Source organism: Arctopsyche grandis, chromosome 1 (assembly GCF_051622035.1).
Source record: "Arctopsyche grandis isolate Sample6627 chromosome 1, ASM5162203v2, whole genome shotgun sequence".
NCBI lineage: Eukaryota > Metazoa > Arthropoda > Insecta > Trichoptera > Hydropsychidae > Arctopsyche > Arctopsyche grandis.
Window position 1 is genome coordinate 11,423,464 of NC_135355.1, and position 62,686 is coordinate 11,486,149.

A 62,686-nucleotide genomic window follows, 5' to 3' on the forward strand; every position below is an offset into this window, starting at 1 on the left:
CTCAAAATACGCTTCAGTTTCGGCGATTACCTCTTCATCGGCACAAAACTTCTGTCCAGCGAGCATCCTCTTGAGGTCTGAGAACAGGAAAAAGTCGCTGGGGGCCAGATCTGGAGAATACGGTGGATGCAGAAGCAATTCGAAGCCCAAATTCATGCAATTTTGCCATCGTTTTCATTGATTTGTGACACGGTGCATTGTCTTGATGAAACAGCACTGTTTTCTTCTTCAAATGGGGCCGTTTTTCCTCGATTTCGTCCTTCAAACGCTCCAATAACGCTTCGTAATAGTCGCTGTTTATGGTTTTTCCCTTTTTAAGATAGTCGATGAATATTATATTATACCTTGCGCATCCCAAAATACTGATGCCATAACCTTGCCAGCCGACTTTTGCGTCTTTCCACGCTTTGTAGTCACTTCATCACGTGCAGTCCACTCGGCTGACTGTCGATTGGACTCCGGTGTGAAATGATGAAGCCATGTTTCATCCATTGTCACATATCGACGCAAAAAATCGGGTTTATTACGATTGAACAGCTCCAAACACTGCTCAGAATCATCAATTCGTTATTGTTTTTGATCGATTGTGAGCTCGCGTGGCACCCACTTTGAACAGAGCTTTCGCATACCCAAATATTCATTCACGATATGTCCAACACGTTCCTTTGATATCTTTAGGGTCTCAGCTATCTCAATCAACTTCACTTTACGGTTATCCAAAATTATTTTGTGGACTTTTTTGATGTTTTCGTCGGTAACAGCCTCTTTGGGGCGTCCACTGCGTGCATCGTCCTCGGTTCTCATTTCGCCTCGTTTAAACTTAGCAAATCACTTCTCAACGGTTGATTTTCCTGGTGCAAAGTCCGAATAATGTTTATGAAGCCAAGCCTTCGCTTCAATAGTATTTTTTTCGCCAAAAAGCAATGCTTTATTAACACACGAAATTCCCTTTTATCCATTTTTTCAAACTAATAAAAGTTGCTTCACTCAAAATGCTATAACTATAAACTAATAGTACGACAGCTGTCAAATTTATACACGTGTCTTTTGAAGGTTAGGGCTAACTAAAAATCATATGGATATAATACTAGTAGTGCCATCTATGTGTCAACCTATGAACTTTTCAGCCCACCTAATATATACATATATTAATAAAATAAATATAATAAAAGAGAGTTAAATATAAATTGGAAATTTGACGTATGTACATTGGCGAGAACAAATGGTAATTCCAGTTGGATTTTATTGTCTATCAAAATTATACCAACTTTGTATTGATACCAACCAAAAAGTATATTGGCCATGGCCAAAAAGTATATTGGCAAAAGTATATTGTCCAATAAAACTTATCATTGTATAACTAACCATTTATTATAAATACTGATCATTTAATATAAATACTGATATTTTTATTATTTACACTAACCACTTGTACGTATACTGACCGATGGATTACTAGGGCATTTTCCCCCCTATATTTGGCTAAGTCAGGAACATGCATGTAATTTGAAATATTTAAATAATATTAATTTATTAATAAATTTGTAGCAAATTTAAGCATCTCGATTAGAAGTTTCTCACAAAAGGCCAACTTTTGCCCCTCTCCCCCTCCTGAAGAAAGTCAAAATTACATCCCTACCCCCTTCCCCTTCCCTTCAGTCACTATGCAGATGAAGTGTAAAATAAAACTTCTTTTTTTGATAAATTGCAATTTCTTAATAAATTTTGCGTATTATTTTCTAATTCTCTGTCCGCGAAATACTCAAACAATTTTTATCAATAATAGGTCACGCGCGCACAAGTGGGGGGGGGGGGGAGGAAGTTTAGTAGATTCGGACCGCCCCCAAAATTTTGAAAATAAATGTGAAAAAACTATAAATGAATTATAAAAAGCTATTCTGTTATTGTTTTTAATCACCAAAAATTGAACCCCTGTATTAAAAATTATCTCATGCGGCGCACTTTCTCTCAGCTGGACGCCCCAAAAAAATCACGTATTCCTTTGAACGCCATTACCATCGTGTAAAGGAGCCATAATAATTTGCAGCTGATGGCCCACACAATGAACTCGAACACGCCGAATACACCAACACACGAACATTTTAATGCATCATTTTGACATTTGCATTACGTGTCCAGGATTTTTTTTTTTTTTTGGACTAGGCGATTTTCGCGATCGATAACGAAGATATTTAACGAAGCGCAACGCATTATTCAACGTTATAAAATATGTAGAGTAACGACTGTAACTTGTGTCCATCACCGTCGCTATAATCGCAACGATTGTTATAATGCTGTACTAAATTGTATTTAAAAAAGAACCGGTCTTTTCCTGTTCGGTTCGGCTCTGTACGGTTCAAGGCTGCGTTTGATTCCTCAATATTCACAATTATTCAATTCACACGCCGAAAATACTGAATTGATGCAAATCAAATTTCTGCGAAAAATAAACGACTAATTTTTATTATTTATTTCTGCATAGGAAACTCGATTACCACCGACTGATAATTTGATTTCGTATTGGAATATATAAGAACGGTAATCGGGCTTTTAAGTAGGTCTCGTAACTTTATTAAGAAATGTATTTTTACTTTATCTTTTTATGTTTATATATGCATCTCAGTGGACCTATACATAAATAAGTACGTACATATTTTATTTTATTTTATTTAACATATTTGCCACAGTGACATCACAGAGAGCTCCAACGCGTCACTGTGACCAGTCAATTAATTACAACAATACAATAATAATACACTACTACATCATAATAATAACAATAACAAAATAATAACAACAACATATCATCACATCTACAATTGTTACAAACAACTATTGGCATTCCTCATCAACCATAATTATATGTAATATACATATAATCTAAATGAGTTTGGGAAAAATTATGTAGCTGAATACAACATTTTTACAATCAGTTCATTATATTAGTTAAATTAATTAATTAGTTAATCAGCTTATTATATTACTCGTATAAATAAAAAATCACATAATATTAAGAAAGTTTACATATTTTATTTCCTGAATCAAATACATCAAAAATTATGCATTACAATTAATATCAATATTAAAATATAATAAAAACCGTCATGCTTCAGCGAATAGCTGTTTGCATTTTGAATATAAACTTTAATTAAAAATAGAGAATCAGTGAAAATCTTTATTTCAGAAGTATGTATACAAAACAAATGGTCACCTACTGGTCATGCTATCAAACCTAAATAAAGTACCAAATTCTAACTGGAATACACTTCAAAAACGCAGTGTATTTTGTATGAAGACGATTGACCTTTTTGATTTCTGGGAAGGTTTTGGACTGATGGGCGTTCAAGGAAAAACTATATTTTATTTATTACAACAATTCTCCTTTCATATATGTATGTATGTATATACATATGTATGTATGTATGTATATACATAATACCTACATATATGTATATGTAAGGTGTTGTCTACGCTTTGCAGACTAGTGTAAATTATTCTTTATTTTTCAATTACTATTTGAGGATTGGGGATTCCAAATTCAAAATGTGGTTCACAATCAGGTAATTAATTAAAGCTTTTCATGCTATTATTATATCTGTAACACGTTTGCATTAGAAAAACCAAATGAAATAATTCTACATTTAAAAAATCCTTATAATAGCCATGTGTGGAGTTATACATATGTACATTGTCAGATAACGAAATTTCGTCAAAAGATTAAGAGTGTTTTTATTCCTTGGTCCGGATAACAAGAGTCGTGCGATTCTTTCGACACATTCGAGTAGCGCTTTTTGCGATTGAAGGGGCGAAAAGCAACTCGTAAAGCCCGCCTACGATCGACTAAATTATATTGTGATAAACGTAAATAAAGGCACGGAGGAGGCCTCTTGTTGGGAGTGGTCAGTGAGCTTTGCGAGAGGGGGTGTTGGCTTGGGATGGTGGTTTGTGGAGGATTCCGAACCCCTCTACGAGCCTCGTAGACGATACAATGCGTTGGGACACTCGCGTGCTTATCCCGCGAAGGATATCCGTTGGGATAATAACCCTTCGTAAGGATATGTGACCTACAAATTCATTTATCTTCTACATATGTACATTGTATGTATGTACTATATATATACATACATATTTATCCACTTTATTTAGAGCACAATATTTATATGTACATACGTACATTATGCATACATATGTACATATTTAGGGTACTCGTCTATTATGAGTCATAACTAGACTCCGGACCCAAAGCGCGCCGTTTATTGTTCAATTGTTGTAAATGCTTTGTTAAAGGTTCGCCAAACCGCCCCGATTCCTGGAAAAAGCACGCTCTCTATCCGTAGGCTACTCATGACTAGAGGTAGGATAGTCACAGTGCTATCCATTGTTCCATTGTTGTAAATCCTTTGTAAAAAAGGTTCGGCAAACCTTTAACAATGCATTTACAACCTTTGAACAATACGCGGCACCTTCTGGGTCCGGTGACTACTCATGACATTAGGCAAAACTGTGTATTTACATACATCTGTGCGTCCAATTTGAGATTTTATAAATGCCAAGAATTAACCATCTTCTCACATTTATTACACCATGTCTGTGTTATAAGCTTTTTATTTATTTATTTTTTAATCAATCTATAAAAATTGAAAAAAGTATTTCAATTTTAATCCACCACATTTTTAATACCTGTTCCGTACCTACTCACTTTAGCTTTTATGTGAAAATGGAGATATATAGTGCAATAGAAATTTACTCCAAATAAATGACGAAAATCGAGCAAAATATTGCAAAAACACATTATGTGACGAGGTACTACAGGAATGAAAAACCATCTGAAAAAACCATTTGATCTCGTCTAGTCATAGAAAATACATATATAATACAAATTAATGTGATCGAAGGTGATTAATGGATGAAGACCTCAAAAAAGGAATTTTAATATAATATATTAAAAATTAAAACATGGTTATATTAATAAGAGACGTGTGTGGCGTAGTTCCATAGAAATAATAACAAATAAACCTGAATTTTATACGTACGTACATATTTTTCGAATGGATGTGCCTATTTTAAGTAAAACTATTTTAAAGTAAAAGCGTTTTCTTATAAAAATACCCGGGGTTAATGAAACACTAATTTATTGTTGTTTGATTTTCCGTAATGTTCAAAAATTATATTTTCAAAAAATACCATGTACATACATACGTACAACATCTTAAGATACATTGCCAGCTAATTAAATAATGTAATAACATTATTGAAGAACCTAAAAAAGTTTATTAACCTTAGGTCAATGCCTCTACTTACTGCATTTTATATATGTATTAATTTTACCAAATGGTAACATCGTAAATCAATATTAATTTAATCAATTTTTCATCAAAAATAAATCAACAATGTGGAATTTATCAATTTTCAGCGTAAAAATATTAGTACAGCTGCGTAATGGTATCCTTCCCCCCAATCCTTTTAAGTGTATTAAATTTCTAAAAGCGCACACATCAATAAGTTAACAGAAAAATTAATTACTAAAATAGTTTCTACTTAAGTTTTTATATTAGGGATGATTATTATTATTTTATATTAGGGACGATTATTTATCAGCTGATGAATTATGAAATTTAGAAGAAATCAGTGATCACCAAGCATTTCCTCATACATACTTATATTCACCATAATTAAAATAATAATAAAAAATATAATGAAATATTTCCGCAATAATTTTATATCTGCACGAAGGCTACGCGAAGAGGCTGAGGCGCCTACGTTAAAAGCTCCCGAAGGATCATCGCTTAAAAATTCAATCTTTCTCGACAAAATTCAATTTAGTCTCGAGCGAAATAATAATACGTCGAAAGAAAAATCGCGACGATGGAAAAGCGGATAAAAGAGAAGAAACGAAAAAAAAAAAGAAGAAAAACTTTTCCGGACCGTCCGTCAAGGCCAATATTGAAAGAGTCGTCATTTCGAAAATTGACGAAATCAATACACGGTATATATAATATGATACCCGGTACTAAGTGCGTTCTTAGCGTAGCCTCGGGCCGCCCACTTCTCCACCTACCGGTCCACCCCTTAACTCAGCCTCTCTCGAAGAGCCTACGAGTCGGAATTGCACCCACCACCCACCTCACACCAACACGAAACCCAATGGCGGTCCAATTTTAAAACCCAATCACCGAGTAATAAAATTTCCCGAACGGTTTCCTTCAGCGAGTCCTGACTGTGCACGTGTGTGTTAGTACATATATATGTACATACATATGTTTATGTGTGTGTGTCCCAGTATCGGTTTTTTTCCGGTAGTACGAATCTCTACTTTCTACACCCCAACACCCACTAGCCCACCTACATCCCACCTCTTTGCTTCCTATCTACCGTGCGCGTCGTCTTTTGCAAATTGTACACGTCGGTGAAGTGTTCCGCTGGAAAAAAAGACTTCTCTCGATTGAACGTCTCGAGTGTATGACGGCATTATTCAAATCCCACACTAAGCCGGAAAATACTCAAAATCCTTGATTATCCAGTAAAAGTTATGTATGTAAATATATTAAGATGATACTAATTACACAAAAAAAAATGTTACGCTTTTTTTAATCATATGTATATAAAATATAAAAATACATATTTTGAAATATAAAAATACCGAGGCGCAACGTGATACTCTTTTTGAAGTCTGAATACAATATCATACATACATTTCCACGAAAGTTCGGATTTTATAAACAAAACTAGCTGAACCCGGCATGCGTTGCAACACCACAATATTGCATGCAATTCCCGTTCCCGTTCCCGTTCTCGTTCCCGTTCCCGTTCCCACTTGTCAGGAAAACGCAGACAGCGAACACGTTGATCGCGACGCGAAAACATTTGAAATTATAGCGTTGCATTGACACCCATTCCCGTTTTTCCCGTTTCCGTTCCCGTTTTTTCCCGTTTTTTTTTTCACAGTAATCTTCCCGGACATGCACACAACAAATCCTGAAAGTTTCATCGTAATCGGTTCCGTGGTTTAGCAGCCTATTCGACACACACACACACACACAGACATTCATTTTTATATACATATATAGAAGATTACATTTATCACATAACATAGCCAGCAGTATGGCTCAATGGTAGCGTGTATGTTTAGCACCAAGTGATCCGTGGGCTCGATCCGCTATACTGCTGGTTAGATTTGAGGGCATTTGTGGCTCCAATTCGATCGTTTCTTATCAGAGTTTGCCAATTTTATCTGATCATTGTTGAAACATCCACTAACAAATTGACAGGGTTTTGGGAAAAATGGCTCTTTGGAAAAATCGAATAATAGAGAAAAATATAATAGATATGTTTCCTTCAGCACATTATTTTCCTTCCATAAATATAGGAAATTATTATGACTAGATACGAAATTCATTTGCTACGATTGATACATTCAGTTGCGGATTTTCGTATCCAGAAGAAGAAGAATTGGTTTCCTTGTGGACGGATAAAACTCTAAAAATGTCAATCTCTAAAAATCCTGTAGCGGCGGTTATCCTGGTAGCGATTCACTTTTGCGATATAATCACTAGTCACCGGAGCCTGAGGGGGCCGTGTATTGTTCAAAGGTTGTAAATGCATTGTTAAAGGTTTGCCGAACAATGGATAGCACTGTGACTATCCTACCTCTAATAAACAAACAAAAATAAATCACCAAACCGTTTTAAACATCATATTTGAGTAACCTCGGTTTTTTCAATAATAACTAATATAAAAATAAAAATAAAAATAATGAGAAAGACTAGGAATTTAGACGAAGAATTGAGAGTAGCTACATATTATATCAAATATTCAACCTAATATTTCTGAAATCTGCAGAATCCGATAAGCTCAGGTATCACATTAATTGATTTTTGTTAAGGGTAATTTTAGTTATAGCTTTTCCGTATACGGTATATGTATGTATATATCTTTTCTTTAATTATTTTTTTATTAGAAGATACAAACATTTTAAAATGTGTAATACAAAAATGTTTATTTTTATTGAGATCACAGTTTTAATTTGACGAAAAAAAATCACGAAATATTTATGAAATCAATTTACATACCAATGAGCCGTTATATTTGAAAGTGGCAAAAGTCCACTTCTCTTCAATTCGAGAAATATTTTGCTAAAATTTTATATATTTTTTTGCGTTTAACAATATTTAAAAAAAATACTGGTTGCCTGTAATACATTTATTCTGCTTTTCCGAGATTCTGGAAATATCGAATTAAAAGAAGTGATGATATTGTCATCACTTCTTTTAATTATAATATATAAATATTTATAATTGTAAATTATAATATTTTATACTCAGTAATGTAACTTAGAGTAGAAAAATTAGGTTGAATATAAAATGTTTTATAAGTTCAAATAAATCAATTTTATTTTTAAATTTTATAATCAAAAAAAAATTAGAGCACATGCCTAGTCTGCTGCTTCTTTGAGCAGGCCCTGCCGCTGTTCATAAGTCGGTCGGTATGAAGGAAAAATTCTAAAAATATAAAGTTTCTATTACGAATTTGCACGGTTCCAAATTGGCAAATAAGAAAACTCCATCAAAATAATTTAATTTAGTACTACAATTTAAAAAATTTAAATGCTATATTAATACACAGTGTCGCATATAGCTCAGTGGTTGCGTTTATGTTTAGCACCAAGAGATTAATGGAATCGATCACGGGTTCATCTTTAATAAATGTACTTTCATCCATATTCGTAGATGTCTCAATGGATTAATTCATTAATAAATTAATTAATTGTTAATTTCGTGTTTTTCAGCTTATTGAAATACAGTGATTTATGTAATAAAAATGTTGCATTGTTTGTCATTAATTTTCCAGGAAGGTGCGTTGGAGTTTTCCTGTCAAGGCTATGTATCTATGTAAAAAAAATGTAGTACACTAGTGGTTTTACCCGAAGAAATTCAATATTCATGTATGTATACATATGTACATCAGTGGCGTGCGGTGAAATTTTCCTTGTTTTCGTCGCTCAGCCTTACTTACGTGTGTGCGAGCAGGATACAAGAGGATGCGGTATGACGTCACAGCATCCTCTTGTATCCTACTCACGGTTGAGTGACAGAAACAGATAAATTTCTACCGCACGCCACTGATGTACATACATATGTATGTATGTACCAGTAGCGTCGCTTGAAAATTTACCCGTTTTTGTCTCACAGTTTTACTTACGTGTGCGCGAGCAGGATACAAGAGGACTAGATGACGTCATACCGAGTCCCTTTGTATCCAGGAGATTTTCGCCGCACGCTACTGATATGTACATATATATAATATATACAGTAATGTGCAGAGAAATCGCATCACTTTCAATTGTTCGATGTTTTCGATTTTTTTTTAATTACATGAAGCTATACACAAGTTTTTTTGGTTTTATTATTTAATTTCAACTATTTTACATGTTTTACGATTAAAAAAGATTATTTATATTTTTAAATTAAGGCGAGATATGAATTAAAAAAAACATGTACAATAGGGCATTTTTCTTATATGTATTTCAAATGTCTCTAGCTAAAATAATATTACAGTATATATTTTTCTATGAATTAAAATACATAGTCAATGGACATATAACAACAATAAATAGTAATATAATAATTACTAGACAATCGTCTAGCTTTTATGATGTGATCCATACCTGCCCGCACGGACAATACGACTTTTTTTAGTATGTCGTCCGAAATTTCTTCAAACCATACATTTTCAACAGTTTTTTTTAACTCATAATTTGTTTTTATTCCATTTGCTTTATAATAGTCGATAGGTTGTAAGTCGGGACTATTCCCTTAAAATATTTTAGAATACAAAAAAATATTGCAGAAGAAAAGCCAGATCAAATTAAATTAACACAAGAATTTTCTGTAGTTATTCAATCGATAATCAACGAGTTTTCTTCAAGATTCAAACAATTCAGGAGATTTGAAAAGACATTGAAATGCAATTTATCGAATTTCAATCGAGTTTGATATGGAAACAGAAACTTGTTGAAATGATTTGAAAATAATTGAAAGTGATCGATTAACGAACATAATTAATAAAAATGCAGAAGAAGAAATAATGAGAATTTGGAACTCCAGAAATCTTCAGCGATTTAAAAAAAACTAGCGATGGCAATATTATCAATTTTCTCTTCTACATACGCTTGTGAGTCATTATGTTAAGAAATTAATTTTATAAAATTTAGTTTAAGAAATAAATTGAGTGATGAGTCCAGTTGGTCGTTTGTATTACTTTAAGTGACGAAATACGAACCAAATATTAAGACTTTGTCATCGAATGTACAACAGCAAAAATCTCATTAATAAATAACTGATGTGTATTTTTATTGATTATAACTTCATTTTTATTGATTATGACTTAATTGTAATTTTTAAGCTTGTAAATAAAATTCAGAAAAAAATTTTTTTTTTAAATTTTTTCTATTTTGTTAATTATTTTACTGCTTGGGCACGCCACACAATCGAAAAATAATATTTGAGGATTTTTGAGGCACCAAAAATCCAAAAATTCGCCATCCCTGTTATACTACTACAAACATAAAAATACGTGTATTTATTTAATGCAAAATGTATATTAATTTTCGATCCACGCATTCTTTGCCTCTATGTAATATCGAATATGTAATCATAGTGTCTTATTCAATTGTTTAAAAAAATAATAACCAACATATAGTAGATATTTTTCGAATAGTTCTGTTAGATTTAAAAATATATTTATACGATATTTTTTTTAGTTTTGAAACTATTTTTCCCAGGGCCCATAATTCCTCTTGGCAGCCCTGTACCTCCATATATACGTATGTATATACATATATGTATATATCAGTGTATAAAACTACCTACAAAGTCGAATAATTATATGGAATATTTTGAATACGAGTAATATGACAGGTGTGGGTATCGATCAATTCAATTCGCATACCAACAGATGCGAATTAATTACATAAATATATATGTACTAGTGTTATGCCCGTTGATTTCAACGGATGGTTTTGAAAAGGAATTGAAACACGAATAAAAATAACGTTAAAGAAATCGAAACGACTGGTTTCGAAAAGAAATTGATGCACGAATTAGAAATTACAAATTACGAATTGATTAACAATTATGAATTACGTTTTGTGCATTGCCGACGCCCTGACGCCTTCGCCCCCAGCGCCCCCGTAGCCTTCGGCACTCCGGGGCCTTCGCCCTTGGCGCCCCCGGCGCCCCTGGCGCCTCCGACGCCCCGGGGCCGTCGCCCTCAGCGCCGCCAACGCCTCCGGCGCCCCCAACGCCCCCGATGCCTCCGGCACCCCGGGGCCTTCGCCCTTTGCGCCCCTGACGCCTCCGGCGCCCCCAGCACCCCCTAGCTGACTCAGGGCGAAAACACACAGCGATGAATGTGGCAGATTTTTTAGATAGCTTTAAACGTCAAAAAAAAAATGTGGCGTGCCTTGCACATATTCATGGAACGGCCAGCACGGATCATCCTAAAGTGACCATCTGGAGTGTTTTCGACAAAATTGTATTTATCCTTGCTAGAAATTGATCGATAACGGTGTATCCCATTTTGGAGGAAAGAAGGAGAACTTGTCGACGTTCCACGTGCCACGTTCCATGCTGTGTGTTTTCGCCATCACGATTCACCCATTACTCGAGCTACTCACTGCTTCAACCTGATCACCAAAATACAATTCAACCAAATCACGATGACGTATTTTCAACGAACCTTTCAATTGTATTACTTATTTTTAATTTTTAAAATATTTATGATGCTCTTTCTTGCCCACTTGAAGCACCGAATGGTTGTCAATCTCACCTATCTACAATTTACAGAAGTGAGATACCAACAGCAAATCTCCACGAGAAGATAGGGATACATAACCCACAGATCCCTGAACAAATGCACTTGGAAATAGTAGGGGATAGTACATACATATATAACTATTAACTAAATATTATATAAATATATGTACATATGTATGTAGATATATGTACATATATCTATATACATATTATATAGATATATTATGTACTCAGAACCCGCAACTCGTCAATCGGGAAAATAAAATATAAAATCTAATTAATCGCTATTTAGCAAACTACCAATTAATATACATATGTATGTATGAACTATTTATTTGACATATTATATGTATGTACATACATAAATACGTCGATACTTGAAAAGCGTTGTGAATATATACATACATATGTATGTATGTATATTGAAAACAGCAGGTAGTACGCATTATTCATATCGTAAGTAGAACAGGTGACTATTAATATTAAATGTCATTCAGTGGTTTTACCGAAATGTAGCCTTTATCAGCTGACAAGTATTCGCTACCATATTAAGTAATCAAATTTATATGTTTAATATGTATATATGTACATACATATACATATGTACATACATAATATCGTTCCTAGTAAAAAAAAATTGGATGTGACCAACCCACGACTTTATCTATGTATTTGAAGAATATAAGAAGGTTACAAAACCAAATTCGACAATTAAACATACATACACGTTCACACATACCGGCTATGAGAGCATTTTCGATACAAATTGAGTGCAAATGTAGGGAAATTTACACAAGACAAAAGTTCTACTTCCGGTTATCAGATTTTGTTCAAATTTATTTCATTGCTTAAAATCACTATAAATATTATACACATTAAAAAATCAAGAAATTAAAAATAATTTTAAGGTCAAAATAAAATAATGAAACATTGTTTTAAAAAAAAAATACTACTTCCGGCTTACGAATTCTGACCAAAACCTTATCAGGTCTAAGTAGTACATACAGAAAACAAATGTAAATTTTCAGATTGATACGTTCTGGGGTGTGGACAGAATCGTGGTTATAATTTGTATTACATACATGTAAAAAAATGTCTGATTCTGTTAGCAGTTTTGGAGATAATTGAATTCAAATACTTAAACAAAAAAGAGAGCAACTATAATGAAAGGAATCATTGCCCGTCAATTTAAAAATTAACATCGTATCAATAAGAATTTTAGTAACTGATATTAAGTTTCAGTTTGATAGGACGAACGGTGTTCAAAAAATCCTCAAAATACACGGACACACACCAACCCATCAACCACACACGCACACGCACACGCACACGCACACGCACACGCACACGCACACACACACACACACACACACACACACACACACACACACACACACACACACATTTTTTCTAAACCACGAAAATATGATCAGTGATCGATTCTGAGTTCGAATCAGTCAAAATCTCGAATTTGAATTTTCGCACGATCACAAAATTCATCTATTGTTACTATGTATGTAAACAGATATTGTGCTTATTTTTAAGTACCAAATTATACACACTTTGAAAAACGAATAAAATGAAAAGAGATCTAGCGAGATAAATAAGTTTCAGCATTGGCAATTTAAATTATTATTAAATTAATTTTCACAGCTTTGAGCTTCTACCACGACCACGGCATCGTATAATGCTGCGTACGGACCAAACCAACGACGATTTTGGGCCAACGTTTTAACCAGCAGGATAAAACCAGTAGCGTACAAAATATCGAAATAAAAATTAAATTTAAAAATTGAAATTAAATATCAAAATTAAAACTATTATTATAATATTAAAATTAAATTCAAATATCAAAATAAAATTATAATCATTATATTAAAATTAAAATAAAATATTGAAAGTTAAAATAGAACATGCCCAATTTAAATAAATTTTCGAGATTGACCTAAAATTAGATCATCGACAATCACATACAGGTAATCCTCGACTTTTGTTTGTCGAAGATGTTTTGACTTACGAAGATACGCACTAAGATCGAAAAAAAAATCAAAGAATTATTATTTTTACTTCCCCGTAATGCGCAGTTACTGAGAATATCTCATGTATTAGTATGGGTGACCGAGCGATGATCGCAATCCAGTGCGTTGTCGGTCTATCAATCGAAATTTTTTTAGTCTTCAATTGTTTCTCTCGTCGAAATAAATCAAATAATTAAATCCATCTCAGAGGTAAAATTTATCGGATAATGTGTGATTATTTATTTTATTTCGACGAAAGAAAAAAAAACCCTTTGACAAATCACCGACAGATTTTTTTGCTAAATGTTTCATCGACGGCGGAAACACAGTAGTATATCGTGACGACTTTTAATAAGAAATAACAACAAGGTTTTTTTCGCTCGTAATCAGAGAAATTATAATATTTCTCTGGTTGTAATGCGTATCGTCGTAATTCAAAACATTGTTGTAATTCAAAACATCAACGATGATCTAATTTTAGCTCAATCTCGCTCTTTAGCTTAATTTTGATATTTAATTTCAATTTTTTAATTTAATTTTTATTTCGATATTTTGTACGCTACTGGTTTTAAAAGTTGGCCCAAAATCGTCGTTGGTTTGGTGCGTACGGACCATAAGAACCACTATTAAAGGAATATAAATATGTATAGGTACATATACATATGTATATGCAAAATTTTTTTGACTGATTTTTAGCACATTCAAATAATTGGAACCGTGCATAATTATAAATTTTATTTTTACATTATCAAACCACTTCTCCTTACTGATTACATTTGTATACACTCGTACATTTGTATTGTCGACTCGAAAGTTGTGACGCCCTTAGGCTATTTTGATTTTCATTGCCCCACACAAATTCCATGCAGTTTAGAAATCCGAGAATTAATTCAATTTCACAATTACATGACAAAGATCTAAATGAAGAAATAAAGTATTTATCTGAAGTCAAACGACAAACCGAGATATTAATTTTTAGTGATTTAATAATTTTATATTTATTTATTTTTTACATACATATATACAAATATACCAGGAAGGCTTAACAGGTAAACCCCAAATGCGCCTTCCTGGTCCACATAATTATTACATATGTAGATACATACATGTAAATTTAAACAATATCTGACATCTATCGTCAGATTTTACAAATATTAATACGATAAATAAGTATGAATAACTTTCATGTAACAATACGATTTTTTTTTATATTCGATAAACAACCACAGAGACATATATGGTGAGCAATATGGCGAAACCTAAGATATAACAATAACTAAAGGTTCGCAACAGAAAAGTGGGAAGGAAACGCCAATTTTACAGGAATCGTTTCAATGAAAATCAGAAAAATTGGCAAATTCTGATAAGAAACGATCGACCTTGACAAATCAAGGTCTGGCCAATAGCGAGACTTAGCGGGAATCGAACTTGTAACATCAAGTACGAGATAATTCAACATTCACCACTAGACCACGCTACTGGTTATAATAAATGATGTGTGGTACATGAACGTATGTACATGTACACACATAGCATTTATCGGTCTCCGTGACGGGCCCGAATGTGAAACGCCCGAAAACGCAAATATCGGAAGGCAAAGATCGAAAATCGAAAGATCTTAAGTCGAAAGATCAAAAAAAAAAAAGGGTGCATGGTAAACGGTACATACTCACTTAATTTCCGCGAGCAGGATACAACAGGAACAAGAGGAACAGGATTTCCTCCCGTATTAATGTGCGCGCGCAGAATACGGGAGGAAAAGATATTACCCAAAAAAAGGAAAACATAAAGAGTATTATAATTTTTTATTTATCGATCATTATATCATACACTTTTTTTTCTAATCGACAATAATCTTTAATAACAATAGTATTTATAGAGTATAGACAATAGTCTTTCATGCTGATTAATTTTTCCTCTGTTAAAGAAAATAACCTTGTCCGGAATGAGAATGCCTAAAGTCGTGTACATTAGTGAGTTCAGTCAAAGAGCGTGGACAATCGTGGGTGGTGGGTGGTAGCTAAGGTCTGATAGATGTTTTATTGAAGAGGGTTGTAGATAGTGCGTGAGCGCGTACCACGTGCGAACTGTCAATGTCGAGATGCGAGCGCATGCAAATGATACTCGTTTGACGTTTGGCTATTCGGTGGTCCTCTTGACCACTTGTGCCAATCTTCAACGTTGCACGCACTAGTAATGTTACTATTGCTAACTGACAAAAATGAATCTGACCATCTGTCAACATAATTCTGACCATTTAATACAAATTATGACCAATCCAGTTTAAATTCTGACCATTGAATATAAATTCTGACCAACAGTTTAATATTTATTCTAGTTCTAGTATTCTGATTGTTTTCAATCGAGGTCCCGGCAACCTCTCGGTGCTTAGCATAAACACAACCACCGAGCGATGCTGCTGGCTATATGTATGATAAAAACATTGCATCAAATATTTGAATAACGGTTTCAATAAACATTTAAAAAAATACCGTCAAAATAAAAATTAGTATTGGGGATAAAAAATATTTGCATGAAATCTGCCAACGAGTTGTCCCCACGATAAAAATAGAAACTCGAGGGGTTTCTTGCATCTGCATATTTATGTATGTATCTATTATAATTTTTCGAAAGAATTAGCAGAACGTGTGAAAAAAATTAATGTATGTTTGTACGTGTGTTCATACATACATATATTCACGACTAGATCAAAAGTCACGTGTGAACACCCTCCTCCCACCCTTAAAATCCTCCATCCTCCCATTTTCTCATTCTTCTGCGCTCTACCATTTTCTAGTGTGCGAATGCCGCTCGCGTTCGCAGTTCGTTTTCGAAATTTTAAAACCGATAAAAGTGCGAACGGAACGGCCCTTCGAGGGGACGTCGGTGGGCGGGTGGGGAGGGATTGGGGAGGAGGTGGGTCGGCGAAAGACCTCGGTGAGGAGGGGTGGCCAGTAGGACGAGGGTATGAGGCCTGGAGGGAAGCGACGTAGCTGAGGCCCTCGAGGGCGAAAAAAATCAATGCCTGCATTTTATGGGTGGTGCGTGTGACAGATCTGTCTCCATGGCGACGGCCGGGGGATGCTGCAACGGGTGCGTCGGGGGGGATGGGGCGAGGGAGAGTGCTTGGGTGACTCTGATCGATATTACGCACTTTTATTGTCGGACGATGCTGTGCGACGCGGGTGCCTTATACTATTTCATAACTTACATCGCAATGATAATTTTTCACCCAGGTATACAATACGAAAGACAATGCAATGTCTTCTGGGTATGGAATTGAAACTATCAGAATTGCTGTTTTCCAAAGATTTTTTAAAAATATTATTCGCGGCGTGAAACATCATTGATAACCTATTCGTATAGCTACATATGACATTGACTTAAATGGCTACCTTACTTCGAAGAAATTATCCCCATCAACTCCTCATCAACCAGTCTACCGTTTTGTGTACAAATGAAATGTTCAGGGTATTGTTCTTCTAAATCTGGGCTAATCACGACTTATACAATGCGAGTTATGAGGTTGCACTGTTCTTTTAATAAATTACACGGGAAACCGAAAGAACAATTTCATACAATAAAATGAATGAAAAAAAGGGATACAAGGATACGGAAAGAAAGGTTGAGGCTGGGTTGGATAGGTCGCTCGCTTATATTGCTCCGTGACCCACGCACATTTAAAATGTTAGGATAAATGGTTATGAACAAAGATCAGCGTTCAGACGATGCTTTTTGCAAAAAAATGGTTCAATATTGTCAATTACTATAGTCAACCACGTTTTTTTGCTATCTTGCTTTGTACGCTAGTTGAGAGGTCTATTGTTATACGAGCAGCAAGCCAACGCAGTAGTCTAGTTATGACAAGTATGTAATAAATAAATAAAATAATGTAGATCCATAGTTAAATTTTTCAACACTTGAATTATTTAACATTATTAAAATTAGCAGCATTAAAATTAGGGATTGCAATACCGGTTTATCAGTTTACCGGTAAATCGGCAAAATTTAAACGACAATATCATAATGGGGAGGGGAAATGGGATATTATTATGTACATATATAAAAAAGCGGTCTCCGTGACGAGACAGAATGTTAAATGACAGAAAACGCAAATATCGGAAGGCAAAGATCGAAAATCGAAAGATCTTAAGTCGAAAGATCAAAAAAAAAATGGTGCATGATAAACGATATATACTCACGTACATACTCACTTAATTTGCGCGAGCAGGATACAACAGGAACAAGAGAAACAGGCTTTTCCTCCCGTATTAATGTGCGCGCGCAGAATACGGGAGGAAAAGCATGTTCCTCTTGTTCCTGTTGTATCCTGCTCGCGCAAATTTAGTGAGTATGTACCGTTTACCATGCACCATTTTTTTTTTGATCTTTCGGTTTTCGATCTTTGCCTTCCGATATTTGCGTTTTCTGTCATTTAACATTCTGCCTCGTCACGTAGACCCATAAAAAAGGGGTGTCCCGTCATTTAGGCGCAGACAGAATCGCGATGACATTTCGGAGCGGTACAACTGAGCGCGGCGTCATTTCGGTGCCCGAAATTTCGGCGCACTGAATATACATATGTACATATATGCCTTGTATGCCTTGCTTGAGTTATGTTTAATTGAATTAAAACAAGATTAAAAATGTGTATATCTTGGAACACGTGACTAAATCATTCGCTTCTCTTGACACATTATCTGAGGTCATTGACCAATGGGGATTAAAATTTAACGATATAATTGCTTCTAGGAAAATTCGTATTGACATTAAGAAATCGCTAAAAGATATCTGTAAACTTAAATCTTGTAAATATTAAAATAATATTTTAAAAATATTTTAATACTTAATTCGGATTATTCGTTCGACACCTCTCCATCATTAGCCTGGATAGTGGTAGTATACTCTAATATTTATTTATTTTGCATACAAATATTGTTTTTCTTGTTTGGTTTTAACTTTTTGATGCCCCAAATGACGCCGAGCTCAGTTGTACCGCGCCGAAATGTCAGATACCATAAAAAAGAGTCATTTTATTATACATATTTTTAAATACTTCAACGTATGTGTATTTATGCGGTGGCTGTTACTGCATCGAAAGTGACTTGAGCAAAAGTCGAAAGATCGAAATTTTTTCGAAATTTTTATGTCGATATGTGAAAAAGTCCGTTTACCATGCATACATACATATGTATGGAAAGCGGGTAGCTTATATGTATAATATAGGTATAATAGTGTTGTGCCCATTGATTTTTGAGGAATTCGGCAGGAATCAAATCCGGTCCAGTAGCTTTCCGACTCTTTGCTAGTTTTATAGCAAGTTCCACTTCAGATTTCAATATACATATGTATATGGTCCCATTTCTGGATCTTCAATATGCTCTCCGGTTTCTCTATTGTCTTTAAAGAGCGATATTGTGTACTCAGTCCATTCTGATTTATTCTCATCCATATTTAAAATGATTTTTCTATTTTTATTCCTGAGTATGAAATCTTTTTTTCTGAATGATTATTGCAATTAAACTGCATTTAGAAATTACAACAGGAGGCATTTAATACAATAAATGTTTAATGCAATAAATGATGAACGGGTTAATATTTTCTTTAAATATCATCTTTCGCGTTAATCTATGTACATCACTATAATATTTGTATACAATGTACTACCGTTATTATTAGCTATTTTAGATTTATTAGCGTATGTCAATAGCGTAGCTTACTCTAAATAATTGGTAAGTAGATTCGGGTGAAAATGGTTTGTGAAGGTGAAACTGCCAACAGGTGAAATATTCGATCGCCGACAAATAACTGAAATTTGTTATATTCTCAAATGCGATAAAATGGGGAACTTTCATTGCCCTAAGAGAGTGGATTGCCGTGTTTTATGAAACAAAGTGCTCCTACGAAAGTTCGATGAGAGCTTTTCGTTTAGTGGAACCACCGCCAATAAAACCGGAAATGTTATACAAATTACCATTCTTCGCAAAATTAAATGTTTCTAAATATAAATGAACGTATTTCTCAATTTTGCCGTTCCGTGAATTTGTCAATTCTATCCTTAATGTTTTTTTTTCTTATCATCTTCATTTTGCTTGCTTGATGAACAATTTTAATATATGTATGTATGTATGTACATATGTTCTAATAAAAATGTTACAAAACGATGACTATTGTATAGTAAAATGATCTAATTTAATAGTAATAGTTTATTATTTCATTATTTTAAAAATTATGTATAAAGTAACACGTGTACATAAATATTGATAATAACATGTTATCAAATTTTAAATATAATGAGACATCTATATTTGTATTAAAAAAAACAATTGCAATTTCAAATTATGTTTTTCAAAACCTTACCTACATAATTTTTCACAGATCTTATGAAACTTTGTATTTTGTATCTTTATACTATTCATTATTTTACAAATAAATTATATAAAATGTCATTTTAGGAGTCAGAATTTTTAGTAGTCAAATAAATTAATAATAAAAATAACTATTTATGTTATTAATATTATAAGTAATAACAGTCTGAATATAAAAAAATAAATTTCATCAAAAAAGTAAAGTATAAAATAAACAATTTTATGAGTACACGAGACAAAACGTCAGTATGTGACATCTATTGAAAATAAAGTATATCAAAACACTGGTTCGTTTATTAGATAATAATTAGGACATGTATTTTTAGCATTTTGCGATAGATCCTAAATAGATGATAAAATTTGGAATATATGTTAATAAATTCGAAGTTTGTAAAATATGCGAATAGATAAAAATCGAAAATATTGGCAAATATTGGAAAAAGATTCTAAAATCCCAAAAAAATATTTTCAAACATTGGGTGAACTATTCAATCCATATGTGGCAGGTTCAAAATCCAACATTAATATTAATAAAGAAACGGTTGTTTTTTTAACTTTGCCGTTGTTTCACGCATTAAACAGAGGATCAACGTTTGGAATGATATGTGCATCTTTTCAAATAACTGTTAAGTAAAATAAAAAATGGATCCACCCCAGATATATTACAATTATTAATGTGCAAAATTATTCAATATGAAGAGTTTGTTTGTGCTGCTTTAAGATCAATTTGGTGTCCAGTTAATAGTGTGCATACATAGATGCTGAAATTTATTTCAGTAAATTTAATTTAATTGGAACTGATCGTCGCACAAATATTAAAGAAGCATCTGTGGAAACATGTACCATGCTAAGTTTTAATAAATTTTATGATATTGTAATTAAAAATTATTTTTATTTTTTTTGTAATTTTCTATTATTTTTTAATTGTTGTGCTATTTTTAAATTGTACGAATGTATATATACATTTTGTTAAAAGTAATAACAATAGATGCTAAAATGACGTTAAAATTAAACAGTTTTAATGCTCTAAAGCGCTAAAATTCAAAATGAAAAAAAGGAAAATTGATAAAAATTGATAACGCTAAAACGCTAAAATACGTGTCTCTAATAATAGTTTTTGAACAGCATGTTTAATATTTAAAATAATGTTGTTTATAAAAAAGTACATATGTAAAAAATGTTAAGGATATGTATGTATGGGTCTACGTGACGAGCCAGAATGTTAAATTACAGAAAACACAAATATCGGAAGGCAAAGATCGAAAATCGAAAGATCTTAAGTCGAAAGATCAAAAAAAAAAAGGGTGCATGGTAAACGGTACATACTCACTTAATTTGCGCGAGCAGGGTACAACAGGAACAAGAGGAACAGGCTTTTCCTCCCGTATTCTGCGCGCGCACATTAATACGGGAGGAAAAGCCTGTTCCTCTTGTTCCTGTTGTATCCTGCTCGCGCAAATTAAGTAAGTATGTACGTGAGTATGTACCGTTTACTATGCACCCTTTTTTTTGTTCTTTCGACTTAAGATCTTTTGATTTTCGATCTTTGCCTTCCGATATTTGCGTTTTCTGTAATTTAACATTCTGGCTCGTCACGGAGATAGGTATGTATGTACATATGTACGTTCAGTACTGATACACTAATTTATGAACACATTAGAGCCACTGGTATTCATTTCACAACAAGCAACAATTCACAAGAGAGCTACATTTTAAAATATGTACAAGTACACATACATATATATGTATTATACATACATATTACATATAATAAAAAGTAATAATAAAAAAAAACACTCAAAATGGTAACTCTCGGATCTAGCTAAAGATTGACTACGAACAATTCAATTGCTTAATATTAAAATTTTGCTTAAAAATACTAATATTATTACAATAATACTAATTTAATTTGAAATGCTTCGACGGCAGTGCTTGACAAGAACCTCCAAATAAACGGAGTCGAATTTTAATACAAAGTTACGTTGATCAAAAAATAAACTTTTGGATGAGGGCGAGATGTGTTTTAAGTTTGATTATTGTTGATGGTGCATAAACAACAACTTGGAAACCAAAATATATCTGTGTACAGCCTCTGACCACCCTGGTCTAAGGCCACAAGTCTCTTCTGCACGTATTTCTGTTCACAGCGAGATACGTAGCCAAGAGGCAGAGAGCAAATACCATCACATTGTTGTGATCTGAAATTCAAAAACAAAAATGTAATACATATTATTTTAAGTTCGATCTACCCGCAGCTAGCAATGAAAGTCTAGTTACACCAAAATAATAGATCCAATATGCAAGTACACACATTGGCCTAACCTGAGCCGATTGCGTACTCTTTCATACTTTCATCCAATTCAACATGTACCTATGTATGTACATACATATGTACGTATGTATATGGAACAATTTCGTGGAGTGGCAGGTTATTTGTTTTCATTCGATTAAATTATTGGATATTAGATACGTAGGGTGAATGAGAGACAGTGGATTTTTTACTTACACGCAGATTTCGCTCTTGACAAGCTGTGAGTATTGGCTGTCCATGATCTGACCCATGTTAACGACGTACATCCAGTTGCCCTGTTTGTTCAACGCTGCTTTTGGCATGATGAACTGTGACCTGGTAGGACACAATTGTTCACCACTTGGTGCTTGTGCTTGCCGTTTGCTTCTTATATCTGTGAATGGATTTTTGTCATTGTTTGGTGATGTGCCGCCTTTCGTAGTCTCTCTTTTTGATATGGTGCGAATTTTTATGTCGTTGCTGTCGACTGATTTGTAGGATGATTGTTGTTGGGTAATAGGTGAGCGTGGGGGGTCGGTTGAGAATCTGAAAGTAAATTTGGCAACAATTAAATTACAGTCTTTTCTAATTACATTAGCCATAGTTACTTTTAAATTATTATGAAATTATATTTTATATTATACATTTGAAAAATGTATAGTTACTATTTAAATATCCCCGACAATCTGATTATTTTAGGAATGATGCTCAATGGGATTTTCATCGATTACCGTTTATCTAAATCTGTATATATATTACATACTACATATGTATATAGCAAGTAATGAAAATGAGTTTTCAATGATGACCTGGTCCCCCATTAAAAGATATGTAGGTACTACTATTTTACTTTAATTTATTATTTCTCGAAATTATTATATTACTAATAATTCAAAAACGCATTTGCAAGCTTTAACGGTTTTATTTTAAGTTTCTGGAAAATAAAATATATAAAGCCTTGTAAAAAAGGCAATATTAAATGTTATGATAATTTCTCTGCATACACTCAGCAATTCTCCACGAAGTTTCTCTTCCATGATGTTTCCATTCGGAAACTTCATATTGGCCAGAATATTGGCCTGGCGACGAACTTGATTTGGGTGGCAAAATTGACGCTAAGTGTAAAAGTGCAAAAAAATAAAGCTGGATACGGAGGGCTTTCAACTGTGAATAGCTGTAGGGAGTCGACTGAGTTTGCAGAGAAGGACACTATCCGAATCGGTCAGAGTGCATGCATATGTATGTACATATATGAGACCGATGTCTCATTGGTATCTACTATAATTGCCAACATCGTTAAAAAATATCACGTAAAATAAGAGGTATGTATAAGGAGAAAAGCAACAGGAAACCATCGACGCTCTTCAATCAATATTTTTCACACTTGCAAAACTATGTACCTAACAGCGATGCATACACATTCATCTCCATATGATTATCGTCTTATAATTCGTTCCTAATCTTAATCTGATGAATGTTTCACCACAAACGTCCAACTTAGATCAATGATATGTCACGATCTGTTTACAATCGGCATGCTAAAGGCAACGATGCAAGTTCAGGATTATGATATAAGAAATTGAAACTTTCAGAGTTTGGTTACCTTTGCCACCAGTCATTTGGATTATAGTTGGTTACAGCCGGTGGTAGGAAGTGGTCGTTCTTGCTTTGTTGAACTGCTGAACTCCAGTCAGCCTGGCTAGTAGGCCTGATGGTCTGGTGACGCGCACCGGTCTGCTCTCCGGCCGCACTGTAATATGGGCTGCCTCCATTATTATCATCATAGTCCAAATATCGGCCGGCTTGGTAATTCGCTCTCGGCACCTCGAAATACGAATTGCCTCGCCAGAAGTCACCGAATTGATCCAATCGTATGCCCGTGCCGGTACTGGTGTTTGACACCTTCGGCGGTAAGTACGAGGAATCGCGAGGTGGTGGATATGGCTGCGATTGAGGTCGCTGTTGCTGACTCGGTGTGTAGTAGCCAACGTAACCTACACATGGATGATGGGAGGACGCATGTGAATTAGTAAAATACCTCCAATCGATCAAATGCTCTCAACCAATCGCGTTTCTATGTACATACATATATATATATATATATATATATATATATATATATATATATATATATATATATATATATATATATATATATATATATATATATATATATATCTACATATGTACAATATGATGATTACGTTTTCGTTTGGGTATATGTTATTACTGTAGTCACCGGAGCCTGAGGGGGCCGTGTATTGTTCAAAGGTTGTAAATGCATTGTTAAAGGTTTGCCGAACCTTTTTTACAAAGGATTTACAACAATGGAACAATGGATAGCACTGTGACTATCCTACCTCTAGTTATTAGTAATAACTAGACTGCGGATAGAGACAGTGCTTTTTCCAGGAATCGGGGCGGTTTGGCTCTATTTACAAAGCTACAGTATAAAAAAAAAAGTTGGGCGAACCTCTTACAACCAATGAACAATAGCATTTACAACAATCGAACAATAAACGGCGCGCTGTGGATCCGGCCACTAGACTAATAACTAGAGGTAGGACCGGAAGCGCGCCTTCTATTGTTCCATTATTTTAAATGCTTTGTAAAAAAGGTTCGGCAAACCTTTAACAATGCATTTACAACATGTGAACAATGAACAGCGCGCTCTGGGTCCGCTCTTTACTAATAACTTATTACCAGAAATGGGATGGTCATTGGGGCACCTTTCCAACAATGTTCAAAGAAAGAGAGCGAAAAAAAGGTTTTCTACGAAATTAACCAAAATAGCAAAACCCTCTTGCTCTAATTACCGTATGACCTTAAGTTATTGTTAAAGGTCGGGCTACGTGGGAGCCGAATGAAATTTCACGGGCCGAACTGTGCAATTACTTTATATTTTTCATAAAATTATTATAATTTATAAAATTAAAATTGATTAAACAAGAGGAGAACGATTGATTGTTGAGTATTGGAATCATTAGTCAGAGGTTGTTTTATATTGATTGTGATTTTTTATTGTTTTAAAATATTTACAATTACAATACAAACAATAAAAAATCAGAATCAATAGAAAAAACATGTGACTATTGATTCCAATACTCACTTTGAGCACAGCAATACTAGGTTTTCAGTTAAAGACCGCAAAAGCCAAAAAACTGTAAAAATTGAGCATTTTTGTAAACGCTCATATCTCGTAAACGATCGCGAACCAACAAAAATCATTATCATATTCGAATTTACTGGGTCAAACTTAGTAAAGATTGATTAGTCTCCGCTCTGGTAATTTTTTTGTTGCTCAGTGTTATCTAGTGAATTTTCAAAACGGTAATTGGGACAAACAGGATCGGAAAAAAAAATTGGTACATTAAAGGGAGATTGCAAATGCAATATATGTACATACACTTGTAGATATGTAGAAGAAGGGTCTACTTGACGAGCCAGAATGTTAAATTACAGAAAACACAAATATCGGAAGGCAAAGATCGAAAATCGAAAGATCAAAAAAAAGGGTGCATGGTAAACGGTACATACTCACTTAATTTGCGCGAGCAGGGTATAACAGGAACAAGAGGAACAGGCTTTTCCTCCCGTATTAATGTGCGCGTAATTAATACGGGAGGAAAAGCATGTTCCTCTTGTTCCTGTTGTATCCTGCTCGCGCAAATTAAGTGAGTATGTACCGTTTACCATGCACCATTTTTTTTTTTGATCTTTCGACTTAAGATCTTTCGATTTTCGATCTTTGCCTTCCGATATTTGCGTTTTCTGTAATTTAACATTCTGGCTCGTCACGGAGACCGGTAGAAGAATGGGTATAAGAATAGTTGTTAATTTAAAATGATCTTTTGGTTTCATTTTCGATAATGTCATTGACATTTGATAGTAAGAAACTTGGGATTCGCGTATCTACATATGTACATATGTATACGAAAGCATGTGTATATCAGAATGTTAGGAGCATCTGCTCTCTTTGTTAAGCTTTGCTTGGATGATTTGAAATAGTGGAAAATATTATAAATTCAAATATGATGTATAGTAGAACTATGTATAATATATAATCGAATATATGCTATAAATAAATTCTGGATAATGTTGAGCAGTAGCTTTTTAATTGTACCTACATATATTTAATTGATTGATTCGGAACACGTACATTTTTAGCGATGAAAAATGGTTGAGAGCAATGGGGATAATGAGTGAAAAGTAAATAACCCTCATACCACCAGCCATGTATTTATTTTATTTTTTTATTTTAGCCAATAAATTCCAACCACCATTTACTTATTTACTGTGTTATTTACACCTCAGTCACATTTTGATTTAAATTACAACCAAACGATATTTGGTTTCTACTCATTTTTGTTACGTTTTTGGTGCAGACGCGGTGCTACTTTTATTCGAAGCTACTAAATAGGCAGATAAATATAATATGATCAGACGCTTCATATCGTCAAGTGCTTTGTTACCTAAGTACGTACTTAAAAGCTTAAAAAGTGATTTTTCGAAGCAAACTACGTCATACTGGGTAGGCTTAAAAGAAAATTGTATTAAATTATAATAATTAAGCATAAAATCACAACTCATTACATATTGATTAATGTATAATAAAAACTTAATTAATATAAAGATAGATAGTATGATAAAAAATATGAAGGTGGATCGATACGAAAAATTTAAAATAGAAAATAATGAAAGTTGTAATGTATTTGTATACGTGAAACTTAAATGATTTCTTTAATTGTAGAGGAAATGGTGGTTGAATTATTTGTAGGCATGGTTTTAAGTAAGAAAGTTTATAAGTAAGCGCAAATAGATGAAAATAATAAGAGTAGAAAGTAAATAGGTAATAAAATATATGAAAATTAAAATTTACATATGAAACATACCGCCGGGGGGCGATAGTGTATTGCCTTTGTTCGGTCCAAAATACTGGGGTCCTTGGAACGAACTTTGAGTCGGAAACTGTCCGTTTCCGCTAAAGGGCATACCACCGCGATAAAGATCTTGGCCTGAAGGCTGCTTGGCCGCAAAAGCTGGTCTTTCAGTGATGAGGCTGATACCCTGGGTGCCAGACAAAGAATGGGGTCCATATCCGTATGGACCTTGAGTGGGTCTCGTAGCACCAAAGTCGTCCCTGGTCTCGTCGCTTAGCAAAGTTGAAAAGTCGTATTCACCCTTTTCGACCAAATGACGAATCAGGTCGCTGTCGAAAACACGGTTAATGAATATTTAAGTATGTATGTAAATGTTACAGTGAAATTATAATTACATAATATACGTTTCAGTGAATTTAATTCCAGTTATATTTTCACTAGGTATAGTTATTTTTATTTTTTTTTTTTTTATTATTTCATACCAGGAAGGCATTACAGGTAAACCCCAATGCGCCTTCCTGGCCAATTACAAACAATACAGCATTTTTTTATTATATATGTACATAAGTCGCTAAATTACGAGACACTGACTTAAACTCGATAATTAACGAGACATCTATGAATTGTACATACATTTTATTATAATATTTACATTAATCATACTCAAATAGTGGTGACATAGTGGGTAGGAAGGATTTTTAGCCAATTTTTAATCGGGAATCGTTTCAACAATGAAATCAGAGAAAATTGGCAAACTCTGATAGGAAACGATCGACCAGGAGTCACAAATCCTGGTCTGACCAGCAGCATTACAGATATACTCAGAAAAATTCTTTTCAATCGAGGTCAGCTCAAGGGATCGAACCCGGCGCCTCTCGGTGTTAAGCAGAAGCTTAACGACCGAGCCACGCTGCTGGCTTATATTTTCACTACAGAAATTACATATTACCTATTAGGCCTCTATTAGTGAAATTATAATTTTTGACAGTTGATTGATCAACTTCAGATTATTTTATAGAATGCTTTACGATTCAATCATTAATTTATATTACGTACTATGAAAATATATTTTTTTATTACAACGACCCGAATGACGCTTTTATATTCACCCCAAACTGAATGACACACACATACATATTATTCTCGAAATAATTATGTATTTCATTTTTTATTTTACATAAATATGTATGTATATATGTACATACCAGGAAGGCCTAGCAGGTAAACCATTGGGGTTTACCTGCGCCTTCCTGGACAATTATGAACATTGCAGCATTTCTTATTACTTAAATCACTGAATTAATTATTAATTAATTAATTAATTAATCCATAGAGGCATCTTTGTATTTAAACTAGTACATAATTTTTTTACTGTACATAAATTAAATTCAGATCGTGGCGACATAGTGGGTAGGATGGTTTTTGCCAATTTAATGGACGAACGGTTTCAACAATGAAATCAGATAAATTGGCAAACTCTAATAAGAAACCATCGACTTGCAGTCACAAATATCCAAGTCTGACAAGCAGCATTAAAGATTAGCACGGGATCGAACCCGGCGACCTCTCGGTGCTTAACATAAACGCATCCACCGAGCCATGCTGCTGGGTGAATTAAACGACTTTCTTGAAATATCGCATTTTATCAAAACAGCTGGCTAGCTGGCGTTCGAATGTACTATCGCTTGGTGCATTAGAGTTCGAATTACAAATTCACTGACATTAAGAAGCGAATTTGTAATTCTATTGTTTCATTTGTACTCACTACTAGAGTCAGTGAAATTATAATTTAACTAGTATAATTTCACTTTAAAACAATTTCACTGTAACATGTATAAAACAAAACCTTGCATGCAGTGCCGGTTTTAGGGAGGGCTAGGTCGGGCGGCGCCCAAGGGCGCCAAATAAGTTAGGACACCGTTCGATGCGCCAAAGGCGCTTTAAAATTTAAGATTAGAGCACCAAAGGCCCTACAAAATTTTACATTAGTGCGCAAAAGGCGCCTCTACTTTCTGAACTCAAAAATTTGTACTCGGCAAATTCTATTCATTGGGTGAAGGCGCATTCCCTTTTTTATTATAATTATATCATTTTACTGTGGTAGCCACAATTTAAATCTTGTGATATAAGAGGCTGCGAAATCTTCTGTAACATCGCAAGCTTTTTTCGATATTCTACAAATATTGTTTACACTATTTTCAGCTTCAATATATCGCTGGAAGATTCTAACTGATTACGTGCAATTATATTCCTAAAAAAAATATCTTGGATTCGAACAGTTAAAGGAATGTTCAAAGATATGGGTTTTTTGTATTTTGTAAACTGATATTATTAGCAATGAACTTATCAATTTAAAAACCTTTCTTTCAAATAAAGGTCTGCTATGGGTTGCTATGCTTTTGCTGACATTACCTGATACTGTAGCAAGGAAAAAAAGGAAGATGGTAATCCATTTTTTATATTTGATTTCTAAGGGTGTTTAGAAAACATTGGCCGAAGGCCCCATTGGGTGTAAGGCCGGCACTGCTTGCATGCTTTTGTGTAAAGTTACGCACTTACGGAGACAAGTTTTTTGTAGAGGCTAACTACGAAATTTGTCGTAGCGAGAGATAGTTTAACAGATATTTCTACTACTGAGTCGCACATATACTGTTATCTTCTTAATTATAAATTTATACAGCGATTTGTTATAAAAAAATTGTTTCACATCTTGCATTAATAATAATTATACGGGTTTAGTAATGATTTTACCCAGTTTGATCTGATTCGGGAATATTCAAATCGATTAGCTCTCTCGTACGTGGTGACCCAGAACGCTTCTTTGTTTTTAAATTAAACTAACAACCTCGTGCCACTTTTTTATTTGAAAATAATCGATCTTTTCAACGAGAAGTTTTGCGTCAGAAGGCACTGACGTCCTTCTTAACCATCTCATATATATTTTTCTTAAATATTCACATTTTAAAAAATAATCTGCATCAATATCATTTTTCAGGGCACTTTAACGTCGGCCATACATCAAGGCGCTCTATTTGTATTCTCAATGAGTGCTCGATCACCAAAAAAATCAAGAATGCTGCAATGTATGTACCACGAAATAAAAAAAAATCGCAAAATGGTCGCAAATGACCGCAACTGGTGGTCTTGTGCGATCCATAACAATAAGGTGGGGAAATTTGTGCAACGCTACGTGATCCATTGTCTTTCGGACGTGTCAATGGGTTGAATTAATCAGTCAAAAATAGCCACTACATGATAAAATCGGTTCATATTTTCAGAAACGCCAAGAAAAGTATACGTACTTTGGATAGTAATCTAATTGCTCACAGTACGTGTATCCAGGAGCTGCACATGCTGGAGTGCGACCTGGAGGAGCTGGAACGAAAGAACAGTCTCCACCATAGTCCAAACCGTGGCCGCATCTTCGAACGCTATTACATGGGTATAATAGTTGTCCGAATATTACGATCTGAAAAAATAAAAAAAAACATTGATTTTATTTTCTGTTTACTTTATTTTTAAATTTGGATGAAAAAGCTTTGGAATAAATTTTTATAAAAATATATTTTGTTGCAATTCAGCTATTAGTTTATAGTACATATGTATGTAATTTTATTAAGATGTTTTTTTTATTATCCAATTTTGATTTTTGATTTTAATTTTTTTTTTTTTTTTGATTTGCATCTTAAGTGTATTCTATAGTTATTGATCCAATGATTTATACTAAATATCTAATTTTAATGTTAGCGTTTACGGCTTAATAGGAAATAAAGCTCAAAAATCTCTTTAATTAGTTACTTAAAATTTTAAAATGGTTTTTATACATACATATTAAACTGAATTTAAAGGACGATGTGAATGAATGAATTGAAAATTGAATCTCATACGCCCATGTCAAATGATTCGCTTTGTATGGCGAGTATGATCTCAGCTTGTAATGCGACCTTAGCGAAAGTGACTTCGTAGAACAATACGATGCTATCTTGGGTTGTGAAAAAAGATGGAGAAGTCGTTGACGTCAAATGACAAACAATCTCATTTGTAGTAGATGTATTTATCGTATTGTAGTAAGATGTGGATGTATTATTCATTTTGAAAACATTGTACACGTCCAATGTGTATGTGAAAAGTCTTATTTGTAATAAAGGCAATGAATATATGTAATTACTGACTCAAATGATATGCCACGGCCCCAGTTGATTATTTTTGAAAAACAATTTTTTTCTACTTTGTTTTTCAAAAAATAAATGAAAACTAATTGTAATTTCAACATCATAAAAGTTGCATAGAAAATTTATTATGTTATAATCTCACGGAAAGAAAATGAGCCGTTATAAATGATACTGGAATAAGTCCACTTTTCTTTATTTATTTATAATATCTCACAAAACATTAAATATAATGTTTTGCGATTAACAATATTTAAAAATTCTGGCGGTCTGTAATACGTTTTTTCTGCTTTTCTGAGATTCTGGGCATATCGAATTAAAAATAAGTGATAACAATTTGTGAATTAAGTCAAACAGAAATAGTGTTTTTGGAACATAAAATTGGACTTCAAAATAACTTCTATATATTACTAGTTGTTTTACCCGGCTTCGCTCAGTATTTGTAATATAAACAGTGAAAACATGGCGAAGCTAATAGTATATATTCATTTGTTTTTTTATTAAATTTATTTGAATCGAAAAAAAAATTTACTCGTCGTCATAGAACTTTTGACTTGTTAACGAAATTTTCAACCAAAGATATATACATGCTTACATACAATGTCTCTTTCGAAATTATATATTAGATATAAAGTGTATCTAGTATATAATTTATAAATAAGTGATTTCTTGTTAAATATTTTTACTATGTTTGTCGAAACTAAAATGAGTCACATAAAAGACGTCTTATATTTGCCCAATAATCAGGACAAAATATACAATTTAATGACTAATCCTATCAAATGTAGATATTTTTTCTTCAAAGGTGCTTTTAAGTTTAAAATTTATATTTAATAAATTTTAATTCAATTATTTTACATTCGACCAATCTGATACACGCGATTGAATTTCATCAATCGGCCGACTTAAAATGGGGTCCCATTTTAAACTAACTGTCATATAAATATGTAAATACATTTGCAAGACAATTTCTCAGACAGGAGTCTGCAACCGTGTCAAATGAGAGTACACGTTGATCGATTTAATCATTCGAATTAATTCGAAGTCGCTTATATATTTAGACAGAATGAGGCTATGTACCATTGTTGTGTAATATTTGGATGGCGAATCGCGCGTAATTGAACGGACGGAGCGAGCGGAAATGCCAACTTTCAGTTTCATATTTGGTATGTGGAACGATTGACGCACAATGAGAGAGGAACGGAACCATCGGCCCACGAACAGGAGGCGGAGCAGTACTGACTTGTTAGATTGGACAGACTATGGCAATTTAATATAGATAATTTAATTTAGGGCCTATGATAAACTGAAAAAAAGATCTTATAGATAATAAATTTAATAAAAAAACTAATGAATATTTACTATTAGATTCGCCATGTTATACGCTGTTTATATTAAAAATACTGAGCGAAGCCGGGTAAAACAACTAGTATAATATAATTATATATGTACATATTTTATATATATATTTTTTATTTTTTTTTTTTTTTTTTACTTTTTATTTTTCATATTAGTATAATTTTATTCTTCATGTTTTTATATTTTTATATTTCATGTATTTACAATTTTGTATTTTTATATTTGTTTTATCCATATTTGTCTTTTAATTAATATATAATAATATTATAACATAATAATAATTAATTTCCTTTTTATGTAGCCATAGTGACGACTTCGAGTTGATCTGTAAAGTCACTATGGCAAATTTGTGAATAAATAAATAAATAAATAAAATAAAATATGTATGTATATACAACTCGGTAGCTATGTAGGTATGATTATTAATATTCTAGACTGGTATGTGAGCACTATGTAGATTGATGGGGACACTTGGAACGGACTTTCTATGAAATAAATCGTCGTAGATCTTGCGCCAGAACTTGCTTTAATGAGTCAATCATTACGTGAAAAAGCGTCTGCAATCATTTTCATACGGAATGCGTTCAATTTTATTGATACAAATTGCACGCGAATACCATTTTCCGGGCGAGAGTATTAATATAAAATACTAGTGTTGTGCCCGTTGAAATTTCAACGGGTGGTTTCGGAAACAAATTGATACATGATTTAAAATAAAGTTACAATACTTATAGTAATAATTAATCAGAATCGGAACTAAAACAGAAATCGGGAATCGGAACTGAAACAGGAATCGGTATCTGGAACTGAAAATGGAGTCCGTATCCGAAACAAAAGCGAATCCAGAATCCGGCGGCCCCCCCGGCACCCCCCGGTGCCCCTCGCCCCCCGGCTGGTTTCGGAAAGAAATTGATACACGAATTAGAAATTACGAATTACGAAGTGATGCATCGCCCCCCACTTCCGCGCTAACACACTACCCCACTACCCTGCATACGATAGCGGAATATCGCGCTTCACCTGATTGTATAACATATGTGCTCCTGGTATATGTATGGTATTTTATACAAGTTTATATGTATACCTACATGTATATTTGCATATGTATGTATAGTGATGTCTGTACAGGATCTTTATTGAAATTATCTTGGATACTATAGGTAGAATAGTCTAATAACCCGGCGTGAGCGATTACAATCAAGGATTCGCCAACAGGATTTAAAAGAAAATGTTCTATACCAGCGTGACACGTCATAATTTTATTTTACTCTATTTATATTTATACAACGGCCACTAAAATAATTATTATAACATACGTGAGCTAAGAAAAAAAATAATCAATTTCCTATAATCAAACTCTCTTATCTGAGACATCTCAAGGTTAATTTAATATCCGCGTAAATTATTTCCTTATACATATATCAATATTTTACTACTAATAAATGCGCATTAAGAGAGATATATGAAATTAGAAATTAGTATGGAGTGCATTTGGAGGTATGAATGTGGTTTTTAAATCAAAAATGCCACTTTGCCTGAAGAAAAAGATCTTCGATTAATGTGTTTTGCCAGTTATGACGTATGTACATATGTTGAAACTTGGACATTGAACGCCAAGTCGAATGCACTCAAAGAAGTATGGAACGTTATATGCTTGGAAACGAGGAAACACAGGAAACGGAATACGTGGGTGAAAAGTATTACAAGGGTAGTGGATAGATTGAAGAGATTGAAATGGCAATAGGCAGGCCACGTGGCTAGAACAATGGACGAAAGGATGACAAAAGAAGTACTAGAATGGCACTCGAGAGAATGTAAAAGGGTAAGAGGAAGACCGCAGGGAAAATGGGTAGATGAAATTAGGAAAATGTGTGGGGTGAGATGGATGGGAGTTGCGCAAAACAGAAACGAGTGGAAGCGTGTTGGAGAGGCCTTCATTTAGTAGACGGTGGATGGCTATGGATGATGATGATGATGATGATATGTATATCATTATTTTTAAAGGCAACAAATTAAATGGCCAAATAATTTTTCGGCTAGTATTTTATTTCAGTATAAATCAGGGCTGTGGAACCGGATCAAAATTTACCTTTAATTTAATTTTTACTCTATACGTGGTTTTGTCTATATATGAAGTTTTGTGATCATGCGAAAATTCGAACTCGAGATTTTGACTGATTCGAACTCAGAATCGATTACTGATCACGTTTTCATGATCTAAAAAAAATGTGTGTGTGTATTTTGGGGATTTTTTGAACTCCGTTAGTCCTATCGAACTGAAACTTAGTATCGGTCACTGAAATTCTTATCGACACCACTTAAATTATTTTCAAATTTTTAAGTTGACCGGAAATGGTACCGCCCCTTATATGGAGGTGTCCTCTTTTTTTTTTGAATTCAATTATCTTCCAAACTGCTAATTGAATCGGACTGAAAATTTTATATTTACATGTAATAGAAATTATAAATTTTATACCCCAATATTTTTCAAATATTTTTTCATAAACCGGAAGCAGTACTTTTACTCTAGATTTATTTGATGAAATGCATGTTTAACTTTCTTATAATATGTACATAGATACACATTATGAAGTTTGAATGCAATTATTCGTTTATATATATAAAATAATAATTATAGCTTTTTATTATTTTTGGAATAAATATTAATAGTAAACATCTTCTTCGTGTGCCCTGTCCTCTTAGTTGGCAACTACATATACATACATATGTACTTCCCAACCGTACTATGTATGGCTGCTCGGAACTCGTACTATGTATGTACATACTCGTATGTACATATGTATGTCTATGGCTACTCGAAATAGTGCTCGGCTGCTGAGGCCGTCCCGCTGCCGAAGATTCTTTAACCTTTTCCAATCTTTTTTTCCCAAATACAACTCTGGTTAAAAATTTAGACGTTTTAAATTACATAAAAATACGAATTTTGGTTCGTTTTCTCTAGGACATACTACCTGATAATTCGCGTGACAACTACCGACGGAATTTATTTTGGTTCACTTATTTGTGTTATTGCACTTAAACAAATTAATAGGAATACGTACGCTCTCAATATGTTTAATATCCATGATGGATGGATAATCCGTCATTTATATCTATTTCAAACAAACAATAGTGTGTTATATATGTAGGTAATAGAAACAAAAATATGAATATAATTCCTATGGACAGTTTCTTTTTATAAACCTCCTTTACGTTTCACTTACGATTACAATTCAGGAAAAAAATTGTTAATTACATATATTGTAATATTATATAATACATAGTTCAGAATACAATGTTCAAAGAGTTAAGCAAGAAGTTTTCCGCCTGCCCCAACTGCGTTGGTCTACGATTTTTCCCTGGACTAGGCGCAGGTAGTGTTCCTTCTCGAGAATTATTTCTCGAAAAAAATGTCAAATTGAGAATTCTCATTTATCGAGAAATTCTATAAAACATTTTTTATCATACAAAAATATTTTTTTGTCGAATATTTTCAAAAAGTTCACAACCACTGCCCTTTATAAAACTGTATTTGAAAGAGCGGGCTTAACCTAATTTGCATACTTCTTCGAAGGTTTTAAAAAAGAGGTCTGGGAATGAAAAATTGTTAACAAATTTCTAACTATCGAACGTGCCTTATTTTATGTTCTTTTCTTATCATATGTTTTCCATGGAAAACATGGAAAATGTTTTCCCATCAGGGCCAGCACCTCGGCATTAATTCGACGCGCCATCCATGAGATTCTCAGCAACCTTCTGTATGTCTACATCTCAAAAGTCTGTAGCTTTTTATACTTTTTACACATAATAGTAAACGCTCTATACTAATTTTGACAATATTTCTTCTTAAGTACTTGCATTTATCTACTATTTATTTCATCAGTGGAATTCGGCGCAGTATTTTCTATAATTTCGATAACGCGTGCAGAATGCAAACATAATGGTTCAACAAATACTGCATTCGATTTTCCTTGATTCCACTTTAAAATATGGTGCGAATGTTTTCTTTAGAACCTTCCCTTGTGCTTTTAGTAGTTTCCTGAAGTTTCTCTCCTCGGCCTTTATTGCAGGATTGAAACGTCAATGAAATGACATTGATTTTGACAGTTTGATATATGGCCATTGTCGAGACAATTGCGTGTTTCGATTGTAGACAAAAAAAAAATATATAGTCAAATAAACCGATACGATAATCGCATTATGAAAATTGTTTAGTCGAATTTACTTTGTAGGTAAAAAAAAAGTGTTCGATCCAATATGATGAGGTTGTTTGACGTGAAGTACATCAAAACATATATTTAACATGACTAATTGCTTCACTCGTGTATCGTAATTAACTGACGTAAATGTACGAATCAATTAACTATCGTTTAAAATATTTGTGCAAACGTGAATGTACGAAAGCAATTACGTACCTACATATGTAATAATAAAAAAAATTGAACTTGACCTAAGCGTGCTGAAATTCGGGTTTACCCGCAATTGTTGAGCATCGTTCAAGGAAAACTAGTATCATTTTCGGGTAGGTATATGTATATATATATATATATATATATATATATATATATATATATATATATATATATATATATATATATCATCATCATCATCATTTACAGCCATTCGCCATCCACTGCTGGATGAAGGCCTCTCCAACACGCTTCCACTCGTCTCTGTTTTGCGCAACACTCATCCATCTCATTCCGCACATTTTCCTAATTTCGTTCACCCATCTTCCTTGCGGTCTTCCTTTTACTCTTTTGCCTTCTCTCGGGTACCATTCAAGCACTTCTTTTGTCCACCTTTCGTCCATCCTCCTAGCTACGTGACCCGCCCATTGCCATTTCAATCTCTTCACTCTATCCACTATGTCCACTACCCTTGTCATATTTCTCACCCACGTGTTCCGCTTCCTGTCTTTCCTCGTTATGCCAAGCATACAGCGTTCCATACTTCTTTGAGTGCATTGGATTTTATTTTGCATCTTGGCGTTCAGTGTCCAAGTTTCACATCCATACGTCATCACTGGCAAAACGCATTGATCAAAGATCCTTTTCTTCAGGCAGAGTGGCATTTTTGATTTAAAAACAGCATTCATCCGTCCAAATGCACTCCACCCCAATTTCATACGTCTCTTTATCTCTTCATTTTTACTACCAGACATGTCAATTATTTGACCTAAATATAAATAATTATTTACTACTTCTACTGGTTTATCATCTAAGGGGATGCTATCAGGCATGCAATAACTATTGAACATTAGTTTAGTCTTATCTACGTTAATTTTTAATCCTACTTTTCTACTTTCCCTGTCCAGCTGTGTTAGTCTGATAAGTAGGTCAGCTGAATCACGAGCTACTAAAACTATATCGTCTGCGAACCGAAGGTGACTCAAAAAGCGACCATTGATGCTTACTCCGGCTGTATCCCAATCCAATTTCCTGAAAACTCCCTCAAGCACCGCGTTGAATAACTTGGGCGAGATTGTATCTCCTTGTCTTACTCCTTTTCCTATGCTAAATCTATCTGTACCTGAAAAAATTTTAACTGAAGCTGTGGCATTCTTATATATTGTAGCTAACAGTCCCACATAGGGTTCCGGCACTCCCTGTGTTTTTAGAGCGTTAAGTACTGCATTATGACTAACTGTATCGAAGGCTTTCTCATAATCGACGAAACCTAGGCACAGTGGCCGTTGATATTCGTTGGCGCGCTCGATTAGTTCGCCAACTACTTGGAGGTGGTCCATTGTGCTGAAATTTGCCCTAAACCCTGCCTGCTCTATAGGTTGGTTCTCGTCGAGGATATTCTTCAGCCTTTCTGTAATAACCTTCGTGAAGAGCTTGTAGACCGCTGAAAGTAGACTAATGGGTCGGTAGTTCTTGATATCGCTTTTGTCGCCTTTTTTGTGTATTAAAATGATAGTTGCGTTATTCCATCCTTCTGGTATAGCTTGGTTCTGGATGCATTTGCTGAAAAGCCTAGCTAAGATATTAATTAGGGGGGGGCCGCCACATTTTAGTAAGTCGATGGGAATATTATCTTCCCCTGGGGTTTTACCATTCTTTGCAGTTTTTAGCGCGGCCTCTACTTCGCTAGGCAATACTGCAGGAACCCTTTGGCCGTGTGTCGATTCCAGAGTGGGGAATTGGCCGTTGTCGTTCTCGTATAGTTTTGCATAGAACGTGTAAACTCTGTCTATGATTTCTTCTCTATTCCTAATTATTACTCCGCTCTCTGATCTGATTGCGATCATTTGGTTTTTGCCTAAGAAAAGATCCTGTTTGCACTTTTTCAGGCTACGGTTATTCTTAATGGTATTTTCTATTAGCTTGCTGTTAAAATCCCTGACATCCCTGACTATTCTCTTCTTAATTTCCTTATTTACTAGATTGTATTCTTGCTTATTATTATCCCTATCTAAATTCCTTTTATGCTTAATTAGGTTTTTTGTTTCCGCTGAAATTTTGCTTAATTTAATCTGTTTCCTGAAACCACCTAATTTCTTACCTGTTGAGGTTAGAACCGAACTAATTACAGTGTTCAATTCCTCGATGTCTGCTTCTGGGTTTAATTTCCCGTATCGATTTCCAAGTTCGAGTTCGAATTCCTTTTTCCTAGACCTTAGTTGAGCGAAATCTGGAGAGTTACTGCATCCTTTTATTAATTTCCTACGTTCGCAATTTATATTAATGGCCATCTTGGCACGGACTAATCTGTGATCGCTGCCTATATCTACTTTACTTAAAACACTAACGTCTTTAACGGAGTGCAGGGCATTTGTTAGGATGAAATCGATCTCGTTTCTGTCTCCTTTAGGACTCTCCCAAGTCCACTTATTGTTGGTGTTTTTCCTGAAAAATGAATTAGTGATGAAGAGCCTGTTGTGTTCTGCGAATTCTATGAGGCGATCGCCTCTGTCGTTTCTTTGGCCGGTACCAAAATTGCCTACTGCTCTTTCTGTGTTTGCCTTTTGTCCTATTTTTGCGTTAAAGTCGCCCATGATTATTTTAAAGTGGTGGCGGCTATTATCGTATGCGCCCTGTAGTTTTTCGTAGAAGTCTTCTATTTCCTCGTCTGGGTGGCTAGATGTGGGGGCGTACACTTGGAAGATTTGACAAGTGTACCTGCTCGAGATTCTTAATACTATATAGCATATACGTTCCGATATGTCGCTTATTTCTATAATATTTTTTTCTATTCTCTTATTGATAAGAAACCCTACTCCTCCTATTCTACCATTTGGTAGCCCTCTCCAGTAGAGACAGTTACCACTTTTTAGGATTATTTGGTTTTGCTGTTTTCGTCTTACTTCGCTAAGTCCTACTAAATCCCATTTGATACTTTCTAGTTCATTCTCTAATGCAAGCACACTTCCTTCACTCGATAACGTTCTTACATTGTACGTGGCTAAATACAGGTTTCTATTAGCTAAGCTATCATCCATCGTCACTCTTACCTTGTTGGAGGTTTGGATATTATTTTTCTCGCATTTATCCAAGATGTGTTGAGAAAAAGGCGGTACTTGAGAGAGATTTCCATTCAAGGAGTGAGTTCTTACCGCCATAAACTCTTCTCTGTGGTCAGCTTTGACATATAGTCATCCTAGGTATCACTTGGATCACTTATGAGTTATTACATGCCATTTAACAGGGTTACTTTGTAAGTGAAAGTAGTTAGTTATGATAATAATAGATTAGCAATTGTTATACTACTTTTTTACAGATCTTTATCGTGAGACGCCTCTTTGGAGACAACGGATTTATATATGTGAGTGCGGTTTGCAATTTAATATTTTAATAATAACTTTAGTAAAGTATATAAAATTACACGAATTACTTTAATATAATTTAAATATGAAAAAGAACTGATAGACAGTTGGGAAACACCGTTTCTGTTTGCTATTATTCTATTAAGTAAAGTTCGTTAAAGATTTTTGGCTGGAAGCAATTATGTGGAAGATTTATTGCTTCTGTGGGACTGACTTGGCTGGCGAAGGACCCTTTTTTTGTATTCAGGTAGGGAGATGTATCTCGTTTGACACCGATTTGACACAAAAATTAGCACAAAATTTTTCGAAATAACTGATATAAAACCGCTTTTTACGACCGATTTGCTGTTTATTTTTACACATAAATTATACTAGGATGCAATTAGTAAAATAAGTGATTAGATGGTTAAGTTAAATTTCGTGCAATAGCCGGGTTTAAGCGAGTAATAGCGGGAGGAACGCAGAAGCACGTCCTCCTCACATTATATATATATATATATATATATATATATATATATATATATATATATATTATTTTAGAGAAATAAAATTTTAATTATATCGTTATAATCATTAGCGTTAATGATGTGAGCAAAATTGTTTAGTTTCGGTATGACTACAGTTTATTTTTCGTCAATGAAGAAGAAAGTCAGTCATTATTGATGAATGCGTAATTGTAGTACATAATCGGCAAGTCACGAAGTGAATGTTTAAAAATTAAAATAAGCCAACTGAATCCAAACAGTCTTTACAAGATTTACAATCACAAAAAAAAATAAAATGAAAAAGATCAAAAAATAACAAATATATTTTTATGGTCAAAAATGATTAGCAACGCAAACACATGTTAACTTTCAAAACGGCAAGAAGTGTCAGTGAAATATACATACATATATAATATTATTATTGTATTATTGCGCAATACCAACATTTTACTAATATATTTAATTCATTTCGCAATGTGCGTGTCATAATGAGCATTAGCTATCATCTCGATGATTATTATAATATTACCCAAACATGTAAACTCCGCGAAATCGCATTTGAGCAAAAATACTGTATTAGAATATTAAATTGCAATACCGGTAAATTTTAAATTTACCGTAAACTATTTGATCGCGAATTACATATGTACATATGTATATACGCAGGCATATTATTGCATAATATTATATATAAAAACGGACTGTCGCTTAATATATTTGTATATTTATATGTATATTTGTATATATGTGACGGACGATCAACCGTCAACCAGTATGGGGAACAAAATTTTTTTTTTTCATTTTTTTCATATTTTTCATTTTTTTCATATTTTTCATTATGTGTGTCGGTGGCGCCGGGGGCGCTGGGGGCGAAGCCCCCGGGGTGCTGAAGGCATCGGAGGGGCTGGGGGCGAAGCCCCCGGGGTGCCGAAGGCATCGGGGCGCTGGGGGCGCCGGAGGCGTCGGCGGCGCTGGGGGCGAAGCCCCCGGGATGCCGAAGGCATCGGGGGTGCTGGGGGCGCCGGAGGCGTCAGCGGTGCTGGGGGCGAAGCCCCCGGGGTGCCGAAGGCATCGGGGGCGCTGGGGGCGCCGGAGGCGTCGGCGGCGCTGGGGCCGAAGGCCCCGGAGCGACGGAGGTATCGGGGGCACTGGGGGCAAAGGCGTCGGGGGGTCGGCGATGCACAAAACGTAATTCGTAATTCGTAATCACTTCGTAATTCGTGCATCAATTTCTTTCCGAAACCAGTCGATTCAATATCTTTAACTTTATTTTTATTCGAGTTTCAATTCCTTTTCGAAACCACCCGTTGAAATCAACGGGTCCAACACTAGTATTACATTAAAATCTGTCAATAAATTCACTGGCTACACAGACCAACCAAATCATAATAAAAACATCAGATGTTATTGTCAATTATGATTGAAACTTTCAAATGGTCTAAACTTTAAATAAATAAATATGATTAGTTAAAAATAAAAAAAATAAATTTATTTATTATTACGATTAAACTAAAGTGCATTTATTTAAATGCATTTATCACCTGAGATTTTTTTTAATTATCTACGATTCAATCTAGAATATAGTTTTTATGAAAAGTTACCACATACAGTTATCTAAATCCACGATTTTTTTTTCTTTTACCGGTAAATACCAGTATATCGGTAGTAGGAAAGATCATTTACCGATAACTGAGTTATGAGATTTGACGGTAAATTGCAATTCGTAGAACTCACTCAAAATCATAACTAAAATTTTAAAACCAAAATTGTAAAAATAAGGTCAAAAAGGGCGACAGGAACAGTAGAATTGAGGGTCAATTTACCATAATCGTAACAATATGCTTAAAATGTATGTGAAATTTATAAACTTATCAGTCGTTGATTGTTGCGCACGTATGCAACGTGTGCGTAAGAATTCTTGAAATTAAAATTAAACCGATTTTTAATATTTATGAGCTTCGACCTTGCAAGCGGATTTTGGAGGTTTTGCCCTCGTTTGTTAGGTTAACCAACTTAGTTGTATGTATTTTTTCCATATTATCGTTGCATCTTTATGGACGGAATAATGTTTGCACATGTTGCAATGTATAGGTGTTGAATCAAATTAAAATTTGAGTTCCGGTACAAAAACAGAATATTATTATATACATACATATGTACATGTAAGTATGATTAAAAATATAGTTATTGTTATGACATTTATAACTAATCAATAATTTAAGTTTCCACAATATCTATGTTTATTAATAACGTTATATTTTATAAAATACTAGTGTTGTGCCCGTTGATTTCAACGGGATGTTTCGAAAAGGAATTGAAACACAAATAAAAATAAAGTTATATCATATATATAAAGACGGTAATCTGTGTGTGTGTATGTGTGTGTGTGTCCTAACTCTCGCCGAACATAATGAATGAATCGATAAAAATCGAAAAATTCATTTTTCCACGAGACGACTTTGTCGCGACTCGAACCGATCACCCCAAATAGCCTGAATATGGGTCTAAATTGAGCTAATGGTCACGTGCATCACGCCAAATCCAATTCTTCATTTAGCCTTTTTTTTAGAAAAATTAATTGAAATATTCCTTATATAAAAATACGTAATTATAATAATTTTATTTAGCGAGGTTTTGAACCATTTTTTTTCTTTTCATATAAAACAATTAAATATATATTTTTAATTGAAATTATTGAAATTAATTTATATTTTAGCGATATTTGAAAAAGAAAATTAATTCCAAATCACGGAATCGCCCCCACGCCCAGAACAGGTACGCTAGCCATCAGACTACGGCCTCGATAGAAAATACGCTCTAAAATTACTTAATATTCGATTATCCTTTAGAAGTATGGGGAACCAATCATTCGCGTATCTTCGGCTTTCGTCGACAATCGACTTTCGTTCGAATCGATTTCCGATTTATTATGATCAACCATCAACCAGTATGGGGAACAAATTTTTTTTTTCTTTTTTTTCATATTTTTCATTTTTTTAACTTTTTCAAATTTTTCATCTTTTTCATTATTTCCATTTTTTTCATTTTTTTTCATTATTTTCAGGTTTTTCATTTTTTTCATATTTTCCATATTTTTCATTATTTTCATATTTTTTAATTTTCATTTTTTTGTGCCTTTGTCTTTCCGAAACCAGTCGATTCCATATCTTTAACTTTATTTTTATTCTAGTTTCAACTTCTTTTCGAAACCACCCGTTGAAATCAACGGGCCCTACACTAGTGTAGTATAATGTATAATGTAAGATAATTTAAAGGCGCACGCGCACATAATATTAATCGTAATAAAAGTGGCACATTAAGCAATCCAACCCATTCGACATGATGAATAAATGTGTGTGTGTGTGTGTGTGTGTGCCCTGGGAGCTTCGCACCCCGCACCCCCCGATGCCTCCCACTACCACGCTTCCTGGCGTCTCGATTCCCATACTGCTCCCGTCGTCCGTCATATATATATATATATATATATATATATATATATATATATATATATATATATATATATATATATATATATATATATATATATATATATATATATATAAAAAGGTGATAAAAGCGATATCAAGAACTACCGACCCATTAGTTTACTTTCAGCGGTCTACAAGCTCTTCACGAAGGTTATTACAGAAAGGCTGAAGAATATCCTCGACGAGAACCAACCTATAGAACAGGCAGGATTTAGGGCAAATTTCAGCACAATGGACCACCTCCAAGTAGTAGGCGAACTAATAGAACGCGCTAACGAATATCAACGGCCATTGTGCCTAGGTTTCGTCGATTATGAGAAAGCCTTCGATACAGTGAGCCACAATGCAGTACTTAACGCTCTACAAACACAGGGAGTGCCGGAACCCTATGTGGGACTGTTAGCTGCAATATATAAGAATGCCACAGCTTCGGTTAAAATTTTTTCAGGTACAGATAGATTTAGCATAGGAAAAGGAGTAAGACAAGGAGATACAATCTCGCCCAAGTTATTCAATGCGATGCTTAAGGGAGTTTTCAGGAACTTGGAATGGGACAAAGCCGGAGTAAGCATCAACGGTCGCTTCTTGAGTCACCTTCGGTTCGCAGACGATATTGTTTTAATAGCTGGTGATTCAGCTGACCTTCTTATCAGACTAACACAGCTGGACAGGGAAAGTAGAAAAGTAGGATTAAAAATTAACGTAGATAAGACTAAACTAATGTTCAATAGTTATTGCATGCCTGATAGCATCCCCTTAGATAATAAACCAGTAGAAGTAGTAAATAATTATTTATATTTAGGTCAAATAATTGACATGTCTGGTAGTAAAGATGAAGAGATAAAGAGACGTATGAAATTAGGATGGAGTGCATTTGGACGGATGAATGCTGTTTTTAAATCAAAAATGCCACTCTGCCTGAAGAAAAAGATCTTTGACCAATGCGTTTTGCCAGTGATGACGTATGGATGTGAAACTTGGATACTGAACACCAAGATGCTACAAAAAATCCAATGCACTCAAAGAAGTATGGAACGCTGTATTCTTGGCATTACGAGGAAAGACAGAAAGCGGAACACGTGGGTGAGAAGTATGACAAGGGTAGTGGACATGGTGGATAGAGTGAAGAGTTTGAAATGGCAATGGGCGGGTCACGTGGCTAGAAGGATGGATGTAATATTTACAAAAGAAGTACTTGAATGGAACCCGAGAGAATGCAAAAGGGTAAAAGGAAGACCGCAAGGAAGATGGGTGGACGAAATTAGGAAAATGTGTGGGGTGAGATGGATGAGTGTTGCGCAAAACAGAGACAGGTGGAATCGTGTTGGAGAGGCCTTCATCCAGCAGTGGATGGCAAGTGGCTGTAAATGATGATGATGATATATATATATATATATATATATATATATATATATATATATATATATATATATATATATATATATATATATATATATATATACATACATACATACATACATACATATTTACCGACAGTCCGTTTTCATATATGTTTATTATTTTATAAATTTCATCCGCATCTTTACATTTATTTATTTTCACAATATAAGATATCCAGTAACTGAAATGAAATTCACGAAACACGTAAATATGTAAGCTGAAAACAATCATATATATAACGACGGTAATCTGTGTGTGTGTGTGTGTGGGTGTGTGTGTGTGTCCTAACTCTCGCCGAACATAATGAACGAATCGATAAAAATCGATTAATTCATTTTTCGACGAGACGACTTTGTCGCGACTCGAACCGATCACCCCAAATAGCCTGAATATGGGTCTTATGAGCTAATGGTCTCGGACATCACGCCAAATCCAATTTTTCATTTTGCCTTTTTTTTTAAACATTAATTGAAATATTCCTTCTCGCCATATAAAAATACGTAATTTTAATAATTTCATTTAGCGAGGTTTTGAACCATTTTTTTTTCTTTTCATATAAAACAATTAAATATATATTTTTAATTGAAATTATTGAAATTAATTTATATTTTAGCGATATTTGAAAAATAAAATTAATTCCAAAACGTGGGATCGAGCTGGGGTCCTCGCGTTCAGAACATTCACGCTAACCACTACACTACGGTCTCGATAGAAAAAATGCTCTAAATTACGTACATAATATTCGATTACCCTTTACAAGTATGGGGAACCAATCATTCGCGTATCTTCGGCTTTCGTCGACAATCGACAATTGACTTCGGCTTTCGTCGACAATCGAAAAAAATTTTTTTTTTCATTTTTTTCAAATTTTTCATCTTTTTCATTATTTCCATTTTTTTCATTTTTTTTCGTTATTTTCAGTTTTTTCATTTTTTTCATATTTTTCATTTTTTTCATATTTTTCATTATTTTCATATTTTTCATTTTTTTCATAATTTTCATTTTTTTGTGCCTTTGTCTTTCCGAAACCAGTCGATTCCATATCTTTAACTTTATTTTTATTCGAGTTTCAATTTCTTTTCGAAACCACCCGTTGAAATGTACGGGCCCTACACTAGTATAACATAAATAACCATAAGTGAAAAAATGGAAACGGAAAATTCCTACATACATACTTGCAGATGTACCAGTGGCGTGTAATGTATCATTGGACTAGGGCTAGTCCTTTAAATTAATTTACTTAAAAATTTTAAATATAAACAATTCAAATCGTTTACCATATTGATATTGTTCACTCCGATTAGCAAAATTCAGAAACCGGAATCGGCCCAACCTGAGACAGTAGTAGTGGTAGTGGATTGTTATAGTATGGTACGCCGCTTCGTTCGCTTGCACGGACTCGCCATCTTAATTCTGTTCACTTCGCAGTACTGGCAAATTTTTGTGTATAGATGTTCCATCGAAGACAAAATATTTTTTGATTCACTCGTCTCTTTAAGCAATTATGGAATTTTCACAAATAATATTCTGATTCGTGTCTATCAAACATAGTTCTGAACTACTTTTTTTCTTAAAATAACACATATTTACACCTAATTTAACTGAAAATATGGCAAGGAACTCAGTTCACGAAACGTTTTTAAGACAAACAAGGCGTTATTAAGGTAGGCTACTTGGGATATTTCTGCTAGCACAAAAAATGAAAATTTATGCTCATCACTTTAAGACAAAAATCAAAAAAAAAATATTTGTCCATACCTAGTCCCCTCTTTTTAAAGTCAGGGTACTCCAATGATATGTATGTATGTATGTACATATTTTACCCTTTTATAGAGACTCTTAATGGTAAATCATTATTACGATAGCTTTAGATTGGAAAAACGAAAGCTTGCATTAATTTGGTCATTGACGACTTTTCTTTCAGTGTTTAATACATCTCAAATACATATCTGCACTGGGACGTATTCGACGTTAAACGTGATAATCATGATACGTGTTTAATTAATATGTTCCATTTAAAATTATAAATAGATATTTACAATATACACAAACATATATAGAATATATGTGTGTATGTATATACATATGTATGTATTTTCAGTCGCCGCGATTTTCGACGCCTCTTCGATGAACAATTATTCTATAGCTAATCCTTGGTCGCGTGTAGATTTCGCAACGGCAAAAAAGAAAGCAGAATATTACATATTAACAATGACATCTTTCAAATATTAATATATATATATATATATATATATATATATATATATATATATATATATATATATATATATATATATATATATATATATATATATATATATATATATATATATATATATATATATATATATATATATGTATATATATACGAGTTGGAGAGGCCTTCATCCACTGCTGGATGAAGGCCTCTCCAACACGCTTCCACTCATCTCTGTTTTTCACACCTTTCATCCATTTCACCCCGCACATTTTCCTAATTTCGTCCACCCATCTTCCTTGCGGTCTTCCTTTTACCCTTTTGCATTCTCTCGGGTACCATTCAAGTACTTCTTTTGTAAATCTTACATCCATCCTTCTAGCCACGAGACCCGCCTATTGCCATTTCAAACTCTTCACTCTATCCACCATGTCCACTACCCTTGTCATACTTCTCACCCACGTGTTCCGCTTTCTGTCTTTCCTCGTAATGCCAAGAATACAGCGTTCCATACTTCTTTGAGTGCATTGGATTTTTTGTAGCATCTTGGCGTTCAGGGTCCAAGTTTCACATCCATACGTCATCACTGGCAAAACGCATTGATCGAAGATCTTTTTCTTCAAGCAGAGTGGCATTTTTGATTTAAAAACAGCATTCATCCATCCAAATGCACTCCATCCTAATTTCATATGTCTCTTTATCTCTTCATTTTTACCATGTCAATTATTTGACCTAAATATAAATGATTATTTACTACTTCTACTGGTTTATCATCTAATGGGATGCTATCAGGCATGCAATAACTATTAAACATTACATAGTTTGGTCTTATCTACGTTACTTTTTAATCCTATATATATATATATATATATATATATATATATATATATATATATATATATATATATATATATATATATATATCTGCATGAAGCGAGAAACATACTGGAAATGGTGAAGAAATACTGATAAAAATTTAAATTTTCATCTGGCTTGATTTGATCTTTATGTCAATTGAGTATCCGTAAGGCAGCGTTTCCCAACCTTTTTTGACTCGCGTACCACTTGGTAGTACATAACGCCAAATTGTACCACCATATAAAAATGATTGTATTTCATGAAATTTGTTTTTGCAAGTGTAATTATTATATACTAGCTGTATTACCCGGCTTCGCTCAGTGTTTATAATATAAACCGCTTAAACATGACTAAGCTAATTTAATTAAAAAAAAAAAAATTAAAAAAAAAATTAAAAATTAAAAAAAAAAATAAAAAAAAAATCAAAAAAAAAAATTAAAAAAAAATTAAAAAAAAAATAAAAAAAAAATTAAAAAAAAATTTTTAAAAAATCAAAAAAAAAAAATCAAAATTTTTTTTTGCCTTCTAGGGCTTCGCCCTCGGCGCCCCCCTGAGCCTTTGCCTTCTAGGGCTTCGCCCCTCCACGCCCCATGAGCAATTGCCGTTTAGGGCTTCGCCCCCCTTAGTTAATGCCTTTTAGGGCTTCGCCCCTCCGCACCCCCATGATTAAATGCCGTCTAGGGCTTCGCCCCCCTTAGTTAATGCCTTTTAGGGCTTCGCCCCCCGCGCCCCCAAGATTAATTGCCGTTTAGGGCTTCGCCCCCCTTAGTTAATGCCTTTTAGGGCTTCGCCCCTCCGCGCCCCCATGATTAAATGCCGTCTAAGGCTTCGCTCCCATGATCAGTTGCCTTTTAGGGCTTCGCCCCCCACGCCCCCAAGATTAATTGCCGTTTAGGGCTTCGCCCCCCTTAGTTAATGCCTTTTAGGGCTTCGCCCCTCCGCGCCCCCATGATTAAATGCCGTCTAAGGCTTCGCCCCCATGATCAGTTGCCTTTTAGGGCTTCGCCCCCCGCGCCCCCATGAGCAATTGCCGTTTAGGGCTTCGCCCCCATGATCAGTTGCCTTTTAGGGCTTCGCCCCTCCGCGCCCCCATGATTAAAAGCCGTCTAGGGCTTCGCCCCCCTAAGTTAATGCCTTTTAGGGCTTCGCCCCCCGCGCCCCCAAGATTAATTGCCGTTTAGGGCTTCGCCCCCCTTAGTTAATACCTTTTAGGGCTTCGCCCCTCCGCGCCCCCATGATTAAATGCCGTCTAAGGCTTCGCCCCCATGATCAGTTGCCTTTTAGGGCTTCGCCCCTCCGCGCCCCCATGATTAATTGCCGTCTAGGGCTTCGCCCCCCTTAGTTAATGCCTATTAGGGCTTGCGCCCCATGAGGCTGGGCCCCCCGGGCCCCCTTTCGGGGCCCCACGGGGCTGCGCCCCTTGTGGCGCCCCCTTTTGAGCCCCATGGGGCTGCGCCCCATGAGGCTGGGCCCCCCGGGCCCCCTTCGGGGCCCCACGGGGCTGCGCCCCTTGTGGCGCCCCCTTTTGAGCCTCATGGGGCTGCGCCCCATGAGGCTGGGCCCCCCGGGCCCCCTTCGGGGCCCCACGGGGCTGCGCCCCTTGTGGCGCCCCCTTTTGAGCCCCATGGGGCTGCGCCCCATGAGGCTCGGCCCCCCGGGCCCCCTTCGGGGCCCCACGGGGCTGTGCCCCTGTTGGCGCCCCCTTTTGAGCCCCATGGGGCTGCGCCCCATGAGGCTGGGGCCCCACGGGGCTGTGCCCCTTGTGGCGCCCCCTTTTGAGCCCCATGGGGCTGCGCCCCATGAGGCTGGGCCTCCCGGGCCCCCTTCGGGGCCCCACGGGGCTGCGCCCCTTGTGGCGCCCCCTTTTGAGCCCCATGGGGCTGCGCCCCATGAGGCTGGGGCCCCACGGGGCTGCGCCCCCCGGGCCCCCTTCGGGGCTGCGCCCCTTGTGGCGCCCCTGGCGGGGCCCCATGAAGCTACTCGCCTTGCGCCCCCGCGGGGGTGAATCCATTGAAACGAAAAAAAAAATCGGCGCCCATGGATCGAAAAAAAAAAAATCGAATCACGTGTTCGATGACGTCACCGATCTACGGACGACGACGACGAAGACGACGAAGACGACGACGACGACGACCAAGGATATTTACATACATACAAAGTCTCTTTCCAAATTATAGATTAGATAGTATTTGCATGGTAAGGAATGTGAAGACAGGATACACGCAATATGTAGATCTGTTTTGGTAAGAAATTTTACGGAAAAACTTTTTTTTGTGGAATCACAATTATAATATGCTCAAAGTTTAATATATTTATCTACTATCTTGTCATACTTCTATTATTGATAATAACAATATTATTGATTGTTTTAATAAAAACACAAAATTACAAAGTACATATTATTGAGATCCTTGTACTTAGCTTTTTTAAATTTGGTTCAAATGATGCGAGATTTACCCTTAAGTCTGGAGCTGGATTCAATCAATTTCTATATTTGTCTTAATAAAATATATGAAGAGAAAGGTCTCTCAACCAGTTCAGTGCTAATAAACGGCGACAGAAATTTGAGCGCTATGTCATAAACTGTTAATATTCTTCACTAATGCCTAGTCAAAAATTAATAACCTTATTTATTTCGAATTCAGTTTTTAAATGCTTTTTCATTGGTAGCTGTCCGAAAATGTTCATTATCAAAGGGGTTTGAAATCAAACTGTTTGCTTCTAAAAGGTTTGGGGAAACACTGCGTAAAAGACGATTTCAGCCCTATTAAATATTCAATTATTTTTTCATGTACAAATATCCCGAGACATACGACTCTTGTTTTCAGATAAGAAATTATGTAAAGTTTCAAATACTTCAGTTTGATCATTTTCGATACATAAATTCCAAAAATCTAATATTCTAATCATATGTACTTTCAATTTTATCTGGAACATTAAAGATTATTATGGAACTGTTCTCAAGTGTCAAATTGAAGTTATTTATTTATTGGAGCGTGAACACGGTAAATTTAAAAATGCACTCTAAAATCCATGCCGGATCTGAGGAAATGTATCGATTGCCAGATTTTCGATCATCGACTGTACATATTGACGTCAACGATGACTAATTAAGATAATGTTTATTAATTACTAGTTGTTTTACCCGGCTTCGCTCAATATTTGTAATATAAACAGCTTAAACATGGCGAATCTAATCGTAAATATTCATTTGTTTTTTTATTAAATTTATTTTAATCGAAAAAAATATAATATTTAACCAATTGAATGTCGTCATTAAAATTTTATTTTGTTTCCGAAGTTCTCAAACAAAGTTACAAACTTACAAAGTCTCTTACCAAATTATATATTAGATATAAAAAATATTTCTATTTTTACATACCTCCTTTACGTTTCACATGGCTTTCGTGTTAGTGGTCATTTTTATCTCTTATCCGATCGTTTTCTTATGATTGTAAATCATTCATTCCTGCATGTCCGCCATTACTGATTTTTTTTTCGCGTACCACCAACCATCAACCGCGTACCACCAAGTGGTACGCGTACCACAGGTTGGGAAACGCTGCCGTAAGGAAATCAATAATGTTTCAATTATGCATCAATGTATGTATATACGATCTTCGGCTGCATACCGATGAACTTCACGGTTAGCTTGGCCTGAATTTTGAATTTGTAAAATGTGTACGACGAGTGGTTTTTCCTCTGAGTCACAATTTGGATTCGAACCACTGATCAGGAATCTGTTTTTTCTACATATTTTGTTTTTTCAGCATATTTTACTTTTCAAGGTAAATATGTTGTTTTGTTTTAAAGATGCTACGACGAGACCTGTCAGTATTCTAGACATTGTGTGATACAGTTTCAAGATTAAAAACTGCGCTTAAATCATTGTTAAGTGGACTCCTTATCTTATATAAATGTGTTCATTTTATATTAAAAGAAAACCGGGTTTATATTATATGATTTTGAGTTGCATATATTTTTTTTATAATAGAATATTTACGCGATTAAATTTCTCTTTGAATTTATTTTACAATGAGTGTCGAGAATTAATCACAAAATTTTCTCTAACGTGTTTTTTCATTTTTTTCCGTATTAATGGCGTTTTTATAATATTAATTTAATCCTTGACACGGTTTTTTAGTATTTTTTATTTATTCGTTTAGTTGCGATAGAATATGATAAAATGGTTTAAAAATAAATTATGGTAGTTTGAATAATCAGGCGGTTTAAAGGTTGTTGTTCTTTGTTTTTGTTTTATGTACATATTGATGTTTGTAATATAATCGTGATATGTAATCATCGATGTGTTTTTCAACGACAATTTTAAATACAAATTACGAAAGCAAATACTAGTGAATAATTTTAAAAATCTACAATATGGACACTTTAAAATACAGATATTAGAAATCAGTTTAGATATTAAGATTTTTTTGTGCATATGTAAATTCAAGGGATAAGCGCAGCTTACTAAACTTTCTATGCTTTTTTTTAAATCGTTACTTTCTTTTTCTTTTTTGGGTGAGATTAGTTGAAAGTACAAAATATGGCAACGATTCTTTTTGAACGCATATAAATATACTTGTGTGTAAATAAGTCGCATTAAATTTGGCGTAATACCTCAAAAAGAATTTAACCTGCATAGTGATATTTTTACCATATTAAATTCATGAACATTTTTTACCATGTAAAAGCAAACAGTATCTATATACTATTGTTACTCACTGTTAGCAAACTGTATATTATTGCTACTATTCATTTTTACTTTATTTATATAAATATTACGTAGTTTTATGGATGTACGTATATATGTACGAATGTATGTACAAACCATTACTAGTGTTTAAAACTACATTTAACTATCGATAACACTGTTCGACACGAAAAATGTTTCAGAGACGAGATATGACTTTTCTATAGATCTATGCATGCCCAGTAAACTGGCTTACCTCGATAAAATAAACGAATTTTTGTTTTGTTTTGAATAACAATATTAAATAGTATTAACAGTGGGAAAAAATCCCAAGTGAAAATACGTACTTTTGACTTTTGATTTGAACTGGACGACTACTTATGTAGATAGATTTGAAAGCTGAAAAGTAATACAAATGAAAGATAAAATACCCGAATATAGATTCCAATATTCATTTTGACAGATTTTGAGAAATCGACCGAAGAACACCAAGATATAGGAAAATCGCGCGCTTTAAAAAACACACATGTATATATGTATATCTCTGAATCTCGTGCCAATCAACATTTTTTATTACCAGATTCGTGTTCACTGGGCATAGATCTATAAGAAAAGTTATATCTTGTCTCTGAACCAAAAAAATGTCGTCGTTTGTCGAACAGTGTATATAATTGAAGCTTATAATGTGACGAATTCGATAACATCATATGTTTGAACAGTTACCCATGTACATAAATACATACCTATGTACAATGGACAATGTTGAAAATTTGAAAGTCGGATTTCTAAGAAATCCTTCACGGCATTCAAATGCATATCGTATCTACTGTCTGAAACAGAATTGTCCTTTTTAATCGATTTAATTTACTAATAGGAAATATTTAGATCATTTGCTCATTGCGTGGGCTAATGACGAGGCTAACGTTATTGTCAAACTTTCAATTCGAAATTCATAAATTATGTCACGATATAATACTGCGTATTATTTAAGTCATATATGTATGACATATGCATTATGTGTGTATGTTAGATCGTGTGAAGAAAAATGAAAATTTAAGAGTTATAATAATGTTTTTATGAACAATGTAAGGCTTTCAAAAATTAAAATATTCTTATACCGTTCCTCCGCATTTTTTAAACTTTTGTAATTGAAAATTTTGATCGGTATAAATTACACAGAGAAATTAAAAGAAACGCAAATCATTACGGATGACTATAATTTAAAACAAAAAGGTTTGCCTTTTCATTGAATTAAAATTTCACAACGAAGCTAGAAAGCAACATAACATTTGTCAAGAAGAAATCAACAGTACCTACATATGTATATGTACATATGTATATAGACTTTTTAATTCCATTGAAGACTGATTTATTAAAGTGAAATTGTTCAATACAATTGTATACATTTTTGTATTATATGTAGTACATACCAGTATTTAATTTAATTAATCGAAAATTCGCTTAAGTTAACTTTTATTCTAATCTGTACTCTAATTTGAAATAATTTAAATTAGGCAATTTGATAAAGTTAATTGATATTTACTAAAAATATATATACAAGAATTTTTTACATTAATCTTTTATTTTTACTAGTGTTTTTACCCGGCTTCGCTCGGAATTTTTAATATAAACATGGCCAATCTAATAGTAAATTTTATTAAATTTATTTGCTTAATTTTATTTTATTTAAATTTATTTGAATATTCATTTGTTCGATGACGCTACGGATTTACGAACCAACAATACTTACATACATACAAAGTCTCTTTCGAAATTATATATTAGATATTTATCATTTTCGTGGGTTTTATGAAGTACCACTCGTTGATGTTATTCATTGTGCATATACATATATGTACATACAATGTGCATATCATTTAGTTCACGAAGTCGTATTAATAACCTGTGTATGTATTGGAAACAAATGCATGTAAATTGTGTACCGGCAGAAAAATTGTTTAGCCAGCGGTAAACCGACCTTTTCGCACATGGTGATCTCTCACAAAACAATCGTTGCCATGAAAGTTGCAAATACGGAATATCTGACAATTGAATTCTTGTAAGTATGATATTTGTGTGTCAGATATTCCGTGATTGAGATAATACTGACGTGTGCGTGTCGCCATGTGCGAAATAGTCCGTTTACCGCATGTACATACATATGTATGCCTTTTATATCAACTCTGGTGTGCTGCGCTACGTCGCTGCAGCATACATGCATATATACATATGTATATGCATGTATGTATGCAATAAAATAAATAAAATACCGATATATACATATATGCAATGTTTTTATTTTATACTAATCTACCGTTTCTCCACTTCATATTGCATATACATACATTTTCCTCAGAAAAAAATTTATTATTACAATTATAATAAGAAATTTTGCATTTTTAATATTTACAAATAATAATAATAATTTATAATGGCGAAAAGTTGTGTATGTACTTTCGTTCTCACTTGTTTTTGTATTAAACCAATTATTGTTATTTAAACATTTAATACCAACAAGGTGCATTTATGAGAGGCATGACATATCGAGGCTATCGAAGATCGATGCTATCCGATAAGTGAACTTTTAATACAATTCGCCGGTTCGTTCAATGTTTCGCAATACATTACATATTACTCATAGTATGTATGTATTTAAAATATAGTGATAGTTTCTGTGATAATAAGGCGTATTAGGCAACTAATATAAAATTAGAAACGTGATGAAATTCGACAGTATATGTAATTCGCGATAAGATTGTTAGGCTAATATTAAGTAGAGTACTCACCGTAATACACGTTATTTGTTTCTTAGAAATTGTAGCCATTCTATGTATTTAAGAAATATTTTCTCACGATGAAATGTATTCACAAAATTTTCAGCATGGAAGCACTCATGTAGTCTAATCACAAAATAAATATTTTTTATTACAAAAGCACTATCTTGAATTAGGTAAATTGTCTTAAGAAGCCAAGTGAAATTGCATTCATCAAAATCTAGGACAATAGAAAGGAAATAAATGTATTTCGAATTATTTCAAGAAGTGCATATTTACATTTATATATTTTATTTTAGTTCAGTTGGTCAAAATTGATTTACGATTGAAATAAAAACCAATTCTGAATAATATTAATTGATTATGTATTTGTTTATGCCAAATCTACATACAGTCTACGAGAAAGTTTATAGGCAATCTCGGTATATTATTTAATAAAATTTAGAAATTAATGAAACATTTAGGTATGAAATTTGTATTATATCTTTGATCGGAACACCTGTTATTTAATACAATCGAAACATACCATTCAATATGTAGGTATTTAATAATAATTATACTTTTAAAGTCAATTTATATATTTTTTTTATTATAATACTATATATTATACATATGAATGCAATTCTTTTTGATAGCGAATAAAACAACAAAACACTTTTTACCTTATCTTTTTTTTAACTTTGAATTATAATTTGAAAAATCGAATAGAACACTATGAAGTATACGTGTAGGTTGTAATATTTAAGCAACTATTTATTTGTTTGGTGTGGAATTTTGTGCAATTTTCATGTGAACGACCGTTTCGCGCGACTATCAGATCTACACTGACAGGTCTAGAGTTCGGCGGCATGACCGCGTGTTATAAACCTACTTTGTGTTGCATTTTTTTTCTCCAGTGTTGTTCAATAAGCCGAATCGAATTTGAATGTTTTCATATATGTATGTAGACAAAATTAATATGTCAGCTTAAACGACACAATCGAGTTACATCAATGTCCTTACCACATATAATAAAGTTCGACCGCACAATACGCGGTTTTACATTAATTTTATCGAAAGTTAATCATTACTAATTACATAGTAAATTAATTCCCTGAAACGAAAGGTGTTTGACTGGTCTGAATGAATTTATTGTATTGAATCGTATGTACATATCTACACAATTAAAGCAACATGATTTGCAGCGCTTAAAAGACAAGATAGTATATACATATGTATGTACAGTGGCGGACTGGGACTGAAATTAGTGCATGCCAGGAGTCAAAGGGGGCCCACCCAGGGTTAAAAAAAATAGTAAAAATTTTTTCCATCACGCTAAAAATCAAGGGTAAAAAAAAATAAAATTTTCAAAAATGGGAATAAACAAATTTAAGTACAAGAAAAATGGAAAAAGCAAAATAGATCCATAAATTACATTGTATATTTCTTATTAACCCTTGTCCTAGGTAAATAGAATGCATCATAAAAGAATGCGGCATAAAAGCGGCTTTTACTTTCGGTAGAAAACAATCAGGGACGTCATTTCAGCTTTTTCTTGGGGGGTGCAGGCAAAGATTGGTCAAATTGAATTTTTTTTCAAAAAATCTTTTTTATATCGGAATAAAAATGGAAAATATTTTATGCATACACCTTATTGAGTTATAAAATATGAAAATAAGCTTATTTTTGGTAAAATAATTTAAAAAAAATATTATGTAAAAAGTGAAAAAAGCGCCGCAGGCGAAAATTTTTTTCTAAAAATCTTCACATGGTCAACAAAAATCGACCATCAAACTGAGTCACTAAAAAACTATCAATTAACTTAATTTCTACCGACTGTCTTTTCACTTTATCTATGTACATACATACATACATAAATAGATAAAGTTTTGTGATCATGCGAAAATCGGGATTTTGGGGAGGGGGCCCCTATCCTATATTTCTATATACATGGATCTGTCTAGATTACGAATAGATTTTATATTCGGAAACTGTTTAAAATTGTTTATTTAAATCTTACTATATCGTCAAAGTATAATCAAATGTTATTTTGAAAGTATGAAGTAAATTTAAATCGCTGGTTGATGATGAAGTTTATATTATTCACGGAAATTTGTTTATTTCAGTAGGTAGTTGTTACATAGGTATTGGTATATACATAATATTGAGGTTAGAAATGGGCCCAGCAAAAGGGCTCACGCAAATGTTGAAACTTACATTTCGAGCCTAATAAAAAAAGTTGACCGATCCTTGGGCTGTTAAAGCAGGTATTAGTTGTTTGTGTATATCGTAAGAAATTTGTTTTGTTGAAATACCCAAACTTTAGGTCCCAAAGTGCAATATCCTATAGTTATTTAATTTTACTGAGGGCCCAAATTTTCTAACAGATAGTGGGGCCCACATGCCATCGGGCATGTTCGCTTGTATGGCCAGTCCGCCACTGCATATGTATATCTATTGTAGATAAATCTAAAGTTTCACCCCTTTATACTAAAACTGGCATTCGCTAACTTGATTTTTTTGTATCAGTTTTGATGCATACTAGGCTTGCAAGAAGGCGAATATTTATTTATGAACCAACTTTATAATGTGCCAAAAGTGGTAAACCACAGTAAACTATTCTTGAACTTACTGAACTTACTTACTGAAGATATAAATTTTCTCCTTATATTCTTCAAATACATAGATAAAATCATGGGTTGGTCACATCCAAATTTTTTATTTAACGTTTCCTTGATACGAAAAGTTTTTCACTAGGTCTATTGATGGAAATCCAAAAGTAACGTTTTTCGCTCCGGCCTGTTTAATGTTTAAGCAATTAAATTATGTAAGTGTAAATACGTGCACATTGACTTTATTGATTCTATAAATTCAATTATCTGGCGGTTAAATAATCGCAATATCGTTAAATGACTGCAGTTTGCATCGATTACATCAAGTACGTCTGCAATGTTCATTAATATATACGGAATTCAGCGCTAAATAATGAGGCTTTTCCGTTGCAAATTTTCGCCGATCTATGCACTCATAGCTATGATGTGCGTTGACGTAACTATTGAGAGTTTCGAGCCACGCTTTGAGAAGCGGTGCTCGAACTTTTGACATATACTTTCTAAGCGTTCGTCTCTTTCTAGCGGTAGGCGTCTTAGCGAAAGTGAAAGCGGGACGCACGTGGATCATTATGTGAGCGTACCGAAGTCGCAAAAGTCTCACCTGCAAATTATTATTAGAGGTAGGATAGTCACAGTGCTATACATTGTTCCATTGTTGTAAATCCTTTGTAAAAAAGGTTCGCCAAACCTTTAACAATGCATTTACAACCTTCGAACAATACGCGGCACCTTCTGGGTCCGGTGACTAATTATTATCATAGGGGAGATTACGATGGACAAAGCTCAATCTCATCTCGTAATTGGCAGCAAGTAAGACAGCACTGAAGAAGTCATTGAAAATGTCACTGCAATATAACCCGAACTTTTTGTTGTACAAACATATGTATGTACATACATACATACACATATACCACACATACAGGACCGTGCGGTAGATTTACTCAGTATGATGCAAGTCGTATCACGACATAAGGTCCAATGATATAAGATTCAACGACAAAGGTTCTACGAAAGAAGATCCACTCGATAGAATGTCCACCTGATAAGTGATCCAGATGATAAAAAGCCCAGATAATAAAACGTCCGAACGATAAATCGTCCAACCGGTTATAGGTCCAGCCACAAAAAATCTGAAAATAAAATATAAAAAAGTAATAATAATTAATAAAACGCTCCATATTTGAATCCGATATCGAATCAATTTGACTCAATATTCGATTGAATACTCGGTGAATATTCGATACTCTATTGAATATTCGGTGAGTGAATGGAATTTGGAATCATGTGTAGTCAACCGCGCTTAAATTGTTTTAATTATTACCCGAACATTAAAATAATGTTAGATTAAATGCTGCGTGATTGTATCAGATATCGAGTCAGGTGTCGTCAATCAGATTCTAACTGTTTAAATTGCTTTCCGATTGCAAAAAATTATTATGCTTAAATAAATACTTCGTGATTGAATCGGTCATCGAGTCAGGTGCTGCCAACCGGATTCATAAGGTTCAAATAATTTTCCGAATGCAACAAACAATAATATTCGATTGAATACTCGGTGAGTGAATCGAATTTGGAATCAGGTGTGGTCAACCGGGTTTGAATTGTTTTAATTATTTTCCGAATATAATAAAAGTGTAAGATTAAATGTTCCATTATTGTAACGGATATCGAGTCGGATACCTGTTAATATAATTTATTTAATTTTAGCGTTTCTCATCGTTAAATAATAATTTGCGCGAAAAAAAAATAAAAATTGACAAATTTTATTTGTTAGTGATAATTTTTGAAAAATATTCCAAAATTGAGCTCGTTTTCTAATGTAATTAGCTAACGCTCAATAACGTTATTAATAACACTGAGGAGCAACAAAAAATCACGTTAGTTACTTAATGGAGCGAAGATTGATCAATCTGTATTAAGTTTGATTCACTGAATTCGAATATGAAAATGATTTTTGTTGATTTCTTTTCTTTTATGACTTTTACTTTCTTTAACTCAAAATCTAGTTTTGCTGTGCTAAAAGTAAGTATGTATGTATATATAAAGTAATTGCTTCTAATACTCACTTTTGGCACATCTACATATACTAGATTTTGAATTAAAGACTGCAAAAACCAAAAATCTGTCAAAATTGCGCATTTTTTTAATCACTCATATCTCATAAACGAAAAGAAAGCAAGAAAAATATTTGGCATATCTATTCAAATTCGATGGGTCAAATTAAGTAAAGATTGAATAGTCTCCGCTCCGTTAATTTTTTTGTTGCTCAGTGTAATTATGTGTATGGCATTATTTGTCTTTAGAAAATTATAATTATTAATATCTACGCCTATAATTATGTGTTGTTGTATTTGATTTTATATTTACTTGTGTGTACTACATATGTATATTAATGGTCAAAAAAGAGGCAACATTTTTTTTATACTGTGAACGTGAAAGCTTGTGAATGAACATGTTGGTCATTATATCTGTATCGCGCAATAGATCTTAATTGCCAGAGATACCGAATGTGTTGATTGTTTTTTAGCGAAAATCGCAATATTTCTCAGGTGTATTTGCATAATCGTTGCACCTTTCTTTGTCTGTCGTGAGAAGGTTTAACCTTTGCAATATAATCGGACACACAGCATCGTCAGATCGTAGTGAAATTAACGACGACACCTTGTGACTCGGTTTCGTTTGGCTTTGGCAGTGAACGATCAGTGTGCGACCTGTCGCCCAATTATTGTCGACGAATGTTGCCCAATGTTGCGCAACATTAATACGAAGATTCGGAGGCGCGTTGCAAAACTCGACATGGTCTTTTTAGCCGGTTTTCGAGCTGAGCTACAGTCGGTATTCAAGCAGGCTGACTATGATTCTTTAACGAGGTTATCTAATTCGTTACTATGGACCTGTTTCAAGGTCACGATGACACTTGAGTAACCTATGACTTTTGGTTGGTGATAATCTAGAAGACGCATAGTTACATAGATTGTTATCAAATCTGTTATTTACCGTAAATATCTTTAGATATAACATTTGGCGGTGGGTAGCTATGAATATAAAGTCATAATTTAAATAAATGTTGGAAGACGTATAAAACTTATAATATATTATGAATACAATTTCAACAATTTGAAATTGTATTCATTAAAAGCTTTATTTATTTATTGTATCGGTCATTTGTTTTTTTTCTTTGTTATTTAAACTTCATTATTATGGTTGTTTAAGTTTAATTCATGATATTTTTCTTTATGAAAATTTTAATTGGCGTCCCGTGGTAGGATGTTGGGTCTGGAAATAAATAAACAGAGCTTTGCATATGTGATTACATACATACATATATGCAAAGCTTCTTCGGTAAAAAAAATATGAAATTTAGGAAAAATTTTGACACCCACACATTAAGAAAAATTCAAAATTAAATTTGAATTAAAATAATTTAGATAAAAATCTATAATATATCTGTACATATGTACATATGTATATATGTACATATGTGTGTACACACATTTCTTAGTATTATTTGTACTTGAAAATTAGGTTGTT

General features: G+C 34.0%; 1 protein-coding gene across 3 annotated transcripts; it reads right to left on the reverse strand.

Annotated features, from left to right (window-relative positions):
- Positions 1-21,998: 21,998 nt before the first annotated feature.
- On the reverse strand, positions 21,999-57,390 carry spz5 (spatzle 5 Toll-1 receptor). 3 transcript variants are annotated; one of them, XM_077440401.1, is made up of 7 exons: positions 57,227-57,390; positions 56,577-56,690; positions 30,672-30,838; positions 27,382-27,698; positions 24,093-24,483; positions 22,706-23,035; positions 21,999-22,397 (listed from the first exon to the last, which is right to left on the reverse strand). In XM_077440401.1, the coding sequence occupies exons 2-7, from the start codon at positions 56,613-56,615 to the stop codon at positions 22,223-22,225; spliced, it is 1,419 nt and encodes a 472-aa protein (XP_077296527.1). In that variant the 5' UTR covers positions 56,616-56,690; positions 57,227-57,390; the 3' UTR covers positions 21,999-22,222. The 3 variants fall into 3 exon arrangements, with proteins under 3 accessions (XP_077296527.1, XP_077296518.1, XP_077296537.1); XM_077440392.1 differs by having other exon boundaries at positions 56,577-56,784; XM_077440411.1 differs by having other exon boundaries at positions 22,000-22,397; positions 24,093-24,251; positions 27,369-27,698.
- Positions 57,391-62,686: the final 5,296 nt, after the last annotated feature.

Excerpts from the sequence above, each read along its gene's own strand:
- spz5 (XM_077440401.1), bottom strand. The coding sequence starts at position 56,615 with ATGGCTACAATTTCTAAGAAACAAATAACGTGTATTACG. Across the intron at positions 30,839-56,576 it reads AACAAATAACGTGTATTACG|ATCGTAATATTCGGACAACT; the intron begins GTGAGTACTCTA and ends TTATTTTTTCAG. Across the intron at positions 24,484-27,381 it reads TACACTATCGCCCCCCGGCG|GTTACGTTGGCTACTACACA; the intron begins GTATGTTTCATA and ends ATCCATGTGTAG.